Source organism: Geospiza fortis, unplaced genomic scaffold, assembly GCF_000277835.1.
Source record: "Geospiza fortis unplaced genomic scaffold, GeoFor_1.0 scaffold72, whole genome shotgun sequence".
Classification (NCBI taxonomy): domain Eukaryota; kingdom Metazoa; phylum Chordata; class Aves; order Passeriformes; family Thraupidae; genus Geospiza; species Geospiza fortis.
The window spans coordinates 65,992-137,947 of NW_005054338.1; the positions used below are offsets into that span (position 1 = coordinate 65,992).

The 71,956-nt window shown below is 39.8% G+C and overlaps 1 long non-coding RNA gene across 1 annotated transcript; it reads left to right on the forward strand.

Moving 5' to 3' along the window:
- The first annotated feature begins 19,336 nt into the window (after positions 1-19,336).
- Positions 19,337-56,836, forward strand: LOC115948000. The gene is made up of 3 exons (XR_004081858.1): positions 19,337-19,419; positions 53,808-53,910; positions 56,767-56,836. It is a non-coding gene; the product is annotated as an uncharacterized LOC115948000 (long non-coding RNA).
- Positions 56,837-71,956: the final 15,120 nt, after the last annotated feature.

Genomic DNA, 71,956 nt, shown 5'->3' on the forward strand with positions numbered 1-71,956 from the left:
GGGTTATAAGGGAAAGCTGAACTCAGTAGAACCTTCCATGCTCTAAAATGCTGGAAAGCATAAATGGAAGTGCTTGAGCACAGTCAATGGACAAACCAGCAAGAATATTAAGGGTAAGTAAGAATGGGGTTTACAGAGCACGGACCAGACTTGATGCACACATGCACCTGATTTGGACATGGGAAGAACAGGGTGTGACCAGTCACCTGAAAAGCAGCTGCATTCATTCCCTGCATAGTTCATATTCATCTCTCCATGTGCTGCAGACAATCAATGTCCCCTCTCTTCAGGATGGAGCTCCTGAAGGTGCGGTGTCACAAATGGTTCAGTACAACCTCCCTGAGTATCTTTGAGAAGTTCCAGGCTATGGAATGGCCCTTTTTGCTCCCCAGGCCATGAATTTTCAGTGAGTGCATCTATTTTTTCCTTCTACCTATTTCATGGTAGGCAGAAAATCTCTGAAAGAAGAGGAAAGGGTTTTCACAGATGAGCACAGGATCAGTCTGGAGTCCAAAACTGCAATTAAAGTCAGATATGGAAGAAAACAGAAGATGACCCAGGAAGCGGTTGGTTTTAATGCAAATGGCTCAGGCTTTTGATACTGCCCATAAAAAAAAATCTATCATTAACTGCCATCAGTACTATTAAAAGGTTTCATTTATCTATGACAAGCCAGCACTGAACAATCCTTATTCTAGCCTAACAAAAAATAAATTAACAAGGCCCCGATTCCAAGAACAAAGACAAATATTTATATCAGCTCTTGCTTTTCATTGCATAAAGGCACAGTCAGTACACTTTACTCTTTCTCTCAGTTTTCCTTTGCACACTTCATCACAGAAGCCATTCTGCCCTCCCATTGCCTTCACTTTATTTGGCAGTATTTTCTCAAAGACCCCCCAGTACACAGAAGTCAGTGGTCTGTAAAATCACCTGTGCACTGCAGAAAAAACAGGGAGCATTTCTCCATCCTGGTGAGGGAACACCCTGGTGAGGGAATTTTTAGGCTAAAACTGCAAAATATTATTTTCATTTAGCACAGCACTTCATAGGCAGTGCATGGAAATATGGTTAAATCCAACTTTTTACTGCTTGAAATGCAGTAAAATCAAGTGACACAGCAACCCCTCATGGCAGAGGGTTGGAATGAGATAATCTTTAAGGCCCCTTTCAACCCAAACCATCCTATGATTCTATAACATCTTATTGTTAGGAAAACACAGAGAAGAGATATTAAAGGTTACAAGTCTCTATCTGGAAATCATTAGCTTTTCCTCTGATTAAACTCAAGTGAATTGCAAATCAACATTTTAAATTAGTTGAAAGTCTTTATTACTCAGTATTATGATTCATTTCTAGTCAGAATATTATCAAATTAGTAATATGATCATGACAATATTATTTCACAGTTCAGAAGTTCTTGAAAATGATAAAATGAATTTGCAAATAATTAAGTATCAAATTATTAACCAATTACTCTTTCAGAGAAGTGCTAGCTATGCAAAGAAACTGAATTTAAGAAACTAAGTGCAGATTAAACCCAAAGGTCTACAGGAAATATTCTCTAAGACATTACTCAGTGTCTTGAAAAAAATTCTATTCTGGCTCCTGAGATTGAACACTGCATTAAAAACTTATTCTTCTATGTCTAGTCTGCAGTAAAAGGGATTTTGGAGCCCTCAGGCTGAGCTTCCTGCTGGTACAAGCAGAACAGCTGGGTTTTCTTCACCAGTATTGGCTTCCATGTATTATTCTGTGAAATTCTTCAGATTTTCTAAAAAGAACTGACAGATACCCAGGGTTTTCATCACACAGGAAATTCCATTATTGAAACACTTTGTCCTGATATCAAATCAGGACAAAAACTCAAAGTATCCCTTTGGGCTTTTTCACACAGGAAAAACATTCCCAGCTCTGTTTTTAAAAATGCCAACTGTTTGGAGTTGGTTTAGTGAAGAATGTTAACATTTTATGGCAAACTCTCATGGGGTGAAAAAAAAAATCAATTTTCATTTCCCACATCTCCATTTTGACTTCCCTGTACAAATATGGTTCCTGAAGTGCTGCAGAACTACTCTTCCTTGGTGACTGTCCTAACACAAAGAGGCGGATTTTGCTAAGGTGTTTGCTGTACTGCAATAATTAACCTTTATTTTATTAATAACAAAATAGAACAGGCTGCAGAGTTTGTGAAAATAGACACAAAATAGTTCAGTAGATTCCGTTCTAAATATATAAATTAATTGCTGCTTGTATCTCAGCCCAAAATATCCATTAGCTCTATAAGTACCAGTACTGCTTCCATGATAATGACATTTATTTTAATTTAGGCAAGGGGTGAGCAATGAATCTACAAAATACTTCATTAATGATGATTTACAGACGTACTGTGCTTCTGAAATACCCTCTTCCTTTGCACCTCTCACCTGCAATTCTATTTATGATTCTCCTGACTCTAAGTTTAACTTTTAACTCTGCACATATCTTGCACATCAAACTAAAGATATAAATAACCCCTTTTTGAATACAGTGTTGTGAATAGTTCACACTCCTAGAGTTTCAATAACTTAAATTATAAGATGTGTCAAAATTTACTTTGCAGTCACTAGGGCTGTGTTAGGCATAGATGTGCAGTAACTTATGTCTTTCCATTTAGTTGGGGAAAGTTTCACCTTAGAGAAGCGTAATTATTTCATATATTAATTTCATTTCTTGCCTTTCTAACTCTGGTGAGTTTAACAGTTTTCAAGATCATGATAAAAACTTATTTTTAACACAATGTGTATTTTGGGAATAAAAATCATAGCATAGAAAGACCACAAAAATAATATAATTTCCAATATTAAAAACCTTCCTACTTAAACCTAATCCCTGTTAATAACTATCAGGATTTTTGCAAAAATCCTGTTACTAAGAGGGGAATATCCCATTTGATTTTTATAGGATCAGATGCATGCTCATTGCATTTGTCTGCTTTTCAGAATTAATTATGGTCTTAAACACTTTCCAAGAAAATATTGAAGGTGAAAGGCAAAGTGAGAAGTTATTCCTGTACAATGCCGTGTTTGCTGTGATGGGCAGAGGCGTTTGGAGAGGTGATTTACTTTGGCCTTAAATTTTTATCCTACCTCATTTTGCACTCAGCACTGTTAATCACAAAATCATGGGATGGTTTGGCTCGGAAGGGACCTTCAGATCATGCAGTGCCACCCCTGCCATGGTGCGAGGAGCCGATCTGGTTTTGTTTTGTCCCAGCAATGGTTGTCAGAGGCACTCGGGGGAGGATCTGCACACGTGCCAGCTGCAGGAGACAACTCGAAGCAGCCTCGTCTCTGGGAGGACTTTGCTGGTGTCAGCTCCCACGGCACAGGGGACACTGAGCTGTCCTCAGGGGCTGCTCCCATCAGATGGCAAAGGCTGAACCTGCCCATGTCCCCCGCGAGCAGGGCGGCTTTGGGAGGAGCCAGGGCAGACAAAGGAGCTGCGCCACAGGCCTGGGGCCATTTGGACATTACGCTTTCGCCTCTTCGGGGGCTTTTGGCTTCAGCCTTTTATGATACTGTGCTTTTGCTTTCGAAGCTTGGCAATTCCAGGGATTTTTCAGACTCGCTTTTCAAAACTTGCTTTTCAGTCGGGGATTTTTGTGCCCTACGCTTTCGGAGCTTACGTTTCGGCTCCGCTGCCCTCGCTGGCTCTGGCTCGCCCTCGCGTCTGTCCTGCCTCCCCGTGTCCCTGACCAGCGCCCTGTCGGCTTCGTCTCTGCGTCCCTGCCTGGGCCACCTGCGTCCAGCCCTGCCCATGGCCATGACCCTGTCCGGGCTCTTGATCCTCCTGCCCGATCCGCCCTGACCTCGTGTTCGCCGCCAGGGGCTGTTCCCAGGCCGGCAGCACGGGCCTGAGGCCGAGGCGCACAGCCCCGCCCCGAGCTCCGCCGGGACCGCCCTTTGTGTCTCCTCTCCCTCTCGCCCTTTTAAGTAGGGTAACTAGTTTTTATTGTGGTGGTTTTTTGGTTTGGTTTTGGTTTTTTTTTTTTTTGGTGGTTTTTTTTTTGTTTTGTTTTCTTTTTTTCTTATTACCAATAAACAGTCCTCAGATACCATGTTTGGCTGATTTGACCTAATTTCTTTCCTCACCATCTAGATTTAAAAGAGCTCCGTACAGTTCCCCACAGCGGAACGCGACACATGCAGGGACACCTTCCAATACCCCAGGTTGCTCCAAGCCCTGTCCAGCCTGGCTTTGGTCACTTCCAGGGATGGGGCAGCTTCTTTGGGCACCCTGTGCCAGGGCCTCACCTCCCTCACAGCCAAGAATTTCTTCCTAATACCTAATTTAAACCCACTCTCAGTTTGAAGCCATTCTCCCTTGTCCCATCAATTCAGTTCCTGATGCAGCATCCCTCTCCAGCATCCCTGTAGCCTCTTCAGAGGCTGGAAGGTGCTGTGAGGTCTCCATACAACCTTCTCATCTCCAGGCTGAACAGCCCAAATTTTCTCAGCCTGTCTCCATAGGAAAGATGCTCCAATCCCTTTATCACCGTTGTAGCCCTACAGAATCCTCACACAGCTCCAGTGTCCCACAGGACACCTTGAGCATGGAAGGACCATTTCTGCCTTGAACAGAGAAACTGGACATGAGATATTTCCTGAGATGTCACCTTCAGAAAAGCAGAAAACGACACAGTGTCAGGATACAATTCCCTGTAAATAATCCCTAGTGGGAATAACCATTCCATTGTGTGTTTTGGAATCACAGATTTCTATGGAATTGGTTCTCACCTGATGTCCTCAAATAGCCCAAAACAGGAGCACTCTAATCTTGCTTGGGGTCTTCCAAGTAAAGGCCTGTTGCCAACAATAACTGGTTATTAATCTTCCCTAGCAGGATGACTATGAGAATATGTAACTTGGACTAACAGAGCAAAAATACCTTCTGTTTTATCTTTTGGTTGTTCTTTGCTCTCATATGCTTAAATAATTCAAAACGTAAGTGCCTCCCCTTGTTTCTGCCTGCAAATGACATCTGTTCCTCATGAATTCACTGAGTGCATGCATGATATTTGCCATGCCTGGATCCTTTCCTTTGAAACATGCACTAACTAAAGATGAGCTTTTATTCTGAGACTAAACAAAAGTTTTGTTCACTGAGCAAACAGGTCGGCATTGGGCAAGATTTGAAGTCAGAGTCTGGACAAAATCTCTGGGGTTTTTAACTGAGAACGTTTATCTGACCAGAACAAAAGGAATAGGAAGATGCTTTACTGACTCATCAGCTCCAGTTCATCCAAGAACAAGGTAAATCTGCTTTCATTCCATGTTTTCCACAGCATCCTTTATATGTTTCTCCTGTTATCAAGCTTTCCAAGCTAAAGACTGAGAAAGAAAACAAAATATATAGTCACAAAGCACAGCTATTTAGCAGTCATACATGGCTTATTCAGAGCTCAGAGAGGCTGTATTCAATAAAAATGACAAAACTGCAAGGGCCAGGGCATGAACAATTTTCTAGCTCTCATGTCACCTAGGCCAGGGTGGTCTCTTGTTGTCAGCTGAAGGTCTTGGATCCCTGGAATTTAAACCACCCCTGTGGGCAGTGACAGCAGTGCCTGCCCCACAGGAAAAGGGGGCACAACTGTGTCTTTTCTCCCCCAGGATGCCCAGAAGAATTTGAGTGTCCTGCCTTGCATTCATGGGAGATCTACAGCTCATGGTACTGCCCGGAGCTCCCTCTCTTCCCCAAACCAGCAATATATGGAATTTTAGCTGGCAAGCAGAGACTTTGCAAGTCTAGGCTTTTTCCCTCCCTTTTTTATTTTTTTCCCAGTGCAGAAGAAACAGAAGTGCATCTTACAAAAATCTTTCTACTTCTTCAAAAACCATTTATCCCAATGCCAATTAAATAGATCTCCCGGGTTCCTCTGTTCTCATTCTCATTTCCTCCATGGTGCCCTTCATCTACACACAATTTTATATAACTTATAGTTTTTGTTACCACACTGCTCTGAGTTGGTTCATACTGGCACCAGTGTTCATGAACCACCCATTAATATCTCATCTGGGCACACTGGTTTGTTTTTGGAGTCCCACAGGCAAGAAATGCCTGAGAGTTATTAACGACTATTTCCAGAGCAGATGAAAAGTGTAATTTTGTCTGCAGCCACCTGCCAACTTAGAATTGTCAAAATTGCAACCAGCTTTTGATTTTAAAACCCCCACATTTTAATGATAGTCTCTTGCAATCTCTGTTTTTCTTTACAATTATTTAAAAGCCAATTTTCCGCTATTCATTCTTCACTTGGCACTCTCTCTTCCAATAGCTGGCACAGAGAATTGAGGTCTTGTCATATAATTTCATTCCATGGGGCACTCCCAGCTTTATGTTTCATAGATTTATCTCTTCATTTTGTTTGTTTTTAAGTTGTTATAGGGAATAAGCATTGTTGAAAAGAGGCAATATCCTAGAACAATTTTGCAATCCACTCAAGATCTTTATGTTACTGAAATAGTAGCACAAAATTCCTCTGGGTCAAATTTCTGTGGAATTAACGGCAAATCTGAAAATAAAAGCAGGGCTTCAAGAAACAGCTGAGCTGTAAGACCAGAGTTGCTCTGACATTTCATTATCCAAGTCTGCAACTTTTATGACATGAAAAAACAATATAGCCTTATTCTGCCTTCTAAATCAGTCTGATGGTGTAACAGAGTGCCCAGTCTTACTCATGTCAAACTCATTAATTATATGATATCTAGTGACTAACTGCTACTTCTGGACTGGTTTAAATTTTCTAATATTCATCCAGGATGTCCTAAATGCGACTACTTTTATTTACTTTCTTCCCTGGTACTTCAAAATTGTGGAGAGGGTGTAACTCCATTGTGTCTCTGACAAGGAAAATGTCATTTACATGACACTGACATATAGAACCCAGGTTTTTTGGATGCCATTGAGGATCTGGAAGCTTGGATATATATGGCTTTTGTAATGCAGGAAAATAGCTACTGGTTGCCCTGTAATTGCAGTCATAACCACTGTGTTTTCTTCCTTGAGTCTCTTTGCTCTGTTGGCATGATTATTCTTCCCAAAATAACTTCTCCTACAGTATTTTTGCTATAATCACAGCACCCTTCTCCTGGCAAAACTTAAGCTGCCCACATGCACTGAAATTGGGTTTCTGTCTTTTCAGAGAGGAACTCCCTTCTTCATCAAATCCAAGGGAGCTCAAGATTGTGATCCACCAGCAGTGTCTTTATAAACCACTGTGCCCAATAATTATTATATCTATTATTGCCCTGCAAGGTGCAAGTTGACATGCAATATAAGAAAACATATTGGCAGGAATTCCTTACAGCTGTACATGTTCTACATAGCCTCAGATGACTCTGGGAAAGAGATGAAAAGCAAGAAAAAAAGTAAGGCACTCATTTTGCATGAGCGTCTTCACATCCCTCTGAAATTTCCAAGCATTTTATCCAGGTACCTTGAAACCAAGGCAGGTCAGGGGAAGTTTGTCTTTAGTTTACTGAGGATCTCACTGGTGGTGGGTCACAAGTTTCCTCCTGGATTTGAACCTTAACTGGGAGTCTCAGCTCACAAAGCATGAGGAGCAATATTGCAGCAGCGCTGCTGCTTCCTGATGGCTGGATGCAGTATCCTGCAGACACTCCCCACCCACTCAGCCTGCCTGTACCTGGTGTTTGGCCCTGAGAGCAGTGGAGGCTGCTCTTTTAAACAGATATTTCCATGTCTGGCAGGGGACTGAGGTTCTTTTTTTCATCTTGTTTTTAGCCGAGATGTGCAAGGAACAGGGTGTGATTCTGGAGCTGTCATTTTGCCTTAAAATGTGGCTCAAGCAGCAGAAAACATGGAAGCTGCAGTTTCCCATTCATCATTTTCTACCCAGCCTGAATCCTTGCTGGCAGCCTCATGATCTACAGGGATTCCTAAGGAAATGGAAACCTCTGATGGCACCAAAAGCTCATCATGGATGTGAGAGACACCTGGGCCCTCACTGGAGTGCTTTGGAAAGGTTTTCAACATGACAATGCTGGCAAAGCCCCTTTGATGTGTCCGTGTTGCACTGACTCTGAGACCTTTTGAGAATTATTTGCAAAGTGTTTTAAGTACCACAAAACAGCAAACTTTCAGACATCTGGAAGGCTGCAGTTCTGCTGCCTCACACTTTCCACCGGGATAACCTAGCCCGGGGAAATCTGCCTTGAGGACTGATTTGCAAAGAAAATAAATTTAAGGCTTCTTTCACTACTAGCAAATATACCTAAAACCTTTCTTATTTCATCGTGGTCTCTTTGTGGGGTGTTTGCAGCGAAGCAGGTGTGTCTGCTTTATAAAATGTTTATAGAAGTATTCTCTGGGTAATGTGTCACCAAACGAAGTCCACACTCAAAAAAATTGACCCACAGAAATGTCGCCAGTCTATGACACTCAGCTCAGCTCCTGTGAACCATGAAACAATACTTTCAGATCAGTATTTTCTGCAGACACGTCCCACAAAAACTCCTGTTTGTTCAAAAGAGCAGATTTTTTCCTAAAAGACCGTTTTAACTGGCCTCTTTATTAAGCCAAAGTTGCAAAGTTAAAAGATCAAAGACACAGAAAGGATTGGCAAGGGACAACTTGTAACATTTGCAGACAAAATGAGACTTATTATCATTCACCAGCCCATCAACAGCATGGTTTGAATGTCTAACCACAGTTTCCCCAAAGTGCCTGGAAGGAATGCAAGTCTCCTGGGGTCGAACATCAGAAATGGCTCCACACAAAACTCAGGGCAAGGGACAAAAGGCTCAACCTAAAAATGAATTGTCTGCTACCAGGAGGCTCTGTGCCTACATGGCTGCTGTTGTGTCCTCATATTTCAGCTAATTCTGCAGTAAAGTATTGTTCTGAGAATGTTTTTCCATGCAGAGAGATTATGTTGCTTAGAAATGATCAAAATTATTATAGGATGGGGAAAAAAAGGACAATATTTCCATTATTTTTCAATGCACAGTTCTGAAGACCTCAAATTAGAAAAGCAGTACTATGAAGCTATTATATTTATGAAGCTATTATATTTATCTTTAAATAAAGTTAAGAAAAAGAATTTTCTGCAAATAGCAAATACTTTAGGCAAAATCAAAGCTATCCTTAAATCCTTTTCAAAAACATAGCTGCTTTAAAGAAAATGGGGAGATTTTGCTAAATTAATTTCTCAGAGACAAATCCCCTAGACAGACTTTTAAGATAGCTCTCATGATGTAGTTTGTGATGTCAGAATAGTAACCTTATGTTTGGAATTATTTTATCTTAGAAAAAGCTGTAGCCACAAGATAAGAAAAAAACACACTCCTGGAAAAGAACAAAAGAACCTTACATATATACATTTCCTTTCTTTTCTTTCTGGAAGCAGCAGTGGCTGATAGTAATTTTTTTCAGGACTTTTGCAGGGATCTCCAGTTATTATTTTTTGCCATGGCTTTCAGATTACACTGCTTTCATACTTTTCCTACCTGTCAAAGGGTGAGCCTCTTTAATTTGTAACCCTTTGTGTAGCTTATCTCCTGACACTGAACTCACAGAAGTGCCTGTTCCTAATTTCCTCTGCAGTATCTCCCTTTTGTTTGCATCTGTTAATGGTTCCAGGAGAAAACAGGGTAAATCTGCCCTGCTTTAAGTGAAACATATAAACAGATTATATAAGAAACAGGAATGATGGGGAGAGACTATTTACAAGGGCCTGAAGTGACAGGACAAGGGGGAATGGCTTCAAATTGACAAAAGTTGAGCCAGAAATGCCGCGAAAAAGCCTCAGGTGGCTGAGCCACTGTTGTTGGGCATGAACACTTACACAGAGCTTTGCCTGCATCTAATCCAGCCCTGACAAAATATTTAGCAATATTCTCTGGACACTTCTGCCTTGACAGCCTAGAAGATTCAAGCCAGAAATACAAAAGATGTAGCTGAGCAAGGGAGTGTGGCTGAAGCACAAACCCCAGCATCAGCCAACAAAACAGACCTAGAGATAGATTGCAACCAGAGCTTCTAAGAGGAAAAGTATTCCCCTCGGTGGAAATTTTAAGAGGAATTCCAGGAAAGGGAGAAACTGGTCATAAGAGAAAAGCTGGCCCAGCTGGGCAGCTGCATAATACACACAGGGGCCTCAGGTCAGGTTAGTGGGGTGGAAATGTAGGAGGAAGCACTAATTCAGTGCTAATTAGGGCTCTCCTGCACTTTGTTACCTCCCATACATGATTATGTGCAGCAAATATACTGCTGTAATTGTCACTGACCCCTGAGAAAACATAAAACTCTGCCAGTTGTACAAAAAGGACTCAGACAAATATATTCAAAGATGATACAATTCTCTTGCAGTACAAGCCCCACACTTAAAAGCGACTCTAATTAATCCCTCTTGTTTTTAATGTGGGCATCTTTCATAACATTAGATAAGGAAACCTTCACTTTTCATTGCTGAAATGTGAGTATCATAGAGGCAGGTATGGACCAAGGTTTACCTTGGATTAATCTGTCACTTATCAACCATCACTGGCCATGCTCTGAGCCCATCTGGAAAAGTCCTGGGCAGTTGATGGCCACACTTGCCATAATCATACTAGAGCTGGCAATCAAACCAATTAATTTTTAAAAATGGCTCACAAGTGTCTTTATGATTACAGTAATACATCTTCCAACTTAGACTCTGCATTCTGCTAAAAAATAAATAATACTTCAGTTTCCATCTGGTTTGGCATGGAAACATCTGGCAAACTGCTGTTATTTCACAGATGCTACCCCCTCGCCCTTATCTGTGTCCGCTTAATCTACTGCTTTTTTAACTCCAGTTACATTTCTAATAATTTTTATGTCAGTTTGACAGATATGATAGCTTGGTCATTAACTAAAAAATACAACAAGACTTGTCCCAAACACAGCAAATTCCAGTTTTATCACATGCAGAGCTGTCAGTTTGGTTTGGTACACTTATCTCTCATGTTGGTTCAAGTCAAACACTGAATATTTAATTAACCAAAAGGACTGTGGGAATGCACTTTTTTGTCATACAACAAGTAATTTCCATCCTTTAATAGTTGGCTTGTATTTTGTGCAACTTTGCACTTTTAGAAATAGAAAGGAAGAAATAGGTTTTGAGAGACACACAGAATGGTACCTGAGGTTGATTGCTGAAGATGGGCAAGACATTTTTGCTGACGCTGTAATAGGCAGAAGCACTCAAGTCAGAGTTCTGACCCAAAGAGAAACCTTCTCCTGTTTCTGTTAATTATTTTTATAAAGCTGTGTCAGCAATCTGCTGCTCTGTGTTGGATGCAGGATGAGGAGATGGAGTGCAGGAGGAGGAGTTGCTTCTAAGGTTTGCCCCTCCAGAGCTCTGCATGCCTTCAGCACTGAGAAGAAATATCTTCTGTTTGACTTTATACCTGTTTAAGATTTCGGGTATAATCTTTAACATGAGTCTAGGAAGCACAGAATCATGGAATCACAGAATGGCTTGGATTCAAAAAGACCTTAAAGATCTTCCAACCCTTCTCCATGGGCCACTTCCCACCAGCCCAGGTTGATCCAAGCCCCATCCAGCCTGTCTCCGAACACTTCCAGGGATGGGACATCCCTGATGTAAGGCAGTTGTTCATGGGATCCACTTCCAGCATCCCATAACTGGTGCCTATCCAGAGAGGAGCATCCATGTCCCAGCCCTGCTCAGAGCCCAGGGCAAAGGGAGCCCTGCCCTCCCCACTCCCAGGTCCATTCCCCCTCTCTCAAACAGACAATTCCAACATGTCCCCTGCCTGACATGCCCAGCCACCAGGACACCCAGGGGTGCAATGGCCCCGTTCCCAGAGCAAATCTGATCTCCCCCAGGATATCCAGCCAGAGGAGCCAGGCAGGACTGGCTTCCTGTCCAAATGCCTGTAGCCCAGAGCTGTGAGTGAGTGCTCAAGCTGGAACTAGTTCTTGGTGTGTGTAGTGTAAATCAACAGGGGATGGTCTGCAACAATCTGTAGCACACAATTTATGCTTTCACGGGCTTTTATCTTTCTAGGTCCCTAAGGTAATGGAGTAATTGCAGATAATTATTGCAGAGATTATTATCTAATTCATACTGGGAATCTACCTGACAGATATTATTCATTTAGCAAACAAGCAAGGCTAAATTTAATTCCTATCTGGTCTCAGTTCAGATTTCAAAATAAAATAGCAATTCCACAATTCGATTCCACAATTCTTTGTGCTACTGGCAATGTACTGAGAAAATTGATGTGGGTAAAATGCCTGTGCTTAGCAAAATTATGAACATGCTTTATTTAAATTGTTCTCCATATTAACATTAAAACCTAATAATATATTCACACTGAGGTTTTAGAATTAACAAGGATGAAACCATATTTCATTTTTGACCCCTGAAGGCAGAAATAATATTATATTTATCTATGTCTTTTCTATTTCTGTCGCAGGCATTCAGATAATTTTGGACACTTTTCCTACAATCTGTCTTTTTACTTTTTTCTCAAAAAATATTTATTTTGTGAAAGATATTTTTATCTAGAAGCAAAACCAAAGATTATGTTACAACAGCCATTTTGACTCTATTTCTAAGATGATTGATTAGTTTGGCTTTTGAACCAATGAATGTACTAAATGTAAACAATAATTAAATCTATTTTTACAGTGGTCTAATTATTTATGTGAGAACTATTTTGGATGACTCAGAAATGTTTACTTAGAACTCTTAGGATGTGCCTGGCTTTTCTTTTTCTGATTACAATTTTTTCATTGCAAAATAATTCTTTCCTTTCATGGGTATAAAGGCTACCCAAAATTTTCCTATTGCATCTCAAATATGAAATGATGTTGAATTTAAAAGTATTTTAACCTTCCTCCTTTCCTTTCCTTTCGAATTATATCCTGATTCAAAGTATAATTTTGATTTAAATGACCAGGATTACTGAAGCAAGTGGAAGGCAATTCCAAATGGCAATTTTTGCAGCACTGATATGTATTTGGGAACACTACTGGAAGCTTATTACTACTTACCCATTTTATTAATTAATAAATTAAATATTCAGTAAATGGTTACATAGGATATGACCTGGAAAAGCCACCTCAGTCTTTGCTGTCTTTGTCACACAAGTGGCACAGCAGTGGAGCGCACAGGACAACACTTGTCAGGCTTTACTCACTGTGCTTTGCTATCCCAGTTTACAAAACACCAAACAAAACCTCGGTTTGAGTGGATTAAGAAGTCAACACACTCTGCTCAGATGCAGTGGGTTCACTAAACCCAACATTTCCTGGCTCCCCACTGCACCGAGCTCATCTTTCTGACACACACAAACACGTGTGAGCCCACCCTCCTTCCCAGCCTCATCTCTTCTCCACAGCCAGCAAAATCCAACCCAAACTGTGGCTCCCTGGCACCTTTCCAGCTCCCTGGGGAATGTGTCGTGCTAGTGCAAGCTCCCTGTCGTCCAGAAAAAGGAGCTCCAGCCCCTTGCAGAGGCTGCAAGTTTCAGCAAGCAATGCTCCATTTTGGGCTCTGTAAGGGCCAAAATTTACTGAATCTGCTCCTCTCAATAGCCAAGCATTCTGCAGGAGCACAGGCCTTGCTCCTGCATTGATTTATTTTTGTCTTTTTCCATGAACTTTCTTAGGGTATGTGCCTCCTCACCTTTGTATTTGAATGGAGTGGGGTTTCTCTGGCTATAATTTTTGCCAATTCCATATCCAAAGCTCAGTGAGCAAAACCTGCAAACCACGTTGGTTTCTAAGAGTTTTAACAGGGAAGTTCTTCTCTTCCCGTCAAGAGAAGAGAAGGATTCCCCTCTTGCACACTCAAGGCTGTGCTCCCTTTCTAACATGCTCCATTATGAAGAGAGAGAGTTTTAAAATGGCTAAAGTGTTTAAAAATTTTATCTCTAAGCTCCTTTTGTTGTCACTAGACAATAAAATATAATTCTGTATTACCTCTACTTTTGAAGAAGCTTCTCTGTCTCCACTGACTGTTCCCTCCCTTTCCCTCTTTGCTACTGAAATATTGCAAGGGTTTTTTTCCATCTTAGAATAAAGTGTGAATCTTCTAAATGCCTCACATCTGGTTTTTGGAGAAAGATATGTTCTAGTGACAGGTCATGAGCATAGGAGCTGATCCAAAGGAACAAGAATGTCTCTCTCCTATTCTGCCACTTTACATTTCAAAATTATGCACAATCAGCATTCCAAAATCAAAGTGCATCAGACAAGAAAAGTGAGTGCCCAAATCCAGTGTAAAAACAACAGAATGATGCACCTAAATTCCAAGTCTGTATACCACTTTCAGTTGTAGAGTCAGATTAAAGAAGATTTGAGGACAAGGGGAAAGCAAACTTGTATTTTCCAAGGTTCACTTATACATTTTTAAATATGAAACGCAGTGACTTTTCATGTTTCACTCACTTCTATCTTTAACCTGACCTGATAATTTTTTCCAAGCTGACTTGCTTCCAGAAGTACCTGAGGTAATCTGGGCAAGTGCAAAAAGCTCCAGTCCCTCAGCAGCCATAAATTCAAAGAGCAGATGAAAAGCCTTACACACGATTTCTGCTGAAGAGCTCAAAGATTTTGGGGACTCCCAGCTGGGTGGTGACAATACAGCTCAGATTAGTACTGTGAACCTATGACCTACTAATTTCAACAGTGAAGTGGGAAAATGCTCAACTTTTACCAGCTGCAATGTTATTTGTTGTCTTATTAATATCTGAGTTCCTGAAGTGCACAGTGCATATGTGGGTGTGTCCATACGTGCCTAATTTGATAGATATCTCTTTATAAATGTACACATAACAAACAGGAAAAATATACTTTGTATATATACTCACACAAATCTGTTGAATATTTTAGTAAGAAAAGAAGTTTTTCTAGTCCTTGGTGACACCACTGATAAAGAGCAGTCTAACACAGATTGTATCACACTGTATATAGGACAATGTTTTATAACTACTAGACCTGCTCTGGTTAAAATTTAGAGCCAGAAACAACCACTGGTTTTATTTTACACTGTTTTGCTTTTGATTGTAGGGATCTCTTTGGGACAGGAATAGTGCCATCTTCTATGTTTGATTTCAGTATAAACATCCCTGAGCACAAGGCCAGATTTTAAACAAATGCAGGGCTTCAACATTCCATGGAAAGCAGGACTTTGTAGCTGAGCTTTGCACACAGCCAGGCAGTGGTATGAAAATGGAGCATTCCCTCTCCAGAACCCTGTTTTTAAAAGACCAAAGTTCAAAAAATGATCAGGTGAACAGCTCTTCTTTCTTCGGGTGCAAATGAAATCCAACATCTTATTCCACATGAAACAGGCAAAGAACAAGCACACAGCTGTTGATTTCCATGGCCTACCCAACAAGTACTAACCCATTAATTACTGCACCTCATCAACTTGCAGCTGCCAAGTGGCACTGACTTTGGGAGTACAGGCTGTCATTTCAATTGAAATAACTGCTAAGGGTGTGCAGAGTTTGGCGTTTTTTTTTCCTTTTTTCTCTTTTCCAGACAGGGAGCATCACTCTCCACAACTTCATCTGTCAAGGGCTCGCACATCAGGAAAATAAGATGGAAACAATGTAGAATATAATGCAGCCACAAGGGGTTCCAGATGTCTTCCTTCACAAGTTCAAAGCATTTTAAGTGTGTTTTCTCAGATGCTGTGTACAGATAAATCAGTGTATTGAACTATGATGATAAATTGCTTATTGAGTGGTACTACTTTTTTTTAGATGCAGCAATAACACGAACTTGTAAAATATTCATTCATGTAGGAAGGTGCATGAGCAACTGCCCATGCAACTGCATCATAAAGCACAGAATTTGGAAAAAAGCTTTTTTTGGGGGATGTTCATGTTTACAGCATGCTGTGTGCCAAAACGCTTCAGTTTTTCTCGTACAAAAGCTCTTGAAGAAGGCTGCACTTTGCTAAGAGGACATTTAAGGCAAGTGCAAGTGATCAGAGTTTATCCCTTGTGTTGATGATTTTTTCAATGACTTAAAGACAGAAAAGCACTGAAACCAACATGAATCTTTCCCATTATCTACTTTGGAATAAATCAAATGAAATTTTTTCACTTTCAGTGTATAAACAGTTAGTTTTCTATTTGACTTATGGACTATACCAAGCACTTAAACCACTTGGCTTTCTAGTTGAGACCTAAATTCCAGTTTTAATCACCCAGAGTTGAAAACATAATGCTTCACACAAATATCTGGTGACAGTGACGGGAAAGAAACGAGGAGGAAATGAAAAAGCACGAGACAGAGTTAATGGAAAACCTCCTGAATCACATTTCTTCTAGAATTTAATTTTGCTTTGCACTGAGAGAACCCAAGAGGTATTCTTGAGCTGTAAACAACTGTGATTCCAATGCAGCAAAGATGTCCTGAATTTGCTGGTTGTTTTCACCAGAGAGTCACATTGACAGAGCAGTTTCAGGCATTCTTACAGCCCTGTTGTGAAATTCCTGACACACTTCACACGTGAGCATCACATTTACCCTGTTCACTCCAGTGGGAATGTGTTACCTCCTTTTCCTTTTCCCCTAGAGCACCCTCAGGAGTCCCCAGTGAAAGGAAGATATTGCATTCAGTGCTTTAGGTTTTATTGATCAAAGCAAATCACAGTCTGACCCTTAAGATGATACAAAAATTCTAGATATAAGACACATTTACAGCTTTTTTGGGCAGTAGGTGAATTCTTTACAGTGAATTTGTTCTTGGGGGTATCAAATTCTCCTTTTTTTACTCTAAACTGCCACCAGCACACTGAAAAACAACAGATGATTACATTTTGGCAGCAAATCAGAAAATAAGGACCAGTATGTGCTTTGTAGCCTCAAAGGAGTGTTCATGGGATTGAAACCTGAAACTCTCCACATTTCAGAATAATGTTGCAGCAAACAAAAACTATTGCTTTAAAGCAGTGACAAATAGTCAGAGGCAAAAATGACTAATACAAAATTAACCCCCAAAAAAGTCAAGAGTCAACATCAGCAATTTCAATTATTAGCTTCGTTTTTAGAAAACCTGGAGGCCCCAAATCAGACTTGAAGACTTTTGCTGGTTATTATACAGAGAAAGGTCAGTCTGGTGTGGTGACAGAGGATAGCAAAAGCAGTAGCTTGCCCCTCTTTTATAAATGGGAATTGGTCCACAAGGAGACTAATTGTAATGTGGGAAAAACAGATTGCCCAGAGAAATTGAGGATGCCCCATCCCTGGAAGTGTCCAAGGCCAGGCTGGAACAAGCTGGGGTAGTGAAATTTCTCCCTGCCCATAGCAGGGGTGCGACTGGATGAACTTTACAGTCCCTTCCAACTCAAAAGCACCATCCACCACTGTAGAGAAATTAATATCAATTTATGTCTTAGCATTCACAAAGTACATACTTAGAGGAAACTAATCTTCTCTATGCATATTTCTTCCCTGTAAAAAAAAAAACCAAACTTCTATTGTCTTTTTGGTTTATCTACAGCTATTTTAAAAATATTTTCCCTCCTACTTGTGAAAAAAAATTATGCTATTGTTGGCCAGAACCTTCGTTGGTAAGATACATGCTCACATCATCACAAAATATATGACTGGTAAAATATATGTTAATGGAAGAAGATATGGTGCTGAAGTGTAAAATTTAACTCCTGAATGTTGCAAGAAATAATCAGATCATGATTATTTTAAATTAAAGGAGTTTCAGATCACTGACTAGGCTTTTACAGTTTCCTTTTTCAATCCTTTGTTTGACCCCCAGAAAAATCACAGAAAAAAATATTATCAAGAAGTGCTTGTTTCTAAGACACTGACAGCATTTCTATTGCTAATCATCATAATTTCACTGATAAAACGTATTCCTAAACTGGATCCTACTGTCAACTAAAACACACACCAAGGGAAGCAGAATATCAACCAACAAAGAGAAAGCAAACACCCCAACACAGCTTTTTGTCTCTCTCTCGGACACTGTTACCCACTTTCAGAACCACTGTACATCACCAGAAACACACATTTTGTTATGCTGACTTACACAGCCTGTCATTCTTTCTAGTCTAGCTTTGTTCATGCAAAGCTGCCAGAAATTTAACAAAACATGTATTCATTTGAACTCTGTGTTCCTCCAGCCTTTGTTGGACAAAACCCACAGCCAATACTACATGTTCCAGCTGCAGGGATTTTTATTCTCCAAATATATGGGAGGATGACTAAAGGGTTAGCACAGACTGAGCAAAAGGGATTTCAGATTTTCTGTGTTTAATAAAACAAGATAGCGCTGATCATTTATGGCAGCTCTGAATTGTAAGCACAACATATTGCAAGGTGAGGCTATCCAAAAATACCAGCCACTTCCCACATCCTCTCCCCTCCTTCTTATTTCCAACAGATTAAGGTCTTTTTGTGTATCCTGGTTCCCTTCACACCTTCAACTTGCTGGCCCTCAGATCACAACAGCCCTTCAGCACATCCTGAATATTAGTCAGTGATATTAATCATTAGTTCACAAGCCCATCAGTACAAAATACACGCTTAAACATGTGCTTAAGTCTCATTTATTAACCAAATAAAGGCAGGCTTGGGAATACACATAGGTGCTTTCTGAAGTAAAGGCCTGAGATTGTCACCTCAGGGAGAGGAAGAGTTTTTCTTCTTCCATTCAAGTTAAATGAATGATGAAAACAAGGAACTCAGAGAAAAAGGACTTCAAGGTAGGGCACAGGAGCTCTCTGAAAGATTTGGTTTATTTGGCAAGCAATGAAATTCATGTGATGCCGGAGGTGTCACTGCACCACAGTAGTGTCTGCAGAAAAATATTGAAGACCTGTGAAGTTCCTGTAGGTATTAAAGGTTTTTTACATTTTTTATGTTATGCATTTTGCTTCTAGGCAATAACAGCTGCACAAGGTTTTTATTGCACCCTCAGTTTATTGCACATCATTACTTTTAACACATTTACTCCTTGGAGAGGTCTGGGACTTTGTGGGCAGTGCAGCTACTCCTCCCTGCCTAGAACACTCTCTGGCAGAGTGGCTGGCAAATAATCTCTCCTTAAATGAGAAAGATGACAAATAGAAGGAGAGCAGCAAAAGCAAGAGGGAGATGGATGTTGTAAATGTCCAGTAAAAAGCTGGGATAGCTCTAGGTGTTTCTTGTACTTCCTAAGCTAATGGATAAGCAGCTGACTGGAAAGAACTGGGCATAATGAGCGGAACAAACGACCACAGTTTCCAAATCTCCTCCTGCTGCCGGGCTGCCAGCAGCAGCACTGCTTTCTGCAGTTCAGAAAGACCTGGGAGCTGCACTTTCCCTCCCACCTCTGTGCTCCTGTTCCTCTGGGAAGAGCACCAAGGAGACATTCTGAGGCCAGGATGGAGATTCCCTGGGTTTGGTGACTCACAATGATCACTGAATTATTCCTTTGGGCTCTGTGCAAGCATTTAGCACAGGGACAAGGTCAGACACTATTTCAAGGACATTTAATTGTCACTCAGGTTCTGTTCCCTTCTCATTAAAAATGGGATAAGATGGCCACTGCCAAGTTATGAATTTAACTGCTCTCAGTCAATAATGAGCCACCTTTTTCCTACCTGACTTTCCTCTTGTCTTATGATCTAGCAAACTTTACAGCTGAGCCATGACAGGCAGGAAGAAGAAGAAATTCTCCAAGTTATTCTCCAGGAATTACTGCTTAAAGTCTGTCCTTCCCAGCCTGATCCTATTCTGACACCTGGTTGCAATGTGATGACACATTCAGCAATACAGGGTAGAACAGAAAGAAAAAGAGTTTTTCAGAGCCTAAGAACAAAATCCTACTTGCACACTGCAAGCCAGTGAAGCTCCAAAGAGAGGAAAAGATTTTAATGAACTTTGAACATCTGACTCCTTCCAGCATTATGGAAACAAAGTTGTCATTCCCTTTACAGTCCCTATCACAGCCAAGTCTATCCAGCACTGGAAAAAACTCTGCAGAATGGTACAAAATGAAAGCAATTATATTTCCAGTTGTGACAATATTTTCTCAAAATTGTGTGACAAGCAAAAGAGATTTCTTTCCTACAGAACTGCTTCCAAAAAGGCAGAGAAGCCAATGCTATTAATTCAAATCATAGTAGAGGTAAATTTAATGTTTAAAGTAGTTCCCACACCCTAAAAGTGGTCAGGTTTATTGGTTGTCTTATTTCTGTTTTGTTTTTAAAGCTAATTATAACATGATATAGATGATTATATCCCACATAGTGATTGGAACATCATTTCCTTGGACTAACAGATGAGTGTTGCTTAACATTGCCCTGATCACAAGGCACTGACCTGGGCCTGGTCACAGAATTTTCAGGAACTCCAACTTCTCGGCAACCACAGGTCTTTCCAAGATTTCATCTCTACTATGAAAATACATCAGTCTTTATAGATAGATTGAAAAACAAAACAAAACAAAAAAGGAGGGCACTCCCCTGATGTGCGGTCTCAAATATACTGAAACAACAGCCAGGAAAATGAGTGCAACACCTTATTTTGCAGGTTTCTCTTCCACGTACTTTCGTGTCCTAATTTACTTTTTCCAGTTTTTTTGCTTTCTACAAATAAATGAATCAATTACTGCCAGTGACCATAGCTTGATACAATGTATCAAGAAAATGTAATCTTTTCACCCCCAGGATTTAATCCTAATGATGAACATAATGTATTTGAATCCCCGTATGCTTTTCAACACATGGAGCTTCCCTGGAATAACACATAAAACAAGAAGAAATTTGTGCATTGCATATACCAAGCATACGTCAGCTTCCAGAGAAGAAATATAGACATTTAAATAGACAATTATTAGTAATATTGTATGGTTATTCAGTGAGGTAAATAAATACCTGCATCAACCCAGCAAAACAGACAGGCAGAAAATCAGCCTGGAATAGGAGAGGGCATAAAGGTAAATAATTCACCCATAATTTCAGATTAATTATATCCATGCAATTGTGTCCAGAAGTCACACAATCTTCTGTTATGACTCTTCTAAATATTTTTTCATTTTTAAGAAAAACTGACAAAGCAGCTCTCAAAATGTCTTAAGTCCTTAAAAAGTGTTTAAAATGGATAGACCTCAGTGGAGAAAAGGGAAAAGACAAGTGATAAGTGAGACAGTTGGATATTCTCAAAGATTTTTATCAGCAAAGTGTTTTGTACTTGAGCTGGTCGAAAAGCCAGGGGGACCTGGTAGGTTTTATCTGGTCAATGGCTGTTGTTATTATGGAGCTTGCCCAGGGAGCTGTTGATATTGATGTGTAATATGTTACAGAAATAATTTTAGGGTTTTTTTTAAGCGCCTTTACAAAATGCCCAATACAATCAGGACTGCTGGAGGAGGTCACTCTCTAAGACACATTTCAGAGGTGGTATTAACACATGAGTTCTAAATTTCATTAGAGAGAGCTCCTTTGGCTTCCTACATTTTTCTTCTAGATGTCTAATTCAAGGTGTCTTTTAAATAGAAAATGGAAGTTTTTGTTCTTCTTCCAGCTCTCAAAGCTTGCAAAAGTTAACCACCTGCTGTGGGACATTTGCTTTTATTTAGAAGCTTAAATTTACTCCACCTGCCTCTTTTTTTTTTTAACAAGGCAACAAAGCCCAAATATTTGGTCAATTGTCTATAAACCCCCTAGGGAACATATTTCTGGAACTCTTCCTTTCCTTCTCCTGCAATTTTCTTGATTCCCATGAATGGAATTAAATACTTGTTTTCATTATGATCATTGTGGCGAGGCCACTGAGATGGTCACCAGAAGAACCAGAAGAACAGATATTTTATGACACCAAAAGGGGTACAATTTTTGATAGAAATTTTACAAACCCAAAATAATAATGATGAAAAAAATCTAAAATTTATGGCACTCCATGTATAAATGCAAATTTTACTATCTCCAGAACTATTGCCATATCACAAACCAAGCAAGCACCCCATATTTTTTTCATTTGAATCAAAAAAGATTTTGTGATTTGTGGTTTCTGCCAATTCTCTTCTGTCAAGGAGCAGAGCTATTTTGTTCTTTCTTTCATCCTCCTAGTTGCTGTACAACCTCTGCCCTCACATATTTCACCTTCTCTTTCTCTTCACTGACAAGTCCAAAGAATTTCTAAGGTCTGCTAGACATGAACTTTGCAAGTTCAAAGAATTTTTACTTCTAACACAACACCACAATGAAACTCTGCATGACTATTTTCTGATTAAAACATGAAAAAGAATTCAAATAAATCTTAGGGATATTTACAGAACATAAAAATCAATAGGTAAATTTAGATATATCAAAAGAATGAAAGGAATAATGAGGTTATGGAATAATTTTGCTCAAGGCTAGGAACTTCTAGGCATTATTTCAAACTTCCCTGCTGTTTGAAGAAGTCACTTGCTAATACATATATGTCCTTTTATGGCTGAATCCTTTTTATGACCTTTGCTATGATTTCAGGCTTCATTTTTTTGCCTTCCAAAAAAAAGAAAGTGTGTTTTCAAAGGAAGCATTATTACTAATAGAAACAGGTTTCCATGTTTTTCTGGGAAATAGTTGTCTTTCCTTCACAACATGATTTTATTTTTCTTTTCCTTTCTCAAAATCCTTGAGGACATAAAGTGCTTATGACCCATTGTACAGCTAAAGCATTTTTCCTTGCTCTGTTAGTAAGCCATGAGCTATAGGTAAATTAGATGGCAATTGAACTGGGAGAACTGTTTTTCCTACAGTATAAAGGGATTCTGTATCTGTTGCATGCATTTAAATCCTATGTGGGACAGGATTTTTCTTCTCTGAACTTCCAAACCAGCAGCCTATTTCGAGAGAGATCACTCAGCAACGCAGCCACAGGACTGAATGAAAAATCCATTGAAAAAAAAATTGAAAAATTCAGTCCTTATCATTTCTGAAGAGTAATTTAGGTCTCTTAGAGTCTCTTTAGGTCTCTCATGTCTATTTAGACTGAAAATGCCAATTAGCAAGGAAATGCCCTGATGATGCACGACAGATTGAAAGCAGAGCAGTCCTAGTGAAACAGCCACATAAGCACACACATACAAAGCTGAGAGAATTCATAAAACTGGTCTATAACTTGATTTTTAAATTCCAGCACCACTAGAACAGCTTGGAAAAGAAGCCCTGAGCATAAGAAGCCTGTGAAACCCATGGAAAACCTGAGGTAGAAGCAGAGCCAGATGCTGTTAGTAAGCTGGGGACTTTGCCTCCCTTATCTCAAGATGCAAGGTGGCTTTGTACAGTGCTAACACATGCAAGCAAAACCTTAGAGAAGTGAAAAAGCTCACACCTCCAGCCCTGGAGCTGGGCTGGGTGCCACAGATCTATTAATAGAGCTCTCAGAGCCCAGCAAGGGTCTCTGCACTGTCTAAGGCACTGCTCCCAGAGCTGACAAGGTCAGCTCAAATTCCCGTGTGAATTCAGCGACTGCAAACACAAGGGTTGCATTCCTCCGGGCACATCTGAGGTACCCTGGCATGAGAAAGTGATAAAAGAGCCACAAAACCCATCTTATCTCCTTCAAACCTGAAAACAGCCTTTGAAAGCTTTTTTTTCCCCTTCATGTTCTTATGTTCTCTTTCATTTGACCCTCAGCCAAATCACTCCATGATCTCCACAGCTCCTATGAGGGGTAAGTGGATTTACGTCACTGCTTTCCCCAGAGGAAACCAGATCCCAGCAGGTTGCTCACATGCTTTCTAGAGCTGATGATCAGGTCACACACAACAAAAAAACCTTCAGATTTTATTCAGATTTCCCTCTTTCCTCCTTTAACATCTCTACTAAGTTTACAGTGTTTTCTTTTGGTAATAGTGAACATCTGTGACAGTGGAGGAGCCAAAACAAACCCAGTCAAGGAAATTCTATGTAGTTATGCTAAACAAGTTTTATTCACAGGTTTTAGTTTTGTGCTAAAAGGGGCACAATGTCTTCCCACCCTGGCTTCATGTGTGATTATACACATTACTGAAAGTAAAGTGTACAAACCCAAAGGATGGCCATGTTCTTAAGATGATTTTTCAGTCCTGTGCTCCTGGAATAAAAAGCAGTTGTGCAGCTTTCAAGTCATAACAAGGGGCTCAATGGTTATTGTGTGAAATGTTTTCCTTTATCACCATGATGAAAACCAGCCTGTGCTGGGAGGGAACCCACTCTAAGCAATTCAGGCATCAACCATTTATCTAGGGCAAGTAATGACCTGGCGTCGGACAAAATCCTTATTGTTCCCTTTGTTGTTCCCCTCCTGTCCCTCCCTATGTTTAGTTAGGATATGGAAATTGCACATGGAAAGAAAAATCCCAGGTAATTCAGTCCTTTTCCAGCTTCAACAGCTGGAGCTGGCACCAGGTCCTCATGAAGTGATGTTGAGCTTAAACCTCTTTTATCTTGCTGGTTTTGCAATGCAATGTGGATTTAAGAAGGGATGAGTGGTTTGTACACCTCTACAATTTCTTCAGAAGTATCAATCTGCTTTCCTTTTTTAATGCTTTTAAATGCTTCAGTGCTTTTTGCCCACGACAACCACTTTCGATTTTTAGTACAACCCTAAAATCTTATTTCTCGTGTACTCTGTTGCAATATCCAAGCAAAAAACTTCCTGATATTTCTGTGGACATTTCAGCAAGAGTCAATGCAGCATCTAAACAAACCATTTATTATTATTATTCCTATTTATTGCCAATAAAACTACTTGAGGCTATCGTATCATCACACAAAAACAGCAAAACAAACAACAATATAAGGCAACAAAGGTCTCCTATAGTACGACCTTTCTAGTTGCTTTTCAGAAATGCTTCACCATGACAATCTCATAAATGCTTTGAAATCAATCTCACCCCTTGATAAATGTAACCTTTCCATGCACTGTCTCATCTAGACAGAGCTCTTTCTTGCTTTGCCCTCCATTTTTGCCAATATTTGGCTCACCAAGGAAGTCTGTTATCAAATGTGATTCAGACAAGAGGGGGTTTTTGTGCTTTTCCTCCTTACTTTTAAAGAGCTCTTCTTTCTATCCTAGAATTCAATGTATCCACAGAGACTTCTTGCCTCTGATGTGAGTTCTTTGGGAGTTGGTAATGAGAGACAAACCAGAGCACCCAATCCACAAAAAGGAAGAACTGTTTTTTAAAGATCCCAGGGGAAAAGACAGAAAAGCCTTTTTTTTTTTTGTAAAATGCTATAGAAAGTGTTGCTTCAAACTGCTCTCAAATTCTGCAGGAGTACTAGAACAAAATAATTGTTTTGAAATATATATACTAGTGAGTTTATGGGCAAGTCTACACTAATATTAAGAGATTGCTCAGAGAAATTTATGGGAAGATATAGGAAAAGACACTTGCTGCCCTAGAGAACCTAAAATACATATAGTGAAAAGAGAAGTTAGGAAACTTGAATTTATGGATAATAATCTAGAACAAGCATTCCAAATTACTCAACTTATAACAGCCACCCTGCCATGAATAGTCTTGGGGTGCTTTGGTTTATATAAATGACAAAAAGGGGTTCCTCCCAAAGACTGTTTTATTTTGGTTTTGGTTTTATGCGTTTTTTGTTGTTGTTAGTTTTTTTTTTAAATACTACTTTCTCCTGTTAAAGAACAAAAAATCTTGGGATGAACTGAGAAAGCTGCCCTGGCTCAAAGCCAGCAGTGACTGCTCACTAAAGTTAATAAAAATGTGATTACACGTGATGGAAACAAAGCTGAGTCCTCCGACTCTGTTTCAGCACTGGTTAGTTTTCAAATGAACAAATTAAAAGGTATCATTCTACCCTGTGCTCACAGGAAAACTTGTGTGGATTATGCAAACCATAAAACCCACATGTTCCAGAATATCAGCCAATTTTAGTGCCCTAAATGAAGGGAGACAACATCTCTCTGAAGAAAGGAGAAAATGAGGACTTTAAAGCCTCTTAAGATGAATGCTGAGATAAGGAAAACAAGCAGGCTTCCCACCCCCAGAGCTGGCTACTGATGGACAATTAGGTGCAAGGAAGAGCTGCATCATCCTCCATAACAACCAAACCCTGCTTTTTAAAATTGTCTTTCAGTTCACATCCACAAAAGTAAAGATCTTTGTTATATGAGAGACAAAGTGTCATACCTGCTGCATGCAATTTGACTGAATCAATTCTAGGGATCTGCAATGAAACAACAGAAATAAACGTAACCCTCCCATCTTAAATTTTACCTTTGATGTATGAAGTGATTGATTAAACTAAAATAGTTAATTTTTATGGTTAGCTCAGTTCACCATTAAAAGAAAACCTAATTAAAACCAGGCTGACTTCTCAGTTAGTTCCTATCCAGAAAAGGATTAAACATTAGGAAGATAGTACACACAATGCCTATCAAGGCTTTTGGCCTAACCCCCAACCCAATAAAAACAAACAAAGCCATTTTATATTCATCTTAATTTTACCTAGCTGGAGTCTAATGGCAAATGGAATAATCTTCTACAGGGATGTATAGAAGTCCCACATATTTAACATTTGGTTTCCTTGAATGCCATGTTTTCTAGACCTTCAGTATTGAAAGAAACAGATGCAACCTTTTCTGCATCAGAGGGAGCAACTAATATATGTATAAAACAAAACTTCATGAAGGAAGTCCTGTAAAGTTGTCCCAGCCACATTTCTCAAAAGAGATCCTTCATCTAGGAGCTCTTGGTTTGTGATTTTGAGAATTAAATAGCAAAGCAAATATCAGCTTGCAAGGTGCTCTCAGTTATTACTCTGCGGGGACTCCAGCAAATTTCAGGGAAAGGGGGCAAGTTTCCCAACACATCCATGAGGTTCTCACAGTGTTCCAGCCAGGATGTACAGGCTGTAAATGCTAATACTTCATAGTGGAACAGGAGATGATGCAATTTCAGGGTACTGGAAATGAAATAGGTTTCACGAAATACGCCAAATACCACGTGGGGGTGCATCCCTGGGGTTCATGGAATTCTGTGGTTTTCCTTGCAGTTTGCTTTTCAATAAGGTTAAATTAGAACCATGGCTCCTCTAAGGAAATTTGGCATTACAAGACATATAATCAAAGTTACATTATGTTCTTTAAACTCTCTGCAGAGGGTAGGTTTTTAATTTTTCACAACAGGCTCAATGTTCATTAGCAGGGCACTGGGTATTTTTCTTGGGCAGTTCTTCTGAATTAGAATGTGTGTGAAGATTTTTACTAGAAAATTAGAGAAGTGTTTGAATAATGGTGCTTCAAATATGCTGAAGTCATTGCATGGCCCCACACACTCACCCAAGCATGACCCTGTGGTTAAAGCATTAGTTTGGGGATCTTGGAATTTTTTTATGAACTTCTTGTGCAGATGGGAAGAAACAACTTATGCTCTGGGTTTTCCTTCCCACCAGGAGTAATATTTCCTTCTCCCACCTGTTCCATTTGGATTATCCACATGCTTCCAAAGAACTATAGCCTAAAAATATTAGGATTCCTTGGTAGCCAGTGCTGTTTGGGCCTACAGAAATATCCCTATTCTGGACTGCAAAGGGAGATGAATTTTCATGGGCATTTTCAAGGGAAGGAAGTAAGACAGGAACCAACCTTCAGGTCAAATCTTCAGTTTTGCTGTAAAAATATGCTAACAAAAATAATTAATTTGATAAAGTTAGTGGCATTTCAGCAGTAGCCCAGGAGCAGCAATCCACTCCTGCGGGTTTAGAGCCATAGAAAGGCAGAACCGATCTGAGCTAGGGTTAAATGACAGGATAACTTCTAAAAGATTGGTTCTCATTTTCATACACTGTGGAGTTCCCTGCTGCTGAATGGCAATAACAGTTGACATGGTGAAATATTACAAGAAAAGCCACTCTTTCAGTATGTCTGGCCTGAGCAAAACCAAAAAGGACCAGAAGAGTCAACATTTCTTTTCCTTCCAGATTAGTGACTCTGCAAATCCAACACATGGGATGCCTGTAAGCATCAGGGTCCAAGTTCTGATAAGTGCTAAGCACACACAAATCTCCCCTGAGCTAATGGGAGTTACAGGTGTTCCTGGCAATGGCAACACTGAGGTATCAGCACAAGGATTGTAGGCACAGGATTTTCTCCAAGTCAGATTGAATCTTTAAATTCCTCACAACAACCTTGTTGCTATGTTAAACTCAAACTTTTCCTGTGCTTTTGTCCCCCTTCATTAGGAAATTCTGCTCCCTAGCAACACAACTGGTGATTCAGGGAGCAAATTATCCCCTTTTCCACATTTCAGTGCTCTGGAAAGCAGTGCAAGCTCAGCACTGAGCTTTGCCACAACACCTCCTAAAGCCTGTGGAAACACTGCCACTGACGTCCTGAGGGTCACATTTAGTCATTGGGCTGGCAGATTTTTAGCTCAGGTCTATATCATGAGCTGCTGAAAATTCACATCCACAAGCTCAGCAGAATCTGCCAGCCAGAGGCACCATTTTCATTGTCTCCACACACTACAGGTTAAGAACAACCCCTTTGCTGTTAATCATAAATGATTTTCAGAAAAAGCACCTCTGCCTTGAGCTTCTATATCTCTGTGAGAAATAAGGAGCTTTGCTTTCCCTCTCTGCAATCCTTCAGATCTGTAAGACTTGAATCCCTGCAAGATTTTGTTCCCCTAATTCAAAAGAAGGGTTTCATTGGTAGCTCATGGAGACTTTTCTGCTTCAGACAGAAAAACCCCAAAGTGAAATGTGCATTATCACAGCCAGTCTGAATTTACCAAATTATTCAATGATGGTGCAATAGAGTTGGAAGTTACTTATACTCACTGAGACAACCAGACAACTCGAACAACTTGATGATGAGTGGTAGACCTCTCCTAAACAACTGATCATGTGTTCCCTGCCCACAATATTTTGGTTTTTCTTTGTGACAACTGAACCTCAAAAAAATTCATCAATATAGATCAGATTGTGCAAGCATCCATAACCTGAAGGATGTGGTTTTGTGTGTTTCATTTGATTGTTTTTCCTGCATGGCTGAACAGTCTTGGTGAAGGATTTGACCTAGGAGGAGAATAATGTTTTTCATAATTTCCCAGTGGTTGCTCATTTCTAACATGTTAGCACAAGAAGGACAGCAATACTGCAAGAAATATAATCTTGGCAGCATTTTCAGCACATCCCAACTCATTATGAATTTCTCAAACACAACAAATACTTATATTGAATAAAAACTAATGGTGCATAATATTCAAATAATTTGATCATGCTATGTTGACTTGAAGTTGGCATTTTCACATTTGTTATGATTCAAGCTTTTATCACAAAAGGTCAGAGCTTTCCCTGTGCTGTGTAAAACACTGTGTCCAGTGATGAACAGGATACCTGGCTTTCATTATTCATAGGTGCATTGCTTTCCATTGTGATAGATTCAGAACAGTATATGTAAACAAAAAAAATATTTAAATATAAAATAATTATGCAGAATGTGAGGAAGAGCCCAGGCCTTAAAGTAAAGCAGTGAAAAAGAACATGCACAAATTGAACATCACAATCTTTAGCAAATATTCCGAAGAATAGCTGTTGTTGGTTTTTGTTGGTTTTTTTCATGTTTATGAAGGAAACTTTTAATTCAAATTTGCTAACTCTGGTAAGATAAGAAGATTATTTTAAAGACATTTAAATAAGGGTCTTTAAATAGGGGATAAGAAGACATTTAAAATAAGAGTCTTCCTAAGTCATCCTAGCTCTTTAAATTAGCCAGGGTGAGTGAAAATGTACATATTAAGATGCAAACTGTAGCTCTAGTGCTGTTAAATTCAAGTATCCACAAAAACAACAGGAGAGTTCTTTTATCACTTCAGCTTTAAGGACTTCAATAGAATTTAGGAACATGACTGAAAAAATTGGCAATCTGGGGCAAAAATCCCACTCATCATAAGGAGGTTTGAAACAGATCTGACCATCAAAATTATATTGGTCATTCAAATGTCAAAATTGATTTTGGTAGATAAGCCAAGCTTAGAAGTCAAGATTAGAAACATTTTAATGGTAATGTGAGGACAGACTAGGTAACCAGAGCAGATTTAGAAAGCCCAGCTGGAACAACAGGCTCTTAAACACAATAGTATTAAAATAAAACAAAACAAATAGAAACTATGACAAGGTAAAGTTACTGCTTTTGCTGAGAAAGGAAGTATGCATACATGAATGTTACATAAAAATTAAATAAGTTTTCTTTGATGTGCTAACAAGAAAACTAAACAAGCTGGTGGATATATTCTCCAAATAACTTCTCATTATTAGAATTAGTTTTGATGACTGAATTCCTTCCCAAAAAGAACAAAGATGAGTCCTCTGGGAGAGGAGACCAGAAATCCAGAAATAAGCACTGTCTACGCATCGTATTGTTAGATGGTGCCCAATGTTAGCAGTTCTGTAGGACTGCAGACAAACACCATTTCCCTCCAATGACTTCACATGAACAGCAACAGGACTGTGGTTTAAGCAGGTTAAATGCTGTCCTCTTTGGGTTTGGGAATTTGGATTGACTTTTCTACACTTCTGGACTACTGTCCCTTCATTCTTTATTTAAAACGCCAGGTTTCAAGAAACCCAATTAAGCCTTTGTGTTGTACCCATCATCAGTCAGAAATGAGTGCAATTCACTGGTCTCAACATATTTTAGAGCTGAGACCTCTAAGAAAGCACGTAAACAATAAACAGAAAATAAAGTTAATGTCTACAGATCACAGAATCTTAACTGTAAATGGCAGATTCCACATACTTATTTCCCTCTCCTCATCTCAGTCTCCACCAAGAGGACAGGTGAGCTCCATGGACAGGAATTCCATGGACCAGAAAACAGCAAGGGAAGTGGCCACCTTTCTCCTGGAACTTCGATTAACTGCCCAGGTTTGATACTTCAGAGTTCACCTGAGGAAGCCTCAATCTTGGAGAGTTGATCATTCAGTGCACATGGCTCACTGCACCCTTGGCAGAGAAAAATATTCCAAAACACTTTCAGTAGATGGATGCTGTCACTTTACAGTCTGGAGTGCCAAACAATATATTTAAAAAGACTTTGTATGCAACTAATTATCAGTCAGGAATGTGAGGTTAAGTAAAAAGGTGTTGGAGTGCAATAATGAGCACCGAAAAGGCAGCATTTATTTAAATACAAAAAATGAACCCACCAAAGTTTCAATTCTAGAAGTGTGCTTCTAGGAGTCATAAACTCACACCTAATTTAAAAAAAATGGTGTACATAATTCAGTTTGGAAATTCTGTTGTTATGAATGGGGAAAAATTGTAATATGTTGTACACAAAGATTAAAATTAAAATCAGAGATGTGTATAGAAAGGATACTCCCATAACCTGTGCCTTCCTTTAAACATTTCCTATCTGCTGCCAGTCTTAGGAATGCTTTGACAATTGTAGAAACCTTATTTGATGAAAAGGCAATGAAACTGGGAAGGAAACTGTCTTTATAAAAATGCTCAATCATTTTACTCAAAACTTACTCACAAAAATTTTAAACAAAGGCCATACTTTTTACTATTTAAGAAATGCTGAGAATTTCAGTAAAGATAATGAGGATTTATAATCTAGCCTCCTTTTTTATAATCAAGTCAAAAGCATAAATTATCCGTCAAATGAAGAAAGTGTTTTATTTGACTCAAAATGACACACGAGTTCTAAACCCATTGTGATTCATATTTTTAAAAAATATTTCCAAAAACAATCACAACAACCTTAATAATACCACTACCATTAAAAAAAAAAATCTTTAAAGCTTTTCAAGTAGTTTTAAAGATGATTAAGTCTTTAAAAACCTCTCTGTGAAGTCTTGCAAACTTCCAGCTTTTGTTCAGTACAATATTTCCCAGTCTTTTTTTGTGAATTTACAATACCACAGCAACAACATAAATAACAACAAAGCCAAATCCTTGAGGCCTTTGGTTTTTCTCTCTTAGGATGATTCTTGTTTTAATTGTCTACTTATTCCAGCAGAGTTCAACTGAAATAAAAAATTTGCTTCATAAAGAATGGAAAGTTGATTGACATTTTTTATCAGATATTTTTATTCAGGCTAAAAGGGGTTAATTTTTCTAGAACCTTTGCCAAAAGAAGGCATCATCCATTTTCTTTAGGCCAAGATATGATCATGATCAAAAGCCTGGGGCATGGTGGGAAAGAAGCCAATCTTAACATAAATGAGCTTGAAATACCATCTCAACCACAAAATCAGCATAATTAAATCCTGGGGAAGTATCAAGCTGGACAACTAAAAATCACATTCAGGTTCATTAAAACAATCTTGTTCAGTTTTCTCTTATGTTCATGCTTGAAAGTTTATAATTAGCTGGAAATATAAAAAATAAGAGGATTTTCTATTTTTCTTCAGTGACTTTCTCCTGAACTTTAAATTGCCAGAATAACTATGCTCAACACAACAAAAAAATGAGTTCTGTGGTCATCTTGAGATCATCTGCAGCATTTTAATATGGCTAAATCTGTATCCCCTTGCTGCTTGTGTCTAAATTTAGGACATTGTTTTGGTGTTAAAAATAAGTTGCTTTGTTGCTCACGTACTCAGCACAACGGCGACACGGTGTCTGTTCTCCTGCTCATAAAGTGTCGTGTCTTCTAGCAACCAGCAGGTTTGGGGAGAAAATAAACCTGAGGTAACTATTTCCAGTGATTGGCAGCAAGCACTCTGTGCTTGTTTATTTCCACGTTGGGAAGAGTATTCCCTCTGCTCTATGTACAAAAGGATTCCTCAGAAATGATAAAACCCCGGCCCTGGATAACGTGCCACTGGAAATAAAATGTACAATTGGTGAGCACTGCCAGAATCTCAGCTGCTGTCACTCCCCAGAGCCAGGGGAATGATGCCAATATACAATTTTTAGGGATATGATCCCAGGGTATAAAATACTAGAAGATAAAATAAGATCTGGTATTGAGTTTTTTTTTTCCTGAATGTATAATAAACAGAAACTTCTCCAGAAGTTCTCATGCACTTCTCCCTAGAAGTATGGAAGAAGTGTATTGCTCACAGCACTATATTGGAAGTTGGTCTCTCTCATTTACTTATAAACATTTTCAGAGAGGCAGTAGAATCCCATGCCAGAGTGTAAAAAATTGAAATACCTAGAGCTGTGATCAGAACATTTATCTTTACACAAGGTCTGATTTCCTGCTTTTGCAAAGTGTCACAGATACCCTGTGATCCTAAACCAAAAATTAAAAAGAATATTCTTAACAAGGAAAAATAATCTGCCTTTTGCTTTCACTGCAGAGAAATGACAAATGTTTACATTAGTATTAGCCTGGAGATAGAGCTTCTGGTAATAAAATTAGATGGTAACTCAGAAACTTAAAGCAATAATAGGGAAGATGTCCTTTGTTTTTCACAGTCCATACTACCCACACTGCAGCAGTCACTATAAAAAAATAGATGTCAGCAAGTCCAAGCCCACTAATCCAACATTTAATAACATTTGCCTGCAAATCAGGAACACTTTGCTATAACTGATGCTGAGACAAAGCAAACCTTTCTTGAAGTTTCCAGCACAGACCTTTCAGATTTGTTGCCATCCCATGGTAAGTTTCCTTGACAGAACAGCCATTTTGCTCTAGATTATGTAGACAGTTTTAATTTAAACACAGTGTCATCAGCAGATATTAAACCAGTGAATCTGCCTGTACTTAGAGTGTGTAAAAGGAAAATCATGTGGAAAACATCCAGGAGCTGTAAACTTCTAAACTTTTTTCCTTTTATTACCAATCATTAATCTGGGAGACGTCACCCAACAAGTTGTTTACTTAGCTCTTGATCTTTAGTGAAGTGTCATAATTTTATAGATGATGTTTAATTTCTTTTTGAGTACTGTTTATAGAGTTATTGAAGTAAATGCTTTTATGGCTTTCAGGCGTAAGAAATCTTTGCCCTGCAAGCAACTGTATTTGTGTAAAAACAGCTGCAGGACTGGAGACTTGAAGATTTTGCCTGTATTCTTTCCCAAGTAAGCAAGCCCCAAAACAAATCAGGTTATCTCCAGAGAAATGTGTGCTCATTCTTAATCAGGTTTTTGTGCCTAATGCTGATTAATACTCAAATACTTGAGTTTACCCTTAAAGACATGTAACAGAATAAAAGACTATTTAAATACAAGAATTCTTGTGTTAAACAAAGCTATGCACAAAGAAATACGTATATATGTCATGGACACCTGTGTTTGCTAGTGCAGTCTATGAAAAATGTCACCTAATATTGCAGTAAGTGGGTGCAATATTTAGGCTAAAATGGGAATATCATTGATCCATTAGAAGATCTTGTTTAGAAAAGCAGCAGAGGTGGGAATAAATGCTGCAAATTTTGGTTTCAGCCTTTGGTTCTGTGTTGTGGCAGGGCCAGGCTCCCTCTGTGCCAGGGCCTACTTGGAAAGGAAAGATGGTGACAACCACAAAGCACTTGGACTTTCCAACCTGAGCCAGGGCCTTCTGCCAGGGCGCTGCAGAGGAAGGAAGGGGGAGGAAGCTGGAGGAGGAATGAGGATATTTACACAGAATCACAGAATATCCTAAACTGGAAGGGATCCACAAAGATCATCTGATCCAGCTCCTGGGCCTGAACAGGGCACCCTGGGAATCCCACCCTGAGCCTCAGAGTGTTGTCCAAGGCCTTCCTGCACATGGCCAATGTTCTCTTGATGGAACCACTCTTAGAGCCCTGGACTAGTGAAACCTTTAGATAGAGAGAGCTGCTGCTGCATCATGAGGGAAAAAACTGCCTACATTTTACAGGAGAGGGAAATCCAAACCTGGGTAACAGCCAGCCTTCCTGCAGGACAGAGGTGCCTCAGCAGCTCCCAAATCCAGGAGTTGCAGCTGCATGAACTCATCGATTTCCCCATCTAACCCAAATTTAGTACAAATTTTAAAATTCACACTAAGGTGAACCCATGCTGCAGAGTCTTTGCCTGTTCAGGGTGTGGGTGCACAAGCAGGAGTACATTCCCCACACAGCCAGCCAACATTACATCACTGTCCTAAAGCATTTGCAGCTTCATGAAAAGGAAGAAATGAAATATCTCTTCTTTTGGAGCAGGAAGCCAACTCCTCACTGGTTGGTTTTCACAAGAAGAATCCCTGACAATCATGCAGAGCAAGCAATTCCTACTCAAGTAAATCCTTTGGAGACGGGCAGATCTACAAGCATCACCACGCATGCCTTCATTCTCTGCTCATTTTTTCCTCCATCCCCATATAAAGCCTTGTTCTGCATCTTTGCCACCACAGGTTGCTTTGTTTTTCCATGGTAAGAACAAAGGGGATGTGCACAGGGAAGGAGGGTTGGCCACTGCTGGGATAAGAAAGTAATAAATAGTTTCTTCTCTTGGAATCTGCAAACCTTACTACTTTAATAAGTTTCCCACAAATCCAAAGTTTACTCAAAAGGCACAAACTGACCAACAGCGACTCTTCTAAGCAGATTTGGTTGTCCTTATTAGGTGGGAACTGTGACTGCCCCTCAGTTTAGTCCCTAGCATGTCCCTCTGCCCTTGATGCAGGGAACAGCCTCTTCCATAACTCTAATGATACATTTCCTGCTTATTGCTTTAGTCTGCCTGTCCTTGCTGTGGGTTTTTCTTGGCAAAACACTGCAGAAATGTATAAATCTCCTTTATACACAAATATTGTGGGAGTTTTATGGCCTTACTAGGCCAAATTTATCTCAGGCATAGTTCTTGGTGTTCACACAATAAAAGGTTACTGGTACTCGACCAATTTGCGTGATGAAATGCGAATTACTGGGTCAGAGGACACTGTGTCTACAAAGAAGATGTACAAAGTAATTATGAAAGCCGCACTACAGAGCTTAATTTGATAATGACTGGGGAGGATAATGTTCCTAATGAATTTAGGCCAATCTGTGAGTTCTCTTTGACACAAATACTCCCACAAGCTATTGAAAAGAACATGGTGTGGCTCTAAACATGGTGTGGGACCACACTGAGGAGACATAGCAGACAAAGCAAAAAGAACAGACTCTCCTTAACATCCAAAGGGAATTCAGAATTCCCAAAAGCTGTTGCCACAAGCCTGAAGGACAAAAAGAGGGTGAAAAGCCGGGGAAAATCATCCTTCCCCTGTTCTCCCTGCAGCCTGGGTATAATTGTTAATATATAGTACATATCAACATATCCCAGGAAAAAAAAGAAAACCCAGGCAAAGCTTCTACTTCTACTGCCGCTGCAACAGAATGGAAAAAGGAAAAAAGATTTACAGTTTAGTAAATGGAAAAATTTTAGAACAGCAAAAGCTAAATTTTGTGCCATCTTCCAAACTGAAGGTTATTACCATGAATTACTAACTAGGAATTAGTAATTGCTACTAGGGATTAATAACAAGGAATTACTAACATGTGGTCTTACAGTGAGGCCTATGCAGCACTCTGTGAGCGACAAAGAGCATAGAAACACAGAATTTTTGAGTTAGAATAGACCTTTTAAAGGTTGCCTAGTTAAATATCTTTGCTATGAGTGAGAGCATATTGAACTAGACCAGGTTGATAAAACCCCATCAAACCTGGCCTTGGACACTTCCGGGATGGGGCAGCCATAGCACATCTGGGAAACCTGTGCCACAGGGAAGAATTTTATCTACATATGTAACCTAAATTTCCCCTTTTTCAGTTTGAAGTTCTTTGTGTGTCATTAGAGTTCTGATGAAGAGCCTCCCCAGCTTCCCTGCAGCCCCTTCAGACACTGGAAGGTGCTGTGAGGTCTCGCCACAACCTTCTCACCTCCAGGTTGAACTGCCACAGCTTTCTTGTCTTGTCTTTAGAGTTGGGATGCCCACAGAAAAAGAAAAAAATGAGGCTTGGCTGTTAAGGTACTGCCCTTTGGAGCCAAGTCCCTTTTGCCACAAACTCTGTCTGTATGAAGATCTCCCTGGAATTTAGTGAGATTTCTTACTGACCTGGGGATATGCCTGAGTTGGGAGGTTTTTTCTGCTAGATCAGGACTCTTATGTCAGTTTACACTTAGTCCTGCGTGTGTACAAGTCCACTTTTCATAATCCAGCTTGTTAAATGATATTTTAGCCTATGCAATAATCCAAAGTGCTCTTTTCAACAGGAAATACTTTATAAGGTCTACATCCTGCCATCAGCCTAGGCACTGATCTCCCACTTGAAAACAGTGGAGAGGTCTGTGCAAAATATCACTGTCAGGATATGGGTAATCACTGATCTTTTTCTGGCTTGCAGTAGGAGTAGAAATATGCTGTTTTTCTCATATTTAGCAGTTATTTGGTCTGAACTCATTATTTACCTGTATGTTATTAAGGGTATTTGAAAAGGCTTGTTTTCTTCAAATCCCTAAAGGGGAAGAGATCCACGCCAAGTTCTACCCACACATAATTATATATTTCTACAGCAGAACTGTTTGAAAAAAAAGTCCCTTGTTTCAATCCAGGGATGGAGAAAAATCTGTCTCTTTGCCAATTGCAGGAATCTGAAAAAAATTAATAATTTTTGCTAACTTGAGTTCTAAAAAAATATTGCTATCAAAATTCTGTATTCATTTACCAACTTCTTCCAAGAGGTAAGAATTGCTTTCTTAGACCTGAGCCTCTACTAATAAATACATTGTAATGGAAACGTTGACAAGACAGGGTATGAGGTTATCAAGGCTTTTATGGAACTATATTTATGTAAGGCGCTCTTAGGTTATCCCTGTCCACTGTTGGTTTGTGTGAAATCACTTTGTGTGAAAGCAACTGGAGAGGCCCAAAGAGAATGATCAGTATCTAATCACAGTGTGTGATCTACATTTAAAAAAATATTCAGATACCACTTACAGTCAGAAAGGCTAAAAGAGCACAGAGAGGGAAAATCTCCCAAGTCTTGATTTCAAGTCTATAGCACAAAATTATGTGCTTAATTATCTTAATTATCACTGGTTATTATTATGAGCTTAACAGCATGAAAGGGAATGTGTGGAGCTGGAGGAGTGGAGAGACTTCTCTTCCTTTCTAAAGGCTTTACTTGAGAATATCACCTTTCATTTTTAAGAAGTAACCAAACCTCAGAATTACAAAAAACCCTTGGAAGTATGTCTTCACTACAAAGAAGGAAAAATTGAAGGCACCCCATGTTTAAAAACTGATTTTTACTAGAGAAAAGTAGATGGATTAGCTGACAGATGTTTGCAGGGCTGAGGTTAACAGTGCAGGATCTACTCTCAGCTCTCTCCATCTGCAAAATAACCATTCTGAAAGCAGACTTCATACAGGAGAAGGGGGAGAAGGTGAAAATTGAAGGAAACCTTACTCTTATATTCAAGAAAAGAATCACAGAATCATTTAGAAGGGAAAAGACTTATAAAATCAGGTCAAACCATCACATATAAACAGTGGTATCTTCTATTCTGTTTTTTCCTGACAGCACACCCTATCCTAAAGTTGGCACCAAATTATTTGGTGAACCGGGTGACAAAAGCAGTGCAGCTCATGCAAAAAAACCCAACCCAAACCAACAAAACAAACAAAAACCAAACAAAATTCAAAACAAAACCCAAACAAGCTCAAAACCAAAGAATAACCCCAAACAAACAAAGCTATCTATACCTATATCTATCTCTATTTTTTAGGTATAACCAGCCAAGAGGACCAGTTCCCTACTGCATATGGACTTTTAACTCAAGCAAACATAACCCCATCATGTGTTTTACCATACAGTCACCTTACTAAAAAACATAGAATAAAACCAGTGGAAAACAGAGGAGAGAGGGAAGTGCTTACATCACATCATCAGCTCGTGCCTCACAGTAGAGTCCAAATACTGAATTAATTTCTCTTTCTATATACCTTCTGCTGGCATTTCAGCTGATTCAGCGAACAGAAGTGGCTCACTCAAGGTAGGAAGAGGAAACAGGAGATGTGAGACAGGTCCATCTTCCAGTGGCTCTGTTAATTTAAACTGATTGAAATGCCACTTCTCCCACCATGCAGGAACCATTCTCCTAAACCCCTTGGGCTGTGTAAGTTTCAATCTGTACCTTTCCTATGTAACCTTGCATAGCCCCAATTTAAGCCATTAAATCGACATTTGAGGTAAGGAAATCTGACCAGTTTGAACTCCTCTCACCTTGCAACACTGCTAGAAAAGACCTTTTTAAAATCAGACTGAGGACAAACACTTAAAAAGTGATGGCATTTGAAATGCTTACAGATTTATTGTATTGAGGCTGAAACTGGTGTTTGCCCAGAAAAAAAAAATAATATTGTTCTTTCCCATTTACTGTAGGAGATACTGCAAGTCTCACAGATTTGAGATAAGGGCCATGTTCTCTTCATTAATTTTCTAAGCTCCCTTCTCAAAACCCTTATGGTTTGCAGAAAGAACTTTGACCCCATTCACCTCTGGCTCAATTCTGAGCCTCATAGTCCTACCCCTCCCCCTGAAACAATCTGCAAAACCATGACTACCTTGCTTTATCTATTGAATTGAGAGAGAACAATCCCAGCCTGCTATGTGAGCTCCCAGGCTTTGCTTTGGTGTTTTGAATTAACTGGTTTTCAAATCCAAGTCGTTAAAAACCAGCTTTTCAGCTGATTAAATTTTACAATGCTAAAAACCAATTGACCAACAAACAACCAAACCCCACAAACAAGTTACTGTTGGCACAAAAGTATTGCCGTGACATATCTGTGGTACAAGTAATACACAAAAAGGAACCAACACAGTTATTTGGAGTAAACAAACCAGTTAAATAACACAAGAACTTCCATGGACCTCCAAATGAACCTAAAATGTCATTTATTTCTGCAAGTTGTTCTGAAGCACCAGGCCTAACAAACTTCACTGTCTTCCTAGTTTATGTTTTATGCCAGATTGGCTTCAATGCAGGGAAATTTCTGACCCATCCTTGCTTCCCGAGCTCTTTCTCCACAAGTCAACATTTAATATTTAGGGGGTGTGTGTGTGGACTTGCCAGTGCTTGAGAGAAGAATTTGATTAATTTAAACCAACATCAGGAGTGGAAAATGCAGGCAGGCCCAGCCTTTTCTTTTGCTGGTACAAACATCCATAGCAAAACACAATGAAAATGGTTTCAAATTAACCTTTTTTTCCTCATTGTTTGGTGGGTTATAGTGTTTTGAAAGAGAAGAAAAAGCAAGCCCAACTGTGACTTGGACATATAAAAGAAGTAAACCTAGAGTTAATCAGATTTAAACAAAACCTGATTTAAATAGATGGCAATCACTATGCAATACATCAGTTTTCTTGTTTCCTTGCAGAAGTATCTGGAGCATGAGAAAATAGCAGGCATGTGAGATTACAGATAAACCTGCAGTCACACACATTAGGCTGAAGGCCATTTTCCAGACTTAAGAAAAAGATATTTAATCATTAAAATAAACTTGCCAGGGCATTACATGCACATAGTTACAATTAGCACAAGATCTAAAATGCCATGGTTGGATTTGTGTAAGATGCAAAGGCTGGGGCAAGAGCAGGGAGATTTGTCCTCTCCAGCAGGTCACCAGTAGGATTTTTTTTTTGGTGACAATTTAAATGGCTTTTTGCCTGTACAGAATACTGTGGATACCTTTAAAAACTCTCCTGCACCATTGTCACCTTTCAAAATCTATAACTCCATAATAAAAATTGATAAATTCCATAATAAAAAGGGAGAATAAACTATTATTATTGTTGTCATAACAATTTCTTTTCGTGACCTGTATCATCATCCTGCCTTATTTAGCAAAATTCAGAATAGAAAACATGAAATCATCCTGTGTGTACATTCACTAATAATCAGAAAGAAGCACTTTCCAGTAGATTGAAATTATGGAACTTTTCTTCTCCTGGCAGGCAATAGATAGGAAAAACTTCACTGAGCCAAAGCAAAAATGCCAAACTGTTATCAGAATAATAAAAATGTTATGGAATGATGGTTGTTATTGATTTATGATGAAGAATGGGATTGTTTGGTTGCATTTTTTTTGTTGCATTGGAAATTACAGTGTCAGGAAAAGATCTCCACTCATGAATCTCCCCTCCTTCTCCTTCTACAACTTTTAACTTCTTCAGTCCACGTAGTCTAAAGTACTCCAACACAACTTGGAAAAATCATTGCCTGAAGCTCTCAGAATTCATGGCTGTCAGTAAATTCTCTGGGAAGACTTGAGCTTGGCTTTAGTCTACATGCCAATCAGGTTCCTGGGCCTTAGCACAGAATTTAATTGGATTCACTCTCAGGACAGAATGACCTTTCCACTCACAGCCCTGAAAATTCCTCCATCCTTCATACACAGTTTTACATTCATATATTTTCGTGTCTTTGTTGAAATGAGTTACTCATGTACGTGGCAAAACCAGAATTAGGACCACTCATTGCCAATCCTGTGGATGAATTTTCACCAGGAGTATTTTGTATCTGCAATCCAATTTCCCTATCCATAACACATCTTTTCAGGATTCTTGAAGACCTCTAATGTCAAACGAAAATTATGTTATTCTTCCAGCAAATTTAGTTCTCTGCAGCACACAAAGCTTCCCACAGCCGTTCAAGTTTCCACATTGATGTGAAAAACCATGCATTTCTCTCTCCAAATTTGAGATTCATTCTGGAGAGCTCTATGTGGTCAATCCCAGCACAAATTTGGCAGAGGAAAAAAGGACAAGTTATGACCAGGGCTGCATTCCATACCTTTCAAGCACCAGCCCTACATAGGTTTTATGATACTGAATACTGAGCAACACTGCATATTTTACAACATATTTTTCAGAAAAACAAAAGCTAAGGAGCTCCCCCTTCCTCTAGCCCTTATTTCAGTGCATTAAATATCTAATTATTTCAAGATCTCCAGCTTGAAGTACAATTTTTGATTTCCAAGTTGTCTGGAATTCTCATTTTTTGAAGGATGGAATTGCAGGTAAAGCCATTGCAGTGTGAAAAGATTATGTTGTGTACCTTAGACTACACACATTCTGGGTTTTTAGGATGACCATAAAAGTAGCAATTTGTCTAATTATTCAGTTCTATGAGTAAAATGTCACCACTTCTGCCTGTTTGGCAGCATTAAGTGTAATTCAATACTCAGCTTCATAGCAAAGTAACATAAGGTGTGCATCATCTTGACAGAAGCGATGAATTTGGGAGGATTCATTGAAAAACTGTGTTAGATTTATATTGAAATGTGATAAGTTTATCAACTTGGTTGGATCCTTAGTCAGAAAATAATTGTACTTACATATGACTGGATTCATCCAGTAAGCTGGGAATGGTTCAATGTACTTGGCAAGAAGGGAAGCTTTTGGCAAAGAAAGATTTCATCTACATTTGTAGATCTTATGGGGAAAAGCTGTGTCATCAGTGCAATGTAATATGACACATTTCAATGTTTCATTAGCACCAATACAAACACAAGCAGGGCAAAGTTGATATTTTTCAGTATAGGCTTTTACAACTCTTTTTTTTTTAATTTCTTTTTCTTTTCCAAGAAGTGTTGATTCAAATCTATTTGTCAGGTGTCTCAAATCACTTTGTGACTTGCTTTCCAACAGAGAAATGTTCATAATCACACACAGGGCTGGTACTCAAGACCTGGCTGCTCACATACCCCCAAACCAGATCATATTGAATATAATTGTTTCTTATAGATCCGGCAGAAATGAAACACTACATCCCTGGAAATGTCCAAGGCCAGGCTGGACAGGGCTTGGAGCACCCAGGGATAGGGGAAGGTCCCTGCAGGGGTGTTGGAAAAAGATGACCTTTAAGGTGTCTTCCAACCCAAACCATTCTATGATTCCAATTTTTTCTTTCCAGAACATTATTCACACAGACAGCGTTAAAATTTAAGGACTGGGTTAAAATTGATATTAGGGAACGTAGGGTATATAAAAAAGCTTCATCATGTGGAAGTCTCCAGTGCTTGTAACAAGGTCCTTTGCCAAGATGTCCCATGTGTGAACCAGATGAGCAAGGATAAACACATGGGACAAGAGGCTGTGCCACATTAATTTTAAGTGTTTTTTTGGTCCCAAATGATATTTTAAAAAAATAGCTTTAAATAAAGCTAATATAGAGTAATTGTGAAGATATCTACTGCAAACACTTAAAATAAGAAAGCTAAAGGATTTAGGAAACAGGTAACATGATGCAGTTATTTGAGTGGGAAATAATCACAGAGTTACAAGACCACTACACAAAAAAAATCTATGGATATTCTCAAATATTCTTATGAAGAAGATTTTAAATTAATTTCTCCCTTCCTCCTTCCCATAAAGCCTTACAATGACTTTTCTGGAGATCCCCAGCAGTGACAATCCCACAGTCTATCAGGGAAATCCATTGCAGCACTTAGGCCCTTTCATTAAGGAAAGAAAATATTTGCAGCAGGTAATCTGTTTTGATTATGTGATCCTACAGGTGGGCTTATCTGTTCTCAAAAACTCCTTTTCTAATCTAGACTAACAGCAGCATAGGACCCAAAAAATTGCCATTCGAGTGAGATTTACTGATTTAATCTAACTTTAGGTTCAAGGTCAAAATATTTCATTGCCTGCCTCTTCATGTTTTACACTGGATGTGCATGTAAAAGGCACTACACACAACATAGCCAAGGAAAAAAAAAAGCTGAATATTAGGATAAAGAAGCTGGAGCTAAAGAATCCTTAAGGTCCCTTCCAATCCAAGCCATGTTGAAAATTAATACTAATTAATAGCAACTAGGTAATACCACAGGGCTTCCCTGACAATTATATTGACAATCCAACGCTGGAGCTGAGCCTGTGAGGTGCTGGAGGATTTTTCACCTTTATTTGAGTAGCATGAACAGAGTGCTAGCCATTTCCCCACTCACCCAGAATGCACAAAACTTTAACGACTATAAATTCTTGCTTCCCACCCACACAGAGATCCCGCTCTAATTTCAGATGGATCTGCAGGGAGAATCATCATTTGTGCTCAGTGTCAACAAATAAACATTTTCATCTCTCCTTCAGTTGTGATTTCCCCTCCCCAAAACAAAGTCCTCCCCCAAACAGTCCCTGATTATCTCCATGCCCTTCCCAGGAGGTGAGTGGGTTGATGGCTTCCCCTCTGCTTCCGTTTCTCCTTGCTGTGCTTTGCCTTGCAGGACCCTCAGCTGCTTTTCCCATTTTCCAAAGGGCCACCAAGAAATCTCCTTTGTGCCTTGTCCACACTCTGCCAGAAAACTGGGATTCTGTCCTGCTTTCCTTCCCTCAGGGGATGCTAAAGAGGAAGGCTGATGGAGACATCTGGCAAAGATCTGCCCACCTTACTGCTGCTCAAAACAGCTTTGGCTCAAGGTTTCCTAAAGTGTATTTTAAAGCAGCAATTTATTTCATTCAAATGGACTAATTTGTGTTCCCAATGGGGGGAAAAAAGGAAAAGGAAGAAAGCAATAGCTCAGCTTTACCCAGACTAAAGTGAAAATAAATGGCATTTCTGCTGTGATTTCAAGGTGTTACACTTTCAACATCTCAAGAATTGAATGCCACATCAAACCCTAAGGAAAGACAAAAAAAAATCAAACCCCAAAACAAAAAACCAGACCCAAACAAACAAAAACCCCACAACAAACAAATCCAATGTACATCACACAAAAAATAGCATACATCCACTGCAAAATAAGGCTGGAATCCAAATCCCATTATCTGCTATTTTTCAGACATACATTTTGATTTTTCCTTCTCTCCAATGTGGTTTTTTTTTAGTGGATTTAGTCTTTATTCTAGAAGTATTGAGCTAATCACTACATGTTGAGTAAGTCATCCTTATGAAAACTCTTTGATAGAAGAGCTGGGAGCCCCTTTTGGCATCAATACATCAGCATTTCAAGTGATCCTATAAGACTGGACTCAGTATCACTCCTTATGAATTAGAATTCCTAAGATTTCCTTCAGCCCTTCACTCTGCATGCTCAGTATCTCAGCTTGACGTTGCATTATTCAATACTCCAAAATGACCATAATGCAGGTGCTGGGACTTTGGATATATTACGGGACACTGTGGAGTCCAGACAAGAAGCACTGCAGGTCATCCTGCCCTGATTAAGAGATCATAAACATCCCCAGCTGAGATGAAGTAAGGACACAAACTTTCTCTTAAATGAGAGGATTTTTTGATGTAAATGAACACAGTGAATCTGTTCTAGAATAACTGAGGTAACTTCTGCACAGAAGGTGCTTAAGGGATACCCTCTCCTTCCAGCATAGATCCTGTAAAGAAAAACTCATCTCAATTTCCCTTTTCAAGTTTACTATTACCTCTAAAATGGATTTCAAAGTTCATTGAAGATCATTGAAGAGCAGACACAGTTCCTGACGTTTCCAGTGAAGGATACTTCAGAACAGAGAAAGGATCATTATGTCTCTTTTTTGGGTACATGATAAAAAAATGGAAAAAAAACTTAAAAGAGTCTCTTGGTTATGCAAGACTCTGATTCTTGGCCAGCTTTGGATCATAATCCCTATTATTTCAAAATATTTTGCTGGAAATTCTGCTGGAATACACTAAACAAATGGCTGCACTGTTGGGCTGTACCTTCCCTGCTTCCCCATCATGTCAGGGACTAGGATTCATCAGAGTATTCACCAGTATTTTAATGAAAACCCTGAAAGGAACAAAGGTACTACTGTAAACAGAAAAAGATACAAAACCAAACAGGTTTAAGTTTAAGGACTCTGTATTGTGTAGACAGTTCAATGAATTTTTCCACAAAGCCTTTTCAAATCCTAACTGGTTTTTCTTTCTGAATTCTGTTGAGAAGCTCAATATAAAACAATTTGGCAGTGAAACAAAAGCAGACTAAAGGTTCAGTTCTGTAAAATTCTCTCTCCTGTGAGATCATCAGACATTACTGTAGTAGAGAGCAGCATGTTAATGTGGAATGACAGCGCATTTCAAGTGTTTGCCATATAAAATCCAGTAAAGCACCTACAATGAGATAATTCATGGTGTTGGGACCACTTCAAAGTACAATCTTGGTGAACAAAAATCCTTATCTAATTTTGAACACAAATGCACACAGGACACAACATTGCCCTAACACTGCTGTCCACAGGCTTCAGTGAGAAAAAGGTTTGCACTCCATTCAAGACAAGATTTATACAGGGTCCTTTGGCCTATCATAAATCTGTCTAAAGTGGTTGAAAAAATTAAATTATATTATGTACTATCACTTTTTAAACAGCCACTCTAAGACTGAAAAGTAAACTTTTCTTCCTGTATATTCAAAATCAGAAAACTGCCATTTACTATCAGCCAAACAAATGCTATTTGGCCATCAGAAGGGTCAGTATCATCAAAAGAAGTGTTCTCTTGTGAAGAACCTTTGTTTCCCTTTTCAAATTGCACATTTTTACCTGATTGCTTCCTCATGAACAACCACAGTCAAGTTGGTTGCAAACAGCACAAATATCCCAGAAGTGAATCACAACTCAGAGAAAAAAAGCAAACAAACATGAACTGAAAACAAACTTGTTTCTTGCCTTACTTTTTTTCACTCTCAGAAGATGGAAGCATTGTGACACAAACACATACCATTGGTTTCTTCAGGTGCACAGAGCCGTAATTTAATCTGAGCCATATTTACTGTACAAAGGGTCTAAACTGAGTGCAACACTGGGGATAAGAATGATCATGCCCACTTCAGGTCAAAATTTAGCTCCTCAAATCACTGATATCTGAGGACACTTTCCCACATCCTCAATGCAAAAATTTGCTTTAAGGGCTCAAACACCAGTGGCACAGGGTGCCCAGAGAAGCTGCAGCTGCCCCTGGATTCCTGGAAGTGCCCAAGGCCAGGCTGGACAGGGCTTGGAGCCATCTGGGATAGTAGGAGGTGTCCCTACCATGGCAGGGGTGGCACTGGATGAGCTTTAAGTCCCTTCCAACCCAAGCCATTCCATGAGCCAATGAACACAGAGATATTGGATCAGCTAAAAAATGTTCATGGGTAAGTGCCCCCCACAGCCACATTCACTGTGGATACAAACTTAGAGTTTCAGGAAATATCCATGCATGAGCAGCACACATTCAGATTTCCAGCACAGCTGCTCCAGACAGTGCTGCTGTAACACAGAAGATGATCTTGGCCGTGCAGGAGGATTTTTCTTCTGCGCATAAGGACTGTATGTGCCTGAGTCTAAAAATGCACGTAATACTCCTGATAAAGTCAGCATGCTGGGCTCCCTTCCAAATGAGTTGTTTAAAACACACGGTATTGATGGATTGAGAATGCATGAACTGAGAACTATTTGGACTCCAACACATCTAATCATTTTTTGCTTGTAACAACATGTCTAAAGCAAAACTCTTTTGACATCACTGAGTGTGCATTCTAGAACGTGGCTGTGCAACAAAATGTGATAACAAAAGATGAAGACAGATCTGCAAAAAAAAAAAAAGTTACTGCTGTTTCTGTTCTGAAATTGAAAAAAATGTGTTCCAGAGAAAAGCATTCTGGCTGATGAGCTGGTGCATACTTCCAATCCAAGAACAGTACTGAAACTGGAGCTAAACCACAATAAAGATTTTATAAGAAAGCAAACCCACATGATTGTTGACGTGGACTTTGCAAAACATTAGAAAATGCAAACCTGCCGTGGAAAGTCACGCTGCTTCTTGCATCTCTTGCAAGCAAGAGTTGCAGGAGATTTGATGATTGATGTCTATTCAGACTCTTTATGTTTTAGCCCTTTTCCTAAGTGCTTTAAAAATACCTGGTCTACAAGTTTCAACATAGAATCTGAATATCCAACTATATTTGCATTTCTTTGTGAGCCAAAAGCGCAAATATTTGAAATAGAGGACCCTCCCAATGATGCCTACCTAAAGCCCCAAACTCTCTGGGCTCATTATCTGATCCTGGTATCAATCAATCAATTTTTATCAATTAATTTTGCTTGTGGAATATTTTTATAGTTGATAATGTGAAGAACCTCAGGTGAACTTTTCAGTCTCGGGAGGAAGACACAAGGCTGTTCTTGTAAATTAAGATGTGCTTGTAAAATAGCCAAATTGGACATAACACTGGGTTGCAGGGACTGAGGGAACATTAGAAAGGAAAGGAAATTCCACAGCGTCTACTCTTTTTTTGCTAGTGAATAAAAAGTATCTTTTTTGAAAAGAAACATTTTATCTAAAAGTCACTTGTCAAATTATGTAGCTTTTCTGACATTACCTTTTACTCTGCTTTCAAGTTCTTTTTCACAGAGATCCTCTCAATCCCTTCATTCCTTAGTGTGTACAGACGTTTTGCTCTATTTTCATGGAATCACAATCTGCTGAGTTGGAAGGGATTCATCAGGGTCATCGAGTCCAGCTCCTGGCCCCGGACAGACACCCCAAGAGTCACACCCTGTGCCCAAGAACATTGTACAAACACTTTTTAGGATCTGTCAGGCTGATGGTTCCCTGGGGACACTGTTCAGTACCTGACCTCCTTCTGGAAGAAGAAGCTTTTTCTGATACCTAGCCTAGAGCTCCCCTGGAACTTAGCCATTCCCTGGGTGCTGTCACTGTCACCAGACAGCAAAGATCTGTGCCTGCCCCTCATGAAGATGTTGAAGACCACAACAAGTTCTCCCCTCAGTCTCCTCCAGGCTGAACAGGTCACGTGCCCTCAGCTGCTCCTCACAATCCTTCCCCCTCCAGACCCTTCACACATTTTGGATGCCCTGTTCTAAAACATCACTCTACCATGGCAGTCATGCTTTATTTTGAAGGAGTCCCTTTTCCCTTGCTGGTCTTCCTGCAGCCATAAGTGGGTTGAAGCAATCCTCAAATATGTCATAGAATCATGGAATGGCTCAGTTTGGGAAGGACCTTAAAGCTCATCCAGTTCCCCCCCTGCCATGGGCAGGGACACCTTCCACTACCCCAAATTTTTCCAAGCCCTGTCCAGCCTGGCCTTGGATGCTTCCAGGGATCCAGGGGCAGCCACAGCTTCTCTGGGCACCCTGTGCCAGGGTTTCCCCGCTCTCACAGGCAAGAATTTCTTCCTAATATCCAATCTAAACCTGCTGGCCATGCTTCTGTGAAGCTTGAAATCTTCCCTGAGTGATGATACTGAAAAGTCAAACTTGCCTAAACTGTTTCTCTGATTAAATTGACTTTGTTTTCAACACATTTGGCTGCAGCAAGGCCTCATCCTGTTACTGGTCATGACCTGGTACAGAGCTGACAGGGTACATGGAGCTGAACATCTGCCTGGAGATTGAAGGAGGTGCTAATCCAGCTCTCCATCCCGTGTTGTGTGCTCTCTCCCAGTTTGTACAGTATGTACACAAAGCACAGTTGGCCTCAGGTAGGGCTTGTGCTCCACAGCTGCATTTTCCCTGGCCTCATGTTTTTCCAGAACGTGTTCCATATGCTTTAGAAATAAGCTTATTCCAACTGCCCTCTTCTGGTGTATCGGGGGCAGGCATTACAGACACATATGGAGAGAAACATCCCCAGCAAGGCAAGATGAAGAGCAGGGAAAAACAGGAACCTCCTCCCCCCACCCCCAAAAAAATCTTCAACGAACCTAATATCAGCTAGTACTGAAATTTTGATTCAGAGCACCCTTCTAGCTGGGGGAAAAAAGTTGAACAAATAGGTTCAAATAAAAGGCAAAGATCAGGATTTAAATGCACCTCCTCCTTCTCAAACAGGAAAGCAAAAGCCAAAAGTTTGGAAGCTGGGTGAAATAAGTTATATTTTGTTAAACATTTGCAGGGCCAAAGATCAGATTATTGGCACAAGATCCACGAGAAATATGATTGTGTGGTTGTCTTTACTGAAATTGCAATCTCATTCAATAAAATTAAAATAGACAATGGGACACTCTAGCCGTGCAAATAAAATAGTCAGGGCTCCATACCAATCAACAGAATTCCATAATTTTAATAAAAAAGTCACATTATTTGCCAGGCAAGTGTGCTGAAGGGAGAAAAGTCACATTATTTGCCAGGCAAGTGTGCTGAAGGGAGAAAAGGAGGAAGAATACTCCAATCTCATTTAATTTTGTTTTTAAATGTCTGATTAAAAAGATACTGTGACAGGTGTTTTATAGGGAAAAAAATGCTTTTCTTAATTAAAGAAAAAGAGGTTTCTAGGAGGAGAACAGTGGAACCACACTCTAGATTTTCTCATCACCAAAAATTTTTATCAAAAACTGAAAAGTTTCCCCACAGAAACTTAGCTCAGGGTAAGGAATTCCTCATACTTTAAAGACCACTAAGATTTTCATTAAACAAAAGTCAAGAGTCTCTGTTTTAAATATGTCCCAAAGGCATACCCCTCAAAGTAAACAGAATTACAAGATAAGGTGCTGACAGTTGACAAATTAGCAATGGTTCATCTTAGCTTAATTCTGAATTGTGTTACAGCTGTATCTCATGATTTCATGCTTTTAGAGAGGGAAGGCATTGGGAGCCACCTGTGATGATCAAGAACACTCAAAATGGACTTTTCTGACCCAAGTCAGCATAGGAATAGAGGAATTGTCCGCAGAAATACAAGCTCTGAACTATTGCAGGAAAGAGGGACTGAACATGTCAGGATCCAGCAGCTTTCACAAATTCCCATGTTCAGGCTGTGATCTCATCCCCGCCCCTATGGCAGTGACAAAGAGTTGCTCACCATGTCCACTGCCTGAGGAGGAAACCTGAGCAAGCAAGCTGGGAGGAAGCTGTAGGACACAGTGGCCAAGCTCCTGGAGCTTTGGCCCAAGGGAACAAGTCACAGGGTGGGAAATGAGTCATGCCATTGATTTCTTGAAAGGAAAAGAAGAATCGTGGGGGAAGGCAGAGAAAACATTTAAACAGCTTTTCTCCTTTCACCAAAAATAAAATCCTAGATGGAAAGTAGCGTTTATAGGGAAACAAAAGAGTCACAGGATTTGGGTAAGTCTTAGAAATCCTGGAGAAACTGTCTTAGCATTGGAAAGTCCACTGATAGGAGTTCTCCTACAGAGGCCCCAGGACAGTTCATCTTCAATTTGTCCAACTGCAAAAATTGGCTTTTATTACTGTTAGCAAATCCCCAATAGTCCTGTACTTCACATCACTAAGGATTATTGCACTACCTTGCTAGCTAGGTTTTACTATAAGGAAACTATCAGAATGCTAGAAAAGTCTAATGAACTTATAAAATATTTCTCATTATCCCTTTATCTGGTTATTATCCCATTCCCATTATCTTGTTTTGTCTAGGGTAGAGCCAATTTCCCTCCCAAGCACTGGTGTGGGGCAGTGTTTTGTATTGGTGCTGAAATGCTGAATTTGTTGCTTTGTTTTCCTTGAGTACACAGCTTTTGCTTTGCCTATTCAGCTCTTCCCTCCCTGAACTACCCTTACATAGGGATAACACAGTCAGGGGTTGGCTGAGGTTCAGAGGGACCTCTGGAGTAATTTTTTCTGTCCTGCTCAAGTAGAGTCACCTAGAGCAGGCTGCCCATGACCACATCCAAACCACATCCAGCTTTTTAATATGTCCAAGGAGGGAGACTCTACAATGTCCTTCAGCAACCTATGCCAGTGCTGGGTTAACCTCACAATAAAAATGTGTTTTCTCATGTTCTTCCTGCATAGAACCCAAGAGAAAATTGCTGTGTGTTTGGACTCTATTAGAAATACACGAGGCCCACTAGAGACGTACCTATTTCTATTAACCATGTGACAGATTCAGATCTGATTTAAAGGAAAAATCTGGGTGTTTTTAATTGAGTTTTCAGGGATCATAGTTGTCCCTGAGTGCCTTGAAAAAACCACACAGTATTCATTTAGAAAGAAATTCTTTACTGTGAGTGTGGTAATGCCCCGACACAGGTTGCCCAGAGAAGTTGTGGATCCCTGGAAGTGTCCAAGGTCAGGCTGGACAGGGCTTGGAGCACCCTGGGATAGTGGAAGATGTCTCTGCCCATGGAAGGGGGGTGGAATAAATTTCTAAGGTCCCTTCCAACACAAATTATTGTGGAATCCTATTCTATCATTGCTACAACAGGAAGGACTTGAATCCCAGAAACCACAGAGACTTCAGCATGGTTTTGCTCAAATGAAGAGAGAAGGTTATCAGAGAAGGGCAAGTCCTAGAAGGCATCAGAGCAGCCCTGAAACGTCAGTCTGACATCCTGCTGACATCACCATCCCAGGCACATCTCCTTGTGCTCCAGCAAGAGAACCTCTGTTCTCTGCAGGACAGGGATGGTTCACTCCCAAGCTTTTGTAAGAGTACATCCTCTCCAGAATGCTGCAATAAAATCTGATCAATACATACAGCAACTCCCCCAGCATCCTCTTTCAAAGCAACCAGTTCAGCCTCCATCCATCCTGAGACTTTGATCTTGCATTGATTTCCTACCCTCTTGGCATCTCTCAGCTCCTTTTGAACTCCCCCTTTTGTTAGTTTAGGCAGATCTGCAGCTTCCCAGTGCCTGGGGCTGGGATCAGGGTCCAAAAGTATCACTTGACACCAGTCCCCAGCTGGAGAACCCCTTCAAATGTGGGGGAGTTGCCTACCCCCAAGCTATCAACCAGCTCTTTTTTCTATTCCCAACTGTGCCAAAACCTTTCTCTTGTGCCTGAGTTCTCCTTTTCCACCACTGCTTTCCTTCAAAGTTTGGAAACAAATAGTAGAGGGTGACATAACTGCCTGAGCCCAATCACTTGGGGATTAGGCAAGCCAGGCCCACTGTAGAACTCAGGTTCTTTTTCAGGGTCATCTTGCTCAGTAGAGTCACTTTTTTGGATCAAGAACTCCATGAGGTAGATGCTTATCCACTAACCTGAACTGAGACAACCAAGTCTGCCTTGATCATTTGTGATAAAGTCATGCAAGATTTAAATTCTTGTTTCAGTGGGGCAAGGTTCACCCACCCCCTTAGCAAAATCACTGCTAATCCTGAGTGCTAAAAATCACAAGAAAGTGACATGTCAGAGGCCTGATCCTGAAGATTAATAATGTAGATATAAAATAGGAGCAATGCTATTCTCAGCTGTTAGGTAAGCAGGAAAGAAGAAAATACAATGCTCCTTCTGTTCCAGACAACCCCCTCATAAACATAATATTTTAATTTTATTACTGTTTAGGTTATCTGAATTTTCATTACTGATAGCATTCTGCTCTTCAGATCATCAGAGCACTGTCATTGTCCCTATTTTCCACTAGGGTGTTTAGGAAGAGCAATGCTGCCATCTAGCATCCAGGGAAAATGATGGAAACCTTTCACCCAAAGTCCCAGGCTAGTTTTACAGGGTTTTTGGTGACCAGAGGTTATCATGAGGGTTCCACTGGCCTGGAAACTACCTGCTTTTCCAGGAAACACCAGGAGAAATACACAGATACACACACACTGAAAATATATATATGTTGTATATATACTATAATGTATAAGCATATATGCTGTACAGACAAGACATTTGGATTCATGGTTCCATTTCATTTTGCCTCAGTTCAGATGTATATACCATTTATGGCTAAACAACCTGTCTAGACTCCTCCGTGGAGAAAAATAAGCATCCTTTCAGGTGTCTACATTAGGGTGAGATGAATCATGACTAGAGGTGTTTATTCATTTCCCAAGTTATAAAGGAATCCTGGACAACCATCTTCAGCATGGAATTCTGCAGTGTTGATGTCGAGATGGGATTCAATTAATCTTGGGGTTTAGATTATTAAATCCAAGCAGACTGTGAGCTCAGCATGTCCAATGCTTGTTTAACAAACTCAAACATTCCTCAAGCACTACCTGATTTAAGCTTCATATCTTCTTTTCTGCATAACAATTTTTTTCCAGAACAGCACCTGGCCTGGGTTCAAAAACCTCAGTCAACAGACAACTCAATTTTTCTGAACAATTTGTTCCAGTGGTTTATGATCATCCCCAAAATGGTAACCTGGTAAGTAAATACATTCAGTTCTGGTTTTACTTTAGATTTTGTCTTTGATTCTGGAAAATATGTGGGATAGTGAAAAATCACGTAAAAATGTACAGATTCCATGGCAGTTAAGTGCTTAATTAGCATTTCATTAATGACTTTCCTATAGAGTTATTTCATGAAACTTCTAAGGTCCCTGTCACTCACCAATAGCAGGCTCAGGCAGCAGCAGCCCAAATACTTTTTGCTTTTGGTAGTGAAAAGATGGAAATGAAATGTCTAAACACAATATTCATTAATTATTCACTTGGTGGGAAAATTTTTTTCATTGTGTTTGTGGGGGGATTTTCTTTGAGGATTTCCCCCCTTGGTTACAGAGCTCATTATAAGCAAAGCTATATTAGTAAACCTAAAAATCCCAAGTCTGTTCTAAAACCATATAAATAATGCTACAAAACTAAATTGCTTTCATCTTCTTGTGACTTAGTGTATTTACACAGAACTTGAAACTGATAAAAATAAATTTTTTTTTTAGTGGATGTTGAAAAACATGGAGCTTCATTTCTAATTAGGATATATACCCTATACCCTCACTATCACCATTTGTAAGCATCTTCCAGATATTAATGACTGATGTGATCTAAACTTATGAAACACTCCACATTTCAGGAAAAAAAAACCCACTTGGTTTTCCTTAGTTATAACTAATTTTATGTAACCTCAGATCTTGTTCATCCACTTATCTCTTTGTGGCTGACTTGAAAATATTTGAGATGCACTAACATGAGAAATAAACGTCAAATTCTATCAAAATATTTAAAAGCCAATGTTCAGCAACCTCATGTTCCTCCTGCCTTAAGAACTGTCTATTCAAGGCACCGGGTGACATTTACAATTGCTGTTAAATTAGTCTTTCAAGTGTTGAATTCAAGTCATAAGTTAATGTTTCAGTCCATGGCAGACTTCAAAACTGCCACCTAGTTAGAATCCATGACAGGGGAACAGGAAGAAAGACTCCTGTTAATATTTTTATCAAAGGAAACAAAATATCAAGAAATCATCCTTCTCCCTCTTGCCCCCAAACTCTAATATTTATATAATTTTGATGGAATAGTGGAAATGTGATTCATTCTAGGTATAAATCCATAAAGGAGACTGGATATTGTTTGGGATGTGTTATTGCACTGAGTACAAACTATTTTGGCTTCTGTACCAATCGATCACGATTAGCACACATACAGAAAACTATCAGAAGTTGAAATGAGGTTGAACTGCCACAGAAGTCACCTCAGTCCCCAGAATGTAACACACAGATATTGCTTCTCTTCTGGGAGAAGCCAACAAATGAAATAGGGAGAGAAAATGTGAGACAGAAGAAAGTAAAATCATTTAATTAAAACCTAAAAATGCCATGCTGAGAAAAACAACCTCAGTTACCAGGCTGTTAATTTCATCACTCATTCAGCCTTTCAGCTTTTCTACAATTCTAGAGGAGATTCCTTGCTTTTCTTTTTGGCAGAGACCTCTTAATAGTGAGGGGTGGGCTGGCTCCCTGATTTATGTGAGGAAGACAGAAACATGAACAAGACTCGATCCCTACGGCACTCCAGAAATCTCCCATTCTTTCTGGGAATGGGCAGCCACACACCCCTGTTGTAGGTGATCAATCTGTTAATATGGAAGACTAATTTATTTTTTATAAAGTTTAAAATAAACCTCAACTTCAGTAATAAGGAAGAGAGAGGAGAAGAGAGCTTTCTGTTTGCTTGCTGTTAATACAAGCTCATATTAACAGACCACAGAAGGTGAAATAAGCAGCCTCAGGTTGTATGAGCCATTTGGGAAAGTCACAGGCATCTTTTTAATCTGGCTCTAGTTTCACCTTCACAGAAACTATGATGCATGCTGGGGTGGCTGTAAACTACCCTTAAAACACTCTAGTTAATCTTCCCCAGCATAATGCAGAGTAGATTTAGGCCTACTGCTATTCATCCTTCCTTTCTAGCAAAACCATGTTCAGAGGGCCTCAAAGCAACTTTAGAAATCTTCAGAAAAATAGAAATGGCTGAATACAGCACCAGTTTTCATTTAAAATGTTGCTCTTTAAACACTGGGAGCAAAAATGTGGAGAAATTTGGAGCAATCTCTCCCGATAGAGCTGCTCTAGAGTCAAAGAAAGATCAGTATTTTAACATGGGTAAGAGGTCAAGAAAATGTTCAAGGAACTCAGTAAAGAGCTAATTAAATATTTTAAGAGGACACAAAAAAGAAGGAATTTATCAGTATAGGTAGTTTGTAACTTGTATCTACTTTGTAACCAGCTACAAGTTCATCTGGGACATGTTTATTCGCTTAAAATTAAGCACAGCCCTAGTGTTTCATTAATGGAAATCTTAATATTGCTTTCTCTCTGTCCCAAGCCTATCTAAAATGATTAAATGGACAATTCTTTTCTCAGCAAGTTGCTCCCTGTTAAGGCCCTCACTTTACCAAAGTGCATCTTAAATCCTTTTCTGTAGTGTAATATAGCTTAATATAATTCCATATAAATTAAATTTCTAAGTTGGCACTGGATGGTGCTTGAAAATGAGAATTTATATATTGATTCCAAATCCATTAGAAATAAAAATTACATAGATACACACACACCCCTACCTATGCTACATTACCAATGTGTGGGGTTCATGCAGGAATATTTTCATATACCTTCTGTTTTAGACATCCACCACAAGATATATAGCCATAACAATATATTTGGTTTTTTTTTATTATTAATCACCAAATAAGGTCAAAAAGTAGGACTTAGATAAGGAGCTTTTGAAGACCTTTATGCACATTTTGTATAGATTAAAGCTACAACTTGAACTTTGCCTGCAGGCCATTTGCTGCTCATGAAATGAGAATGTTCTGCCTCAATTGTTTGAGTCAATGCAGATTCTGAACAACCACAAGAGAGCAACAGCAAGTGAGAAGAAGGCATTGCACGTAGCTCTCCAACATGCCAAAGAGTCTGGAGTCCTGCCTGCAGATCCCTTTCTGTTATTGATAGGGATATGGCTAATTTAAGGTAAAGTGTTCCAAAGTAAAATTCCATTACTGAAAATTCACTGGCTCTTAAAGGCTTTGAATGACTGCCAACAATCTGCAGAAATTGTCGTGAGGTGCAGTAGCTTCCAATGAAAACCTAATTTTTCTTTTACTTAAAGGTTATTCTCATATTTCTGACTCCCTCTATGCTTTCTGTCTTGATTAATTAATGTAGCTCAGCTCTGAGGTGATTTGATTTCCAAACTGAGACATGCATTCAAATACCTTGCTGAACTGAAGCCCAGGTTTCAATATGTGCGCTCATAAAGGAATGCTAAATTAGTATGAATTGTTAACAGAACAGGAAGTGTTCATGTATCAAATGTTCTATAAATAGCACAGTAAATAGGAAACTAATAAAAAACCAAAACAAAAACCAGCTGTGGTGGCAAATGAGCTTCCTCATGGCTTGAGATCCCCCAGAGCATGGAAATATGGAGTGGTAAACCATACAGAGCAAATAACACACAGTCATCACAGCCATTCCCCAGATATCTTTCACTTGCTGTACTTCTCACAAACACCATTTATTCCTGAGTTCTGACACAGGAATTAATAAATAGCTTAATTACAGATACACCAGCAAAACACAGTAATAGGCAGTGAAATCAGTGAAGCAACAGGGAAAATTTGAGACTTCTTTTTGGCTCAAAAGGCCAAACTACAAAAAAAACCCCCCTCATTCTGATGCTAAGTGGAACAAAAGGTACTTTGAAAATTCTCATTAATTACATTTCAGCTACACAATGCTTTTGGAATTAAATCTACAAGTATTGACTGATCTGAATCTGCTCCTGAGTCAGACCTCTTGAAGGACAAGTGTGTCCTAAAAATTAGATTCTTTATTCTACATTTTAAGAATTAAGTGGTTTTATTTAAAATATATCATGATAGGAAGACCCATATAAATCAAAATATCAGTTGGGTCAGCACATCAAAAATTGCTGCATACCTTAAAGGCTATTTGAGGCCCCAAGTCTGAAAATGTGGGCTATTACAGTAATAAAACACAGAATTTGCTAGTTTGGCAGGAAATGCTTTGGGTTTTTTAAGTAAACATATTTATAGTGGAGCAATTACAACAACAACAAAAAAAAACCTCTCCAAAAACCATAAATCATAAATTGTTCTTTTGCACAAAGGCAAGCCCCATATACCTTAACTAGTGCTTGAGCTACCAATGTCAAGGAATTTTCATTGGCATAGACTAGAAAACACAAAACACTATTTCTTGCTTGCACAGAAGTCCAGTACATGCTATGGGTTCTACAGCTTATTCATAAAAATGGAGATGCCTCTCTTAATAAGAGAAAAAGCATGAGGAAGTGACCCAAAAATCCAGAGATAAAGCAATAAGCAATTGTGGGATTTATTACTCAAAGTCAGTAATTCTGTCTCTAATGGTTTGTTTCTATCACCAGGTATGTAGCCTGATTAAAAGAAGGAAATATTTACCGCCTTATCTTTTTAATTATGCATATACACTTATTAATGATCTTCAATTCCTGCTCTTAGATATGAATAATTCTGAGACAAATGTGAAACCAGGTTTCCCTGAAAACATCTCATAAAGATTAAAGAGCTCATAAAAATTTAGGCTTTTTTCCTAAAAATATACAGGATTGAACCATTCCCACACATCCTGTCACAAGGTTTTTTTACCCACTCATGCCACTCCTGCTGGGCCTAAATAGATATTTCCAAAGGTAGCATTGATTAAATACTCATGGAAAGCAGTTTCTGGTGCAGAATGTCCCAACTGTGATCATCACATCATCCATCTTTGGTGTGTTTTCAATCTTTGACGTACTTGATATGACATAATAGTAATACACACTGTCACTCCTCCACTAAAACACAGCCAACCCCCAAGGTAAACCACACAGATGGGTTTAAATCCAAAATTCAAGGGAACGTCTTCTCTTGTCCTAGAGACACAAACAACTCTTCTGTGAGATGTCTAAAGGATGTTGCCCTATTAGAGCATGCAGACAGCAGAGCTGCAAAGTGACAGGACAACAACAACCCCTGTCCTGTGGAATCTGGGATTAGGCAAGATCTGAAAACTTTAAAAAAAAACCACCTTGTCAGCTTCCCTTTTTCATGTGGCCCCTCTCAGCTATGTACATATGGTTAAAATTTTCCTGAACAGCAATTTTTAAAACCTTCCCTGATGTGGGCACCCTGTGAATAATGCACTGTTCAACCAATTCTCTTTTTCTTTGCCTGTTGCCATATGACCTCTCAAACATTTTTCTGAAGGGTTGTTCTCCATGGTCTTGATCTAAGAGATAAATATGAGTTGCAGAAGAGAGGGGAGGTTATTTTCTCACATGCCTTTAGTATATCATGATTTGTTTTGCTCATACCTGTGCTATACTTTTCTGGATGCTAAGGATTTTGAGTCTCTGTCTCAGTATGGTTCATCTACCCTTGTATGAGGAAATAGTTTCTGCATATAACACACAACAATCTCCTCTGAAATCTTCTCCAAAAAAAAGGGCTGCATAAAGTACCCACATTAGTGTTTTTAGCCATGATACCCAATCTGAAATCAATTAAGAGTGAATTATTTCATACTCTATTCAACAAGAAGAAACATGTTTTAAGTGGAATACCTTAGGAGTTTAAGCTATTCTCCTTTGTTTTACAAAGCATAACTGGAAAACTGACAAATTTTTTTTCCCCCCACAAAGTATTTCAAAAATGATGGAAATCAGGACTTTGCATCAAAGTACTTCCTCAGCCTCAACATAAAGCCTAATCAGCTGGTATAAAGTATGTTTGTGTTGGCTGAATTCATGGTCTATTGAGGAGGCAAAAATGTGCATACAAAAGTAGGAAAAGGTGGAAATACCACAGAGTACCAGGGCCTTTGTGGGAAAGTGAGAAGCTGTGAAGTGATATACAAGTTCAAAGACTAATTATGTAATCACTCACTGAAAGGTCAAAGTCAGCAAAGTACAGAGATAAGCCTTAAAATACTCACTAATAAAAAAAGGGGGCACAAATTTCAGGAAGAAAAAAGCCTTCAGATACTTCTGCCCTTTAAATGTGAGCTTTCCGAGAATACATGTCATGGTTCTGTGGGCTGAGATCCAAGAAGCAAAGTGGAGAGATCTCCTCTTACCTGCCTGCAGGACTTCCTTCTCCACACGGTGAAGTCACAGAGCCACAGAATTCCAGGATAGGTCACGCTGGAAGGGAGCACAGAGGGTCACTGGTGCCAATTTGCTGCTCAGGCAGGGTCATCCCAGGGCACAGGAGTGTGTCCAGATGTTCTGGAACATCCCAGGGAGGAGACTCCAGAGCCTCTCTGGACTCTGCTCAGAGCTGGGCAGAAGGTCTGTCTCCTGTGCAGGGAAATTGCTGGGATCAGTCCCTGCCCATTCCTCTGGTGCCATTGCTGGGCCTGGAGCAGAACCTGAGCCCTGCTCTGCCCCTCCTGCCCACAGGGACAGCCAGGCCTGAGGGCCCCTCTCCAGACTAAGCAGCCCCAGCTCCCTCAGCCTTTCCTGGGCATGAGATGCTCCAGGCCCTGCTCCAGAAGCTCCCTGACACTGCTTTGCTGAGGATCCAGAGCTGGATACAAGCACTCTAAAGGATCTCTCCTTTACCTGCTGGGAACACTCCTCTCAGTGCACCTGAGGATCCCATTGGCCTCCTTGCCCCCAGGGCACTGCTGCCTCAGGGACAGCTCATTGTCACCCAAGCCCTTGAGCTGCTCCTACAGCTTACCCCCAGCCTGAGCTGGTGCCTAGGGCTGTTCTTACCCAGGTGTAGGACTCAACACTGCCACAGTTGAGATGGCCACAACACACAGAGTATCACCACACAGTTTCACAAAGCTTCAACCCACACAGAGTAACACCTTACCATATCAGAAGGCTTCAAGCATCAGCCCTTCTGGCTCTTCAGCCCAAGCTTTTATGCCCCTCATGTTGATGCATTGCACCTGTGTGCCCTCTGTTCCCTTTGGTGGTTGGTCAGTGCACCTGGGCACTCCGTGGCTTTCAATGCTGGTCACCTGCTTCTCACAGTTGTGGCCCATTGGGGTTGAAGGTGGGCCCAGCCCCACTCCCAATTACACAAACTGTGTGCCTACACTTGTCTTTGTTCAATTTCAGACAGTTCCTCTGTGCCCATCTCTCCAGCCCCTCTCTGAAGGGCTGCCCAGCTCCCAGGGGTATCAGATTTGTGTCCTCCGTGATCTTCTGAGGAGGCATTTGTGCCTTCAGCCATCAGGGCCCAGTGCTGAACCCTGGGGACACCACCAGTGACAGGCCTGCAGCTAGGCCTGCTCCTTTGTGTTTAGAGCTGGGTTTAGTACAGCTGTGGTTGGGTTTAAATGTACTGTTTGATCTGGGACTCTGCAGATGCTGTCTCTAAACCTTAGTACAGATGTCAGGCCCTGTGGACTCGCTCACCGCTGCAGTTCATGCAGGACAGGCCCCCCTGTGTATATCCCACAGAAAGGGTCTCCATAGCTGGAAATAGTGTGAAGGTGTCACCTCTCCCATCATCCTCATTTAGTTCCTGATTGCTCCTGCAAGAGGCAGGAACAGTCACGTTGCTATTGTGTTTAAGATACAAATTTCATTGTTGGCTTTCACCTTGCTTGGTTTGGTACAGTCAGGGTATAAACCCAGGCAGATATCCAGAAATTCACAGACAGTGCAGATTCTGGAATGAGTATGGGGACTTTGTGAGGGTGAGAAAATGCTGCCTGTTTTGACATACGACGTTTTTTGAAACAGCAAGGAACAGTGTTTGATCTTCCTGAAGACCTTACTCTTTTTCCCTCATCTTCCTAAATGATGCCTGGAAAAGGAACAGAGAAGGGAAAAATGGTCTGTCTTTAATACTGGCGTACTTTTAGACTGATGGAAATGATTGCCTTACTTGTTCTTCATTCAGTGCAAGGACTGGTGAAATTTCAGTGTTTGGACAGTGTGAGATAGGAAGATAGGACAGACACAGGCCAGAAATTCTCATTCATGGAAATCCATTGCTGACAACTCTTGACAGCATTGCCTGAGGTTCCTCCTAGGGCTGGTACCAGAGTTCAGAATTTACATTTTGCTTATATTACTATATTATTACTTGTTTTCCAGACCACTGCACATGCTGGCCAGCTTAAAACTGAAATACAGCCCCTGCCTTGGCAAGGGCAATGTTATCTGTGAAAATCACTCTGATACTTACTTCACTTATGTGACTTCCTGGGGCTTGTGGGTGTTAGATTTGGATTTCAGTTGCTTAATTCCCCGTTGGGTTTGCATGGCTGAATCTGCAGAAAAGGTTACAGCTTACACAGTGCCCTGTGTGTATTTGCCAGTTCCACAAAGCACAAGGTAACTTGATTAAGGCAGGCACTTTTGACTTCCTGATGGTTTTTCAGTCCAGCACTCCAGAATTTTTAGAAATGTTTTAGAGAGGGAATATGGGATCTTTTTGTCTGTTGTGGACAATGTTATGTCAAATGGAAATACAAGAGAAAAGGGGCTTTTTATGTTAGATGCCTAATACCATCAAAAGTAAAACAAAGACATTTTTAAAATAGCATCACTAAAGATTGAACTTTTACTTTCTATAAGAATGGCATTTTTTAGACATTTGTTTTATAGTTTCAATGACAAATACCAGTGTCTTTCACTGAATCATGTAATAATTTCACCTATACTACAAAAGGCAATGCAAAAGGACCCTCACACAATCAACAAGCTTGGTCTTGTTTTCAGGACTGTGTTCTGCATCTAAATTCTTTTCCTATGTATTAATTGATTACTTCTCAATAATGTTCAATCATGATATCTATTGAAATTCTATTAACAGGGAGCCTATTACTCAATGGGATGAACAAACTCCCATACGTGGGAAAGAGAACATTAAACTGAGTCCAAATTATTTGAGGCAATCATACTACTCAGCCACCTACACTCTGCAGAAACACAGACACAGCTTTGTAGTGTTGTAAATTTCTAGTGTGAAAAATCTGCTCATTGAAAAAATTCTGCTGGTCTAAGGATTTGTACATAGTAGGCAAATTCACAATTTCTCTTCTGAAAACCAACACCCCTTTAGTTTTAATCTTCCCACCTCTGAAGGCAGGAAGAGCCCTTTGCTGAAAAATTAAGCAAACATTAAACATTACTTAAAAAACATAGGCGTATATGGAAATATTTACTACAAAATGAAGATGAAAGTCTTTGATGACTGTGGCACTTGACATGTGAAAATGTTCTCACTGTCAGGAGAGGAAGCTTCTTGTTTGCCAGAAAAAAGTGATCCTACTTGTGCATTTGAAGGAAACTTCCCCACAAAGCCTGATTTCTGTGATTAAAAGGGTATCATAGACCATGGTTTAGCTTTAAGAGAGCTGAACTACCTAAAGTTTTTATAAGCACAGCAAGCTCAAACCTTGAGCTATTTATGTCAGTTTGACCTTGCCAGTCATTACACCCTATGATAACTCCATCTGGATTCCTCAAGGAACCATTCTGTGGCTGCTGTCAACATAAACGTCTATAGATTACTTTGCTTTCACCACATTCGAACAATCCTCAGCTTTTCCCATGACCCCATTTCCACTTGCACTTCCAAGATCATGACCTCCACTTTGGAAACAGCTTTTGCTCCAAGAGATACTCTGCCAACCAATGCACGACCCAACAAAAAAAAAAGAGCTCTGTATTGAGCATGACCAGGAAGAAAGGTTCTGAAATAACAGTTACAGCTCCAAACCCTTCCCTTATGGGGAAATGACCTGTGAAAAATCCAAGCTCTGTTCTGTCAGCTTTCTCAACAGCCCATACATTATGCCATAAGTTCTGGGCTGATATCCCTTATGGGACACCCCCAAGTCTGAGCCTGCTACTTTGTGATGATGAACTCAAGACCAGCTGTCTACATCAGGAGGTATGACAAAAATTGGTGCTGAAAGTTAGCCAGTGTTCTTCTCATTTCCTCAAGTAACATATGCAACAGCATTGCTGGTTTTAATTAAATTTAGGCCATGAGGTAATGTTATTTCCCTAAAAAGTGTGATTTATCATGTCCATCATTACTCTGAGCACTTCAAGTGAAGTTGTTATACCACAAAGCTTTTTATTTTTCACTGCAGTAAATCTTCCCTATATTTGCAAAGTCTAGAAACAAACTCTTTTTTTGTGATTTCAAATATTACAGGCTTTCAAAACACTGTCTGAGCCATTAAAACTCAGAAGGTAACAGGGAGCTGAGTGACAGACCTTTGTTTTCCAGTATGAGTCTGAGAAATTTGTTCTGAGGAGGCCCAAGTACTCCCCAGCTCTAGTTATTCTCGTTAAAACTGGAGTAGCTCCATTCATGCCAGCTCAACAGAAATCAAAACCTGGCTTGAAGCCTTGGATCTTCATATTTCAGCTGCTCACAGCAGAAGAGGCCCTTGGAAATTAGTTCTCTCAGCATGTGGTCTGGATGGGGTAATTCTACCTCCAAAGCAATAAAAGACAAGAAAATGGCTGCTTTGAGCTGAAGTCAATGAGTTGAGCTGGCATTGTAACCAAAGCCGTTGACAGGGACAATTTTCACTGTCCCAGGTTGCCTCAAGCCCAGTCCAACCTTGCTTTGGACCTTTCTAGGGATCCAGGGACAGCCACAGCTTCTCTGGGCACCCTGTGCCAAGAACTCAACCTCATAGTTAAAATTTCCTCCTAATACCTCATTTAAACCTTATTGCACATCAATAAGTGATGACCCCAGTGCTAAAGAAACCCTTCACCTACAGCAGGAGCAGAAGGGAGAATGACCATTTTGATCCAAGCCAGCGAAACCAGCTACTATGGCAGGCAGCCTTCATTTTCCCAAAGGATCTTTTTCTAGTTTTGAGGTGGTCAAAGTGCCATTGAAATAACAGTTGCTGGCCTATTCTTCCCTGCACACTTGGGAGATAAATCTACGGACAATTCAGGCAAAAAGTGATAAAGCAAACAGCTGTTTGCAGCTGTCCTAGCCCAGATTGGAAGGGCTACATAAATCAGGAGCACTGGATACCTCCTGCCTTGTTACAGAAAGGATGCACAATCTTTCTGAGCAGGCATCTGGCAACAACACAACCGAGTTTTTACAAGCAGCCTTGTAAGTCATTGTCTTCAGCAATTACTGGGTCCTGTGAGTAGCAGTGAAGTTATTTGCAACCAAAACAGCACAATCTTTTGAAATGGGAAGGGAGGGAACTATGCATGAACTTAGAGAAAAACGTCTGTGGAAGTCATGAGTTACCAACACCAGCAGGGGATTAAGATGTTCTGTGGGCCAGACATAGAGACTTTTCCTTCTCCCACAGGTTGTTGCTATTAGTGAGGGCAGGGAAGCCAATTCAGTCAATATTTCCTTTTAAATTTTAACCCAAAAGTAGTTTTCAGGTAGGACAAGCTTTTTATGTGTCTTGTCACTGGGCCTGCAGACCTCAGATGATATCTGAGCTCAAATATACACTCCCTGTAATTAAAATGGTGGCCTTATTGAAAAAAGAAAAAAAGAAGAGTGTCAAGAATTAGCAACTTTTGCTTAAATCAGAAAAGAATTTGTTTCTATACACCCAACAAAGATATCTTGGGAAGATTTCCAGCTCTCCAAGTCAGTTTTTGGACTCCTAAATAGGAGCTATTGAGTTCAGATGGTCAAGGATCATAGATGGTGAGAGAGAGGATGCAGGTGGGTGCTTGAGTTGGTTTTCAAATGCTCAGCTGAGCACTCTAGAGCTTTTCCTTCTTCCCTTGTGCTCTTCTGAGGAGCCCTGTAGAAAAGGGGAATCCAAAAAGTGGCACAGAGTCATATCAGTTTTCCACAGGGAAGGAAAGCCAGTCAGGAGCCCACCACAATAGGGAGAGCACTGAGGACACTCAGCTTTCTCTCCCTGTCCTGATCCATGCGGAAGAGTCTCAATTTTTGATTTTTTTATGTTTTCATCCCGATTTCCTGTTTCATTGGCAGCGTTACACCAAGATCACTTCTGGTTCTGATGGTAAAAAAATGAAAAGAATCAAATCTTGTCCCATACCTCATTTCTAACAATGCATAGACTTCACAGAGACACAAAGCTCTATTAGCTTTTTGATTGTTTATATTAAACTTAGACTTAACTTTAAATTTGCTGCGTTTCCAGTGTTTTGTACGAGACAAAACTTCAGCTAAAATACCTTGTGTTTTATATATATACATATATATATAAAATATATATATATGTAATGTATAGAATAAAAATATAAAGTTTTCCACAAACTTCTTGCAAGTTTTCATGTTAAAAGGAAAATTAGAAAAATTAGATCAGATACTTTTTAATTAGCAGCAACTGATGGTTCTTCTTAGCCAGATGAATTAACATGGCAAAAATCTAGATAATGTTAATATATTACATCTCCTTTCAAATGTTATTCACCCAAACTTCCTAATAAATCACTGAAATATCTTCTGAAGTCAACTGGAATATTTTTTTTGGTACATCTCTTAACACCGTGCCTATTCCTATAAACAACAAAAAAATTATTCACTGGAAAAGCTTAAAATATACATAAATATCAGACATTAGAAACTTTAATATATATGTAATTATTGAGACCAGAAGCCTATAAATAAAGCATTGGAATAGAGAGGTGATCCTCACAAGATGTAACTTTACACATACTTTTATGTGACCATCAGTGATTTTCAACAGAAATGCTGCTCTGGGTGCTCAGGCAGACCTAGACTTAAAATCTGGCTGGTTTTAGGGTGTTGAAGGTGGGAAAATAAAAATGGAAGCCTCTACAAGCATGACCACTTCTGCTCACATTCTAGACTCACAAAACCTCTGTCACAGCTGTGACCTCTGGGCACAGGGCTCTGCACCCACCAACATCACCCAGGGATGTTGCGTGAAGGCAGAGAGCTAAGGATGACATAAGTTAGAAACACAGCTTAACAAAGTGGTTCTGCAGGAGAGTAACTCAGGTTTTCCTACTTCCTTGGCAATATCTGGAGGCTGTAATGTTAACTGCTTGGACATCTGCATCCCAGAACAATTTATTCCTTTAGTAACCAGCGTAAACAGTTGCATGCTGCTAGGAACCAGAATATATCACTACTCAACAAAGGCAACTGAATGCAAGGAAAGAACTCAATCTACTCTTAAATTTAATAATCTTCATTTTAATGCCTGGGAGAGAATTTTTTTTCTTACTTTCTTTACATGAAACTGAGAAGGACATTTTTAAGGTCAGGCATTTCCTGAGCTTTGCCCACAGTGGGTGTTTAGAGGTCTATTATATGCACGCTTCCCCAGTGCTCCTATTTTTTATTGTTCTTAACCCCAAGCACGGCACCTGATAAAGGTTAAACCCTGTAGGTTGTAGCATGGTGCCGGCAGTGACACAGAGCCCACACCCCACATGTCATATCCCCCTCAGAGGACACAGAGGAAGGAAGGAAAGGAAGGTGCCAAACTGCCTACATGATTCTGTTTCAATTAGCAAGACTCCTTGCCAGCTGTGTGGAACTGGAACAAGCAAAGCATGAGGAATATGCTTTGCCTGTAACTCTGAGCCACTCTCTAATTGCTGTGACAAGTGAATAAAGCTGAATGAACTGAATTTTTTTTTTACAGCTAAGAAAGAGAGAACAGTAATTTCAATATCTAAACATTTAGAAGTCCTCCTGCTTCATGCTACAAAAGTAACTACATATATCACAAATTAATTTGTGGTGCTCTGTGTGAGTCATATACTGCTTTGGTACTAAGCAGTATTCCCATAGGAAAGATGGGGATGGAATAGAGAAATTATTCTAGAAGTTACCCTCTCTTAATTCCTGGTCACTCATCCTCTGAAAGGCACCTCTGATTCATAAGGGAAAAGTTGAGATGCTGAAAAAAACCCCCATGAGTTCTGATACCACAATTTCTTGTTTGTACCAGCAGCAATGTCCCCCAGATGCCAAGGGAGTGAGGGATTCTGGGTTGGAAAAATGCAGCAGGCCTGTTTTGCCAGGGAAATGCATGGCCAGTTTTTCAGGAATTAATACACTAGGGACTCTTGTAAACCTTTTGTCATTTTTTCACTCATATGAAGGCAGGCTCATCTTGGCTGGGCAGCTGTGCCTTGCTAGGGAAATGCAACTCAAATATTCCATAGCACTACCAAAAAATGGAAAAACAGTTAATGGTTTTCTCATTTATTGTGTTCATGTGCTTCTTTCTATTTTATTCACCTGTGTCCTCTGAAGTACATTTTGTGCTACCCCGCCTGGAGAATGTAATAACAGGGGGTCTGTGCCATCAGCTGAGGCATGCTGGGAACACAGCACTTCTCTGACCTTAACAACACAGTGCCATGTTGGTAAATTGCCACTGAAAAAAACCCAATGATGAAATCTGAGGACATGATTCACCTTAATCTGTTTGAAGGCAAACCATTGTTGCTGGAGAAGGGGCTGAATAAAACTCATTGATCAGTCTTTTACTGTTCATATGCTACTCACACAAAATAGTGGGAAGAACAAGCCCAGGGGAAATGTGTGATGGGAGCCACCAAAAATAATTTGTTGTGAGTGCTGCATGACTGCAGACCCCATCCTGGCTGTGTTTGTTCCAGTCTGAAGCCACAGTAACTCCTTTGTGATTTATGGGGTAACAGCAGCAGTCGAGTGTTCCCATCACTGATCCAAGTGCCAAGATCATACATAAAGACTCTTTAATGGCTCAGGTCTCACTTGCTAAGCTTCACTACCCTGAACTATGGAATAATAGAAACCTAAAACCAAACAGTAACAGGGGAAGGTTTGGCCATGAACTTCTCAAAGCAGTTTTAAGGAAAACACATTAAAAGCACCGCTAGTTCACAGATCAGCTGTGCAATGGTTTTTATTCCCAATCTGTGAAAGTGGATATTTTCCTTGTAAGCAGGATTCATTTTCCATAACCATGTTTTTTTTTAGTGACACCTGTTCTGGAGAAGCATCTGACATTTTTAAATGAAACCAGGGCGGCCAAGACACATTTGAGTTTACTATAAATTTGCTCCTGACAGGTTTCTCAGAGGCCTCAGACCAAAGTAGCCCTGAGTTCTCTGCAATATTCTTTAAAATTAGCAAACGCTATCTGAAATGCGCAAACCTTTATTTCACAGTATTTATTCACATACATACTTGAGCTCTTATGTACACTTCAGGTCAAGTAGAAGATAGACATAATCATAATTCATTTCCAGTTTAAGCATCTTTTACCCCACTAAATAGCTTAATATGGTCTCATTTTGACAAGAATTAGACTTGCGATTTTAAAACTTTTGTAATATACGCAGTGTAATTAAGTGTGAAAAAATACACATTCACTAATTGATTTGATTTATTGTCTGTTCTCAAAACCATTTACAGTTCTATCCTTTTGTTGCTACTTTAGTCACCATATTTATCCATTCCATTTTTTGAGTCGCTTCTGTGAGCTGCACACAGAAGTCTGATTTCACTTGTATGTCTAAGGGAAGACAAATATTTTCAGAGCTAAATCTCTATTTTACTCCTTTAGCTCTTTATCCTTTCATTTTTAGTTTTAATTTTTTTGCTACCATGCTTTTTCTGATAGTAGTGCTAAGCAGCAAACTTCACTGCCTTGGAAAAAACTTTCCATAAGAGTGTGAAGCAATGCCAGCATAGGGAGAGAGGAAAACCCGTGGTGAGATATTCCAGAAGGAAACAGCCAGAATTGCTTTGTTCTCTGAAGATGAATCCACTAACAAAAAAAAGTTTATTTGCTATTCACATATTTTGGAGAAATTTGAAATTATACATAGTGCTGGCTGATTGAGCTGTTAAATTCTTCCAGAATAATACACATGAGATCTTCTGCATCACAGCACAGCAATACTCTGCTGAGAGGTTTTAAAAGCACTTGCAAACCATGGGAAACCAAGGATGGCAGTAACACAAACCATGAGCTGCCAATTCAAGTTTCTGTGGGGCCTCCTGTGGTGCCAAGGAACTGTCAGAAGTGCACCAGGCCTGACTGGGGACGTGTTACAGCTGATACCTCTGTGGTTCATGCTGTATGTGGGCCAGAAATTATTTTTCCAGAGCTATCAGTGAAAAATAAAGATGAGCTGAAGAGGGAAAAAGCTTCTGCCTGTCCACCTTCCTCCTCCACATCGTTCCTGTTTTCCTTCTACAGTCATGAGGGTGACTGGGACAAGGACAAGATGGTGGCTGCAGCAGACAATAACTTTTGGAGAGACCTCCCTTCCTGGATCTTCCTCAGCTCTCCTGTCATCTCCAGGCACATCCTTGTGTCCATCTCCATCTCATCCTTCCTGCTCTGTCTCTTTTCTGCTCAGAAAACACAGACTGATTGTATCAGTTAATGGGCCTGTGGGAGAGGGACAGGCAGGGACACCCAAATCCATCACTGTCATCTCATCTTTGAAATATTTATTCTCACACTGCTGTGTCTTTTCCACAGCCTAAGGGACCACACTGAAAGCTAAAAAGTAAATGCCAAGTGGCCCATAGTTAAAGATATGATTTCCTCTCATATGGCTATTTAAAAACTCTCAAAGTGCTATTAAAATCTATGCAAAGGGGCTTAAAAAGGGGGAGGGGGAATTAAGAATTCTTTTATACACAGCATTATTGTAATGGAATTGATCAAAAGAGATGTTGATCATATGTGCAACTTCCATGAGGAGACTGTATTTGAAAAAAGAGCTGGCTACAGGCATATAAGCAATAGGAAAGAAAACGATAATCTGATTATTTTAAGATGTAAGATTTGCAGGATCATGTACACATCCCACATGCTTTTTCCTTTTGTTTGTTTAGTTTTGCCAGAGGTTTTCTTCCTGTAAATTGACTGGCAATGACATCACTTAAAAATCCTGTACATTTTCACATACAATGTCATGTAATGCTGTCATGTGGCTTCCTTTACCAGGCAGGTTAAACCTCATATAAATTCATATAAAATTCATATAAATTCAGAGAAGTTAATTAGTTAGAAACATTTTTTCCAATTTTTATTTATGTAGAGCCACCTGGAAATGTGCTCTAATGAAATAAAGATTATTTTGTGCACTGCATAACCTGGAAGCCACCGATTCAGGGACACTACTATTGAAGCAGGGCTTTTGAAGAGCTGGATTGGAATGCTTGGAAAACAGTAATGAAAAGTAATGCAAGTTATGCAGACTATGTTAAAATGGGAGGCCAAAGCCTCATGCTTAAATTTTACCTACAAGGGAGGCCAGCAAAAAATCTCTTGATTTTTTTCCTAATCACACTGCATAATTAAATAAGTAGACAGTGGGTCTGATCTAAAGCCTGCTGCTGCTAATGAAACAATTCACATTTATTTTCCTGAGCTCTGGCTCAAGCCTGTCACAGAGAGCTGCTCATCTTCCTTTTGGATCCATGGAAAATTTTCATTGCTGGAAGCAACGAGGCAGACACCAGCACAGTTTGATCAGCAATTAGGCTAGAAAAGGAAAATGCAAACTATTCTTGCAAACTCAACCCCTGTGAAGTTCCCAACCACTGCAGATGTTCAAAGTATGAGTGCACATTTGTGATCCCTGAGCTTCTTGGCTGCTGAATGCGGAGTAGACTCTGCTCAGTTACTTAGGGATCCTTTCCTCTCCTTAAAGCTTGGCTTCCTGAGTCTGGCTCCACGTGAAAAAGAGAGCTCAGACATTTTTAAAGGTCTTGTTAACCTTCTTTAATTGAGAGGATGGGCTGGAGGGAAATGCTGAGTTCCCTTAGCAGAGGTGCCAAAACTGTTCTTTGTCCTTTCTCACGCCATTTGTCCTCTCCATGTGCAGATTGTGGAAGGTCATGGGTTCATCTGGGCACTGCAGAGGAGATCAAAGAAGAAACCAAAACTTCCATATCAGTACTGGCTGATGTGATACATTCACCGGCAGATGCTCCAACTTCCCATACCTATGGCTGGGCCCACCCTCCACAAATGAGTAACACA